This window comes from Chenopodium album, chromosome 19 (assembly GCF_948465745.1).
Source record: "Chenopodium album chromosome 19, dcCheAlbu1.1, whole genome shotgun sequence".
Classification (NCBI taxonomy): domain Eukaryota; kingdom Viridiplantae; phylum Streptophyta; class Magnoliopsida; order Caryophyllales; family Amaranthaceae; genus Chenopodium; species Chenopodium album.
The window spans coordinates 39,610,206-39,682,294 of NC_137852.1; the positions used below are offsets into that span (position 1 = coordinate 39,610,206).

Below are 72,089 nucleotides of genomic sequence, written 5' to 3' on the forward strand. Positions count from 1 at the left end.
TAGAAAATTTTCCTAAAAAATTCTACATGTGTACAAAAAGGGTCTATATTTCTAAATGTCCACCTTGGGGCATGTTCTGGTACAGGCCGTATGCAGACATGAAGACAGGGTCCCTAAGCCAATTGGCAAGAGGAACCCAATGGCTAGGGACCCGTTCAGTTTTGTTGCCCCGCTTGACTCGGTTGACTTTGAAATACTCAAGCTGGTGTTCGTGGCTTGGGTGGATGGGCGGCTTGTCAGGTTTGTGGTCTCCGCGTCCGAGTAGAATAGGCTCTGGACGGCACCTGTTCATGCGAAGATTGAATTCCGCATCTTGAGTTTTGATGCGGTAAAAACGGTGCTTTCAGTCCCTCCATTTGCTGACACGGTCGACCACGACCATATAGTCCCTGGTTGCACTCAAGATGAGCCAACCATCCACATCTTTCTCCAGGCGAGTAAGTGAGTGCATCTCACAGAAGACCGCAAAGTCTGGCGTGAATTTTTTGGCGATGCACGTCACCAAGTACCCAAAAACGTTCAACCAACTGTTTGGCGTCAGTTGGAAGAGGCCGATGTCGTACTCGTCCAGGAGAGTCCGGACGAACGGGTGAAGAGGGAAGCGGAGCCCCACGTCCAAGGCGGCCCTATAAACACAGAATGCCCGTTTGCGCGGCTTCTCCTCATCCCAGGTAGCCACGGCCAAGGGCTTCCTGGGGACTTGAATCTCGAATCCCTCCCCCAAATGGAGGAACTCTTTGTACTTCTCAAAGTCCTTCCTAAGGAACTTCAGGGCTGTCTCCCCAACTGAACAAGCGTACGGGTCCCTGAAGTTGTCCACATTGGCGTCGTCTTCCTCGGCCGCCGCCTCACCTTCGGCCGTCTCTTCCACGGCCACTTTCTCAACTTCTTCTTCTTCCACTGGATGAGAAGGGGCATTCCCAAACTCCGAAGACAGCACTCTGTCCAAGTCTGCTGCCTCGGCCGACACTGGGCCCCTTGAACTTGGGACGCCCATTGAAGAAGGAGCGTCCTCCTCGAACATTGGACGCTTGCCCTTATCCTTGGCAGCGTCCGCCTCATTTCTCGAAGTAGGGGCGTTGCGAGTAGGCAGGGCGGACGGTTCGCGGATGGAGATTCCGGTTAAGGGTCTGTCCGCCCCACCCAGTTGAGGCCGAGGTCGAGAAGAAGAAGTGGGGACGGACGAGCCAGCAGCGTCCGCCCCAAGATTGGAAGGGTTGTCTCTGCAAACTACCAGCTCGGCCCCATCCATGACCGAGTTGGCAAATTGAGGGAACCTAAGTTCCGGGGCAGGAGTGGACGAGGCGCCTTCAGCTTGAAGGCGTTCCTCGAAGGAAGAAGTGACCTCCACGGCCAAGTGTTGGGAGCCGGTGGAGGCGGTCGTAGTTTGTGTGGTGGAGTTAGTCTCCACCATAGTACTGGGATTGTTGGGGTCGTAGGGGACCAAAGGGTGGACCAGACTGCCGTCTGGGTTCCTGGCCGCATAACGCTCACGCGTACGCATAGTTCTTGCCATTGCCTGTTGGGACAAAGAAGAATAAGTGGGGGTGAGTATGTACATATCAGACATAGACTCACTCCAAGGAGGAGACATCCCTTCTCCGTCCACTCTAGATTCTTTAGTCCCAGGCGAACGGCCGGCCTCATGAGAAGAGTCGGACGAAGCCGAGTATGGATCCAGAATTGAAGTAAAAGAAAAACAAGGAAAAATAAAAAAGAGAGAAATGAAGACGGCCTACCTCTGTACGTTCTGAAAACTTTGAAGGTGGTGGTGAAGCTCTTGAAGATTGACTGGAAAACTCAAATATGTCCGGAAAACTCAACGGAAAACTCAAACTCACGGCGGTGCTCTTGAAGATTAGGGGGAAAATCACTTTCTCTCACTAGAATGCTCTGCCTTCTCTCTAGAATTCACAATTGGGTAAAGTGTGAAAATGAGAATTTACTTCCCATATTTATAGAATGAATTCATGGGGGTAAAATGGTAAAATCATTTTTCCCGCCTAAACATTCAAACAGTAATTCCTTGAGAAATTACTAGAAGAAGTAAGTGGACGACGTTAGGGTTCTGTTAACTTGTGAAAAAGACCAGACGGACCATTAACGGCACGTTAAAGTGAATTGAAATGAGTTAAGTGGAAGATTCGAGAATTTTACACCTTCAACACTTAGTCTCCACAACGAGAAAATCTAAGTTGAAAAGCGTTCGCCCAGTTTTCAGACGTACAGTTCAAAACGGGAATTCAGACGTACGAAGCATGATTAGAAAGTCAAAAAAGTACATCTGAAATCAAGAAAGCCCAGGTCACCCCAAAAGAAAATATGTGGCCGTTCTGGGTAGTAAGGAGATAAGCTCCTCCCAGAGTACCAGAACGTCCAGTCTCATTTCCGTGGCCGTTCTGGGTAGTTAGGAGATAAGCTCCTCCCAGAGTACCAGAACGTCTAGTCTCATTTCTGCGGCCGTTCTGGGTAGTTAGGAGATAAGCTCCTCCCAGAGTACCAGAACGTCCAGTCTCATTTCTGCGGCCGTTCTGGGTAGTTAGGAGATAAGCTCCTCCCAGAGTACCAGAACGTCCAGTCTCATTTATGTGGTCGTTCTGGGTAGTTAGGAGATAAGCTCCTCCCAGAGTACCAGAATGTCCAGTTTCATCTCGGTGGCCGCTCTGGGATGGTAGGAGCAACTCCTCCTAGAGTGTGAGGACGTCCACTGGATGACCGCATGACTTCAGAAGTTAAGTCTCTCTCAGAGTATGGGAGCGTCCACTACAAAATATGGACGTCTAAATAAGCAAAAAGCCAAGCTCATTCCAGGCTACGAGGACGTCCAAGGCAAGATATATGGACGTCAATGTAGCGAAAAGAGCCTTGAATCAAAAGTATGTGGACGTCCAGGGCAGATGGGAAGCAAATCCAACCTAGAGTACCAGGACGTCCACAATGCAAGATCAGAGGAGGCGGCCAGTAAGTGTACGAGCCACCCCCTCTGAGGGGCAAATGTTTAGGGTAAAAATACCCCAGGTACGTGGCCCAATCTCATAGTGACATGTGGCCCAATAAACAGGTGACACGTGGCCCTATGAGAGTGAGACACGTGTCTCCCTGTTATGGTGACACCTGTCAGCTATGTCTAAATACCCTAAAGCTACAATCAGAAAGAGAAAAGGGCTCTGATGACCTCAGGCCCAAATCCCGAGAAAGCCTTGAAAGCCGTAAAACGGCGCCCCCACGACACGTGGCGACCTCTGATTGCGCAGCCAATCATGTCCCGAGATTTTAGGGCATAAACCCTAAGGGGGCACATGCTCCCACCCCTATAAATACCCCAATCATTTATGATGGGAGGGGGGAATTTGATGTGACATTAATACAAGAGCTTTAAAAACGCTCCAACTTCTCTCTACTTTCTCTCTCTAGCCTTTTCCGTTTCCGTTCACTAACTTGAGCGTCGGAGGCGAATATTCCGATCACCGGAATATTCGTTATTTTGCAGGTGTCCGAGTCTTTGTCAAAAGAGCGCGACCAGTATCCGAGGGAATCACAAAAAACCCTGAAACAAAAACTCTTGGAACGTATATACCTTGAGTATGAACATATGGGGGAAGTTATGGGGTTTTATATTTAACCATAACTTCTAATGGAGTATAGGACGCTATATATTCCCTTTTATTATTATTATTATTATGCGCTGGAATTCCGCCACCAATGTGTGTGGCATAGGTGATGCTGGCACGGTTAGCTCCCGTGTCAGTGGGCCTCATTTTATTGAGGTAGGTTTGGCTTAGTTGGAAACCCGTTCGAATGCGTAATCAACGCTAAATGAATTATTTAGTGTCCAGTCAAAGAGTCTTGTTGTTTGTTGTGCATGTGTGTGCTTGTAAACAGGTGCAAAGAGGTAAGTCTGTGTGATGATAGAGAATGCATGTTAGTGTGTTTAATTACGCTTATGTACTCAGCTTTGCTGATTGTGTGTATTGTTTGTGGCTGGCTATGTCTTTATCTTGGCCCTACGATGATCCATTTTAATGGAGAGTAGTGGGGGCAAGTAGAGATACTCTTTTCAGGTATTGAGGCATATTCATGATGGGGCATGAGTGAAGAGCGAATCATGCTAGTTTCTATTAGTTGTGATGTGGTTTATTGCATTCAAATATTATATTATATTATGTTATGCTTATGAGACTAACGCAAAAGTTTTCGTAATTTAATTGGTTTTGATAAGTGCCTTCAATGGTTCCAAGTTGTAGGTTGATTTTATTTGACTTCGTTTGACTTTGGTTTTAATCTTTACTTTCGTTTGGTTGACTTTTAAGTTGACTCGTTTTGAATGGTTTTGAGTTAAGTCTTCCGCTGTGTGTCTTTGATAATTGCCTTAGCCGTTTTCACGGTGGCGGTAATGTCTTAGATATTCCTAAATCGTATTTTTAAAAGAGTAATTAAAGTGTGTATTTAAAGGAAAGGAATTTCTAGGGTGTTACAGTTCTGGCCAAATCTCATAAAAAAGTCTTCGAATTTACTAGAATAAAGCACAAAGTAAGAGAGACAAATATGAGTATACATGGGCAAATAATGAAGAATAATATCTTTTGAAGAATAATCTTTATTGTTTAGGTAATGGCCCTGTTTGGCAATTGGCTGTTGGTTGTTGGCTGTCGGCTGTTTTAGTTGGCTGGTTTGACTGGCTGTTTAGATTGGCTTTTTAGTTGACTGTTTGACTAGAGTTGTAGTGTTTGGTAAATTGGCTGTTGGCTGTTGGTTGTTGGCTGTCGGCTGTTTTAGTTGGCTGGTTTGACTGGCTGTTTAGATTGGCTTTTTAGTTGGCTGTTTGACTAGAGTTGTAGTGTTTGGTAAATTGGCTGTTGGGTGCTAGCTGTTGTTAAACTATATTAACACTAATGAACTAATATAGTACTTTAATATTAATTAAAATAATAAATTATTGGTAATTATAATTGTAAACTAATTATTAATTAAGTATTTACAATAAGGTTACAATAATTTAATAATAATTAATTATAATTTAAATTAATTAATTATTGGTTAGAAATTACTAATAATTGTATATTACTCCATTTTAATACTAATTATTAAAAACTAATTATTTAATGATAATAATTAATTATTAATTATTAAATAGTAATTATTAAAAACTAATTATTAAATATTAATAATTTATGTTTCAAAAAATATTAATTATTAATTATTAATTACTAATTATTATTTATTAATTATTAATTACTAATTACTAATTATTAATTACTAATTACTAATTACTATTATTAATTACTATTATTAATTATTAATTATTAATTATTAATTATTAATTATTAATTATCAATTATCAATTATCAATTATTAATTATTAATTATTAATTATTAATTTTTAATTATTATTAATCAAAAGTTAATTATGTCAACAAGCCAAAAGCCATAAGCCAAAAGCTGCTCCAACTAGCTTTTGGCTTTTGGCTTAAAAGCCAGCTTTTCAGCTAGTTAAAAAAGCCACTAACCAAACATGTTTTTTGGCTGTTTGACCAACTTGAAGAAGCCAAAAGCCAGCTGAAAAGCTGGTTTCCAAACACCCCCAATATATACTGACAATGTTGATTGACATCATCATCAATTAGGAAACATTAACTTATAATTGATAGCTCCTCAAACCAAGGAACAAGATTGTTCTTGCTACCCAAGTATTCATCACGCATTATCAAAGAGTCCGACCTGAGAAAAAAAGTTGACGAGCTCAAAAGGGCAATTGAGTCCATATTGTTAATTAATACTCAGTTTGGACCATTGCACAGATATGATTCGCTAATCAAGTCATTTGTTTAATGAAATAGTTTTGCTTAATTGATAATGCACGCGGTAGTCTTGATTAATTATATAAGGTCTTTAATTAATTCGGTTGACTCCTTAATTGATTTTATCAAACCCTTGATCAATGAGTTGGGGTTCTCGTTGAATATTCTTTTGGTATTTCTAGCCATGCATCTCTATTTTCTTAACTCTTTTCCATATTTTGTTTAAGTGAAGTTGATTTTCGTATTCTTTAATTGATCATTTTGCCTCTTTTCCAAATTCATGAGCTGATAAGAATGTAGACTAAATAGTTATACATAATCTTGATATTATGTTAAGATCAACTCATCTAAAAACTCAAAGTGATGATTGAAGGTCAATATTTCCTTTAATACCCTATCACTCGTCGACTATAATAAATACGAGTAGCATAAAAGCTCACATTCATTTCCACCCTAGACCTTCTTTGTGCAATTGTGCATATATACCTAACTATTGAAACTAAAGGAAGCTGAGTCGTACTTTGTGTGATCTTGAAATTTTGGACGGTTGGCGTGGACGTGACTTGATAAGTTGACAGTAAGGCTAGTGGCAGAGGAGTGGCAAACCAACACTAATGCCTCTCCTCTTGCATTAGACTATCAAATAATTCGTCTTGGTTTTTATTGCTTAAGTAGCACTTTTCTTTTATTATTATTAATGTCATTTAAAAAATGTTTTAATCATTTTTGTGGGTACCAAAGTTTTTATTCATTGACTTGCAAACACACCACTTTTCTAGATTATCGCCTAGATTGCATCACAACCATGAGGATACCTCACGCGCCTATATACAATTTTGAGAAATATAATCCCAATAATGTTGGAAAATAAAGCATTGCTAGCAATAAGGGTTAAATGCGTAATTGCTAGCTAATCATGGGAGTGCAGAACAAATGAGTAGCTTACATTTTACAAATTGTTGTAGATTTAATAAGCTAAGTAACATACTCGATGAATTTAATAAGCAAAGTTTTTTTTTTTTTTAATTAAATTTTCGTTAATATTATCCTAGAACCCTTCTTAGAAGGTGGCTAGTTTGGTCTCTTGCTCCTATTGGACAGCTTAAGTCCTTTTTGTAAGTTGTAACTTTTTTCTCTTAAAAAAAAGTATTTAAAGTGTATTTATTTTTCTTTTGTACATGAAAAAGTCCTTCTCGAAATCCATTAAGCTAGCACTCTAGTGTTTATTTGGTTCATTTAGGTAGTATTTGATTTTCATTTATGAAAAAGGGGGGGGGGGGGGGGGAGATATGAAAAAGATAACTTCTCTTTATGAATTTTCCTAATTTTGTTTGGTTGTAAGTTTGAATTTGCAAATATGATGACATGAGTTGCCTCTAGCATACAAAAACATTTAATTCAGAATGTGTCTTTTAACTCAACCTTGTATTTGATTGGAAAGCAAATAGCTCACCAACTAATCTACTTATACAATTTCCTTGTTTCAACACATTTACCTACTAAGTATCTTGTACTGTATCTATACGATCATTGAATTATTTTTTTTCTTTTGATAATAGAACGATCATGTATGGAACTACAATAATGAATAATGAAAAATCAGTTTTCAAAGTTACAAAACTAGCATATCATTAATTATGTCTACTTAGTTTTCCAATTTCACACGCCTACCCATTAACAAATCTACTTAATTTCACTTGCATAAAAACTCTATGCATAAGTTAGTAATGCACTTAAATAAATACAGAAAGAATAAAACGCGACTTTTAATTAAATAAAATCTGAGTATTTTTCCTGAAATCAGTGGAAAATTAAAGTGAGATGAGTACAATAAAACCTAGTGATTTTTTTTCTAATCCATTTTTTTTACATGCAAAGACCTTAAATTATTACCTAGCCAATATTTTTCTTAGTGTAAACTATTTTTTCCATTTCGTTTTAGTAAACACGTTTATTTAGTCACGTCTGCAAATGCACGAATTTATTCATTAATATGATTGATTACCGATAAGATGATAAGCAAAAATTATGAAAAAGTTGATAATCAAAGAATATATATCGTGATAAATCTAACAAGATCTTACTTGACTATATTTTTCATATGTATAAAGAACAAAACTAAAATACGAGTAATGCTAAAGTCAAAACATGTTAACTAACAAAAACAGAGGTATAAAACAAATATTCGGCAATCGGCACAAGTTAGACACGCGCCATGAGGGAGAGGACGAGAGGCTATGCAACAAATATAGTACAATTATCCAAAAGCAGAACAAACAAAATCATCCAATTAAAATCATCAATAAAAATAAAATAAATAAAATTTCTCTTCAAGTCCTCACTTTAATTAACTTTTTATTAATCGATTTTTAAAAATGCCTAAAAACGTAACCTCAAATTCCAGCAAAATTCCTTTGCCTTATAGTGGTGGTTAATGGTTTTCCCCTGTTAGTTGAAAATTAAATACTCATAAAGAAATATTCCACCAACAATTAAAAATCAAATTATTGTTCATAAAAATTCCTAATTAAAAAAATCCAGCAAAAAAGCCTAACAACAGATTACCCAATTCATCTACCTAGATTCCCATATCTTTGCTACAATTTTTTTTTCCTTTCTCCATGCATTCTCTTAATCTTCTTTACATTGCAACAATTCCATACAAAATTCTTGATTTTTCTGAAAAAATTGCATTTATTTTACGAATTCATATTGTAAGTGTAATTTTCTTTGGTTTTTATTATGTGGGTAATTGCAATATTTGTTGCTTTTTGATAATTTGATTCTGGGTATTTTTTTTGGAATGGTTTTTATTTATTTTATTTATTATTTATATTTATTTTTAATGCAGATTAAGGAGCCTTAAAAATGGCGGTTCTTTAATGGTCAAACAAATTTTCATGATTTCGTTTTGTGGTCAAGTCAGGCTAGAGATGAACACACAAGAAGAAAATGTAGATACAAAAACTCATGTTCGAGGTAATTTCTTGTTAAATTTTTTTTTTTTTTTTTTTTTTTTTTGGGTTGTATTTCCAATTTCTAACATTGTATTTTATGGCATATCAAATTTATATTGTCCTTTTTATTATCTATCAGCTATAATACCGTCTTTCATAAGAATTTGCGCACAATTTTTAGAATTATGGTTACATTTATTCATGTTATCTATGTTATTTTAGCATTAAGGTGCTGAAATATTACATTTTGGTGGCAAAACTTTTGTATAATACCAAAGTTAAGTGAAATTCAGATTCTGAAGAATTTCAAACAATTTAGTAGTTATGTTTGTTAGATAGGATAAACAATGAAGGATAATTTGCTTAATTATGTATCTTAGTACAATGGAGGTAACAATACTTTGGAACAAAGGTTCAGAATCATGTTCTTGATATTGTACATGTTTGGCTTGTTGTGATTTGTTAGCAAAATTAAATTGCCAACTCTTTGATAACAGCAGTTATCAGTCATTAGCATATATATTTGAATCCAGTCTTGGATACCCTTTCGCCGTAATTCTTTGGGGGTAAACCACCTTTATATTCTGGTACAAATTGCAGTATAAAAACCTCTGACTTCAGCTTATCTATAGCTTTGTAGAAGTAAGAAGATTGATCCGCAGCACTGGCTTGACTGCATGAGATGTTAATTGGAGTTTAGTTCCATTTATTGTTTGATGGAGTCTTAGGATTTTTTTTTTTTTTTTTTTTTTTGTGTGGTCTAAATAATGTTCTTTAGCTGTAACTCAAAGGCTTAATCTAATGATGCATACAGGTACCTCTCTTTACGAACTTTTACAGGCAGAAAGACTACAGGCAGAACAAGAACAGGCAGAAAGACTACAATTAGAACAAGAACAGGCAGAAGAAATGCAATTAGAACAACTGCAAACAGATAGAAAACAGTCAAAACCAAAAAAGAAAGAAAGACGGAAATCAAATCAAGAACAGGTAGAAATTCTACAATCAGAACACGAACAGACAGAAAGACTACAATCAGATCAAGAACAGACAGAAAGACTACAATCAGCAAATGAGCAGGCAGACAAGCAATTTTCCGAAAATCAACACTCTGGAAAAGCACCGACAGATAAACATTGTAAAAGCAACAAATCAAAAAGAGAAAAGCATGGTACTTTAAAATTTATGCTGACAATCAATTTCTCTATATGATGCTACTACGTTAATTTCTTAAATTGGTTCACCATGTTGAAACAGTATACTGTTATTGTTTGCATTTAATTCTCATTTGCTAGTTCTTGAAGTAATTATCATGGAAAGATTATAAATGTCTTCCTTCAACATATAAAGGTGCTTGGCATGTTTGTTTATGCCATTTGCATCTTGAGTATGATCATTCACCGTAAAATTCCAGCTAATTTTGCTGAGATTTCTGGCTGGGATCTATTTGATTATTGCACATATCTTGGCTCACAACACCCTTTAACTTAGAGATCCTCTTTCAATGAATCATCTAGTTTGTTTCATAGTAGTATATTTCTTGCTAGATTTAAAGAAATAAATCATGCACTTTTGAAACGTCTTAGGATTATTGGATGTGCTAAAAAGTCAAAATAAGTGCACTAAATGCTGATAAAGCACTATAGTGTCCCAGAAGAAACCTAAGGTATACAATCATATACTGTAGTAGTTTATAATATAACAAACATTTGTCTATGCATTAGTCATTAGATAGGAAATATTTAATGAGAATCTACTAGCTGGATATTCTAGATTCTGTTTTCTAAATTGGAACTTGCATCATTGTAATGGCTCAGTGAAAAGATACTGATCATAGACAATTTCCCCTAATATTTCCATTAAGAAAGAACACATCATTTATTTTGCATGTTATTGTCATGTATAAATCTTACATTATTTTGCAGCTTCTGGCCCTCAAAAGAAGTTAGAGCTACTGCTATCTCACAGTGGAAATAGAGAATGTGCAGATTGTGGCACCCCAGAACCAAAATGGGTGTAAGTACTTTAAATGAACATCTTGTCCCATTGTTAGATATTAGGTAATGTTTTATTTACATGTTAAAATAAAAACTTTGGTTATTGATATAAAACTTATAGACAATTCATGTATACTTTGATAAAAATTATGAATTTGGATCTTTCAAAGAGTAGGACCTGTAATAAAGAATGAAGAATTAATATATCAAAAGACATATAGGATGAGAAACATCAAATGTATGGAAAAAGTTAATTATGTCATGAAAGTTGAATAAGATTGAAGATGAAGACATGAAGTAAAAGCACATGTAAAAATTAGAAAGCAACAGGTATATGAAATGATTTGTGTTGTGCTGTGATTTTCAGGTCTATGGGTGTCGGTGTATTCATCTGTATCAAGTGCTCTGGTATTCACAGAAGCCTTGGAGTACATATAACACAGGTATGGTACAAAATTTTTATATACTTCATATAACATAGTTACATAATTGGATATACATATGGATTACCCAATAATGCGGTTATTTTCTAGAGCTGGACTTTATACAATTTTCTTGATAGGGAGGAAATTGAACCTACATAATATTTGTGAAGTTGATGAGAACTGTATGTCACAACTAGGAGCGTGCTTTACTAATTTGTGCCTTTTCCTTTTGCCTTTTTTTTTTTATATATAAAATTGTGAAAATATTCAGTGATATGCTTTTGAAGGTAAAAATTTTCAGTCAAGAGGATTGTGCTTAGTGATTAGAGCTATATGTATCCACATTTCTGAATAGTGATTAGAGCCAACAAAATTGAACAGAAAAAGAGTAAATGTTAGCTAATGGAGGTGAATTTGATGGGGATTTTTCAGGGAACATGTAAATTCTTGACTAATTCATTGCTTTGATAGACAAATTATTAATCTGAATAACTATGAAAATAAAAGAGGCAAACTAGCTTATGCCTCGAGAAGTCACATCTTGCTATTATTGGGGAAACTTATTACTGCACAATATCTGACTTGGCTCATACATGAGTTCCTATTGTAATAACTATTGGAGAGGGGATTGTGATGAAGGATATGTCTGTATTACAGGTTTTATCCGTGAAGCTTGATGATTGGACAGAGGACCAAGTAGATGCTCTAGAAGAAATGGGAGGAAATATAGTAGCCAACAAAAAGTATGAAGCCTGCATTCCTGGAAACATATTGAAACCAAAACCAGATTCTGCTATAGAGGAGCGCTCTGATTTTATCAGGTATTGTACAGTCATATGCCTCATAATGCTTTTTCTACAAATGCAGAAATTTGGCACGCGAAATTTTATTTTATTTATTTGTTTTTTTTTAACTATATATTTTTGGGCTTGTTTAGGAGGAAGTACGAGTTACAACAGTTTATAAATTCAGATGAGTACCTGATGTGTCCATATCCACGTCCTACATGTTCATCAACCTATAGAAGTCCGTCAGCCTATCGAACTTCATCAAGCAAGAATCTAATGTTATCACTCGATAAGAAACACATAGAGAAACAAGTAAGCAGCCTTCGCATTGCAGGAATTGGGCATGCGTTTCGTGGTAGCCGCCATAGCTCGAAAAGAAAAGACGAGCACAAAAGTTCTAAGAACTGTGATTTGATGGTAAGTCTTTATATGTAATGCAATATATGGAGTACAATTTTCTTTCTTTTTTTTTTCCTTTTTAATTCATAAATCTACTTTCAGCATTTTTTCATGAATGTTTTTCATCTTAAAAACAACAACTCTTATACTTTCAACCCTTTAATTTGTTAGAATCTTTGGGTTTTTAGTCCTCTGTAGCCGAACTTGTACTTTCGTCTATCATTACATTTCATGTCATGACCCATGTTTTAATTTTACTGATTGGGTCCTAAAGTGCAGTCTTATGTACATGTATTTGACTTTTCCTATTGCAGCCAGGTATGACTGAATTTGTTGGACTGATTAAAGTAAATGTGGTCAGAGGCACGAACCTTGCTATCCGAGATATGGTATCTAGTGATCCATATGTCATCCTCTGTCTGGGACAACAAGTAAGAATCTTCCCCTTGTGACTTTGTGAACTCTCCTGGTTTATTTTTGGATCTTGCTTTTATATTGATTTGGTTTTGATGAAACTCTCCTTGCAGTCAGTGAAGACTCGTGTTATAAAGAACAACCTGAATCCAGTCTGGAATGAAAAGCTGATGCTGTCAATTCCTGACTGTTTACCACCCTTAAAGTTGGTAAGTTTTTGTTGAGGAACTACAGTGATCAAAACTTAAAGTACGAAAACTTACAGCGCAGATACTGTAACATGTCTGCTCATAGGCATAGCATCTTACTCTGTGTTATATTATCTTTAAGCAGTTTCACCTTCAAGGCTCCAATTTCTTTCTTGAGTTTGAATGCATATTGCATTACAGAATAAATTTTCTCCCAGTTTTGCACTCTCATATAGTTGAACCTTTTTTTTTTTCGACGTCAATTATTTTATCTTTGTGTTTTTTCCTTGGTTCTTTTACTTTCAAAAACTTAGGCCCTAGTTTAAATTTGCAGCTTGTGTATGACAAGGACACCTTCACCACGGACGATTTTATGGGCCAAGCTGAAATTGACATCCAACCCTTGGTCTCTGCTGCTAGGGATTTGGAGAAGTCATCACAAAATGGAGCAACCCAGCTTGGGACATGGGTTGCAAGCGAAGATAACACCCTTCTAAACGACAGCATTATCTCCCTTGTAGACGGGCAAATAAAGCAGCAATTGTCTATCAAACTGCAGAATGTAGAAAGAGGAGTCCTTGACCTTGAGCTCGAATGTGTCCCACTCTCTCAATAGTAGGGGATCTTAAAGTAGACTTGTGATGAATCCACACTGCTTTGTAGGATTTTGAATACGGAAGAATAGGTTTAACACCACCCCCCTCCCCAAAAAAAAGTTTGTGGGGGAAAACGGGGTCATTTAGACCCCTTAAAATGCACGTATAGAAGCTTGTGTCGTATTTTTTTTCCTATGCAGGATAGTTAGTTTCGAGCTTACCAGAAAAGAAATGTAAATCCCTCTTTTCTTTGTCTTTGTTATGAAGTATATAACATTAACATTGATGTAATAGTAACCATGAAGTGTACATTCATTTCAATTGAAACTCAGGTAGAATCTTATATCTCTCTTGTACATTCTAATGCAGAGCACCGAAGCACTAAGGCTACTCAATGCACAGAAATTTCAAAACTGGACATGTACTAGTTTAAAAGATTTTGGTGGACTAAATAATTGACAATCTTATTAAAAACAAGAAGCCTGTTGTGTTAGCTGATTTTGAATCTGTCATGCATCCATAAATTATAGTTATACGAATTATCTACAATTATTGATTCAACATAGCAAATATTTAAAATTGAAAAGAGTATAACTTTTATCAGTTGATGAATAAAATAGGATCTTGCTAACGAACATCCCCAGAGCATTAGATAAGCATTTACTCTTCGTTTGGATAGCAAATAAGGAAAGAAAGGAAGGGGAGGGAAATACAAGGAAGGGAAGGGGGAAAGAGAGGAAGGGGAGGGAAATACAAGGAAGGGAAGGGGGAAAGAAAGGGAGGGGGAGGTAATTTCCATTTTCCCTCCAAATCTTTCCAATTTTGGAGAGATTATCCTATATATAAAGTGAAAGGGGGGTTTTGGGTGATAAATTTCACTTTCCCAAAATACACTTCTTATTTTTGTCTTTTTTTTTTTTTTTAAAAAAAAAAAACTACCATCCTTAAAAAACAAAAAAAAACTACCATCTTAAAAAAAAAATAGAAAATCGAGCTTGATGGATTACTAATATTCACACGTGCATTTCTTAACTTGTGCTTATTAAAGAGAGAGGGAAAATGGATCCATCCATCCCTCTCCTTTCCCTTCCTTCCTCAATCATTTACCCAAACAAGAGAGTTTGTCCCCCTCTCTTTCTCTTTCTTCCATTTCCTTTGATCCCAACAAAGTGTTAAAATATTATTTAAATTGTTATTAATTTGGGAATGCATGACAAATTCACACACCGATCAGTATAATTAATGTTCATTTTAATTTAATCTTTTTACTTTTAGCTATCTTCTCCAACACCCTCAGGGCGTTTGTTGGCTTTCGCCTTAAAAATATTACTCGTAAGTATTAATAGTTTTAATTTTTTTTTTTACTCATTTACTATTTATGTCGTCAAAATAAAATAATTGGTACTACAATTATGATTTATAGAAATATTAATAAGCTTAAAAAAAATATATATAGAAATATTAATATGTGGTATCTTATTAGATTCACAAACTTTCGTGTGGCCAGCCAAATTTTTTTTGAAAGAATGGTCGGGGTTACTTACTCGGTCTGGGATTACTTAGCCAGCCAGAGGCTATTCAATTGGTCAGGGGCTACTCGTACGTTAGCTGGCCGTACGGTGTGAAAGCCCCACACAAAAATTGCTAGATTAGGGGTGTGTTCTATTCACCTGATTTTCACTGATCTGAACTTATATGAACTTACCTGAACTTATCTGAACTTAGGGCCTGTTCACATTTAAATTACTTAATTTCAGTTCAGTTCAGTTCAGCTCTAATCAGTTCAGTTCAGTTCAGCTCTTAATTTCCCTCTCACATAAAATATTCATTTCAGCTCAGTTCAGTTCAGTTCCAATCAGTTCAGTTCAGTTCTGTTCAGCTCCAATCAGTTCAGTTCAGTTCAGTTCAGCTCAATTTTGTAAATGTGAACAAACCCTTATTAGACCTTATTAAAACTTATTTCAGATGTAATTTGTACTTGGTTAACCCTTATTAAAACTTATTAGACCTGATCTGAACTTATCTGAACTTATCTGAACTTATCTGAACTTAACTGAACTTATCTGAACTTATTACACCTGAAATAAGTGAAAATAAGGTGAACAGAACATACCCTAGATTTCCCTTATTTTAATATTTCTATTTATCCACTTTTTATTTATCCACATAATATAATCGAAAATATTCATGATAAAAAATATTCATTGAAATTGTGCAAATGCAAAATGAGAATGTACAAATGCAAAATAAGTTGAACTTATAAGGGTCTATTCTCTTCAAATTATATTCAGTTCAGCTCAATTTTTATAAAATATTCAGTTCAGTTAAGTTCAGTCAATTAGGCCCTTATATCGTTACTCCCTCCGTGTGTTTTTAAGTGATACATTTTCCATTTCCGGCCGTGTTTTTTTAAGTGATACATTTCCTTTTTTGGCAAAACAATACATTAAAATATTATATCTCTCTCTTCTCATGGTCCCCACCCAAACTCACTACTACTTTTTTATTATATCTTTCCTCTCACATATATTACTTTTCAATAAACTATTAACCCCACTATCTTTCTTTAACAATTTTTTAATACTCCACTACCCCACTTACCTCTTATTTTATTTAAGTCAATTAAATTGCCTAAAAACTATGTGCCGGTCAATATGTATCACTTAAAAAAACACGGAGGGAGTATAATGTTATGTACTTCGTATATGCGAGTATAATTTTGAAATTCCTCTATAGCGCCAACAACTCCCATTATTTTCATTTTTCAGTTGTACTTGAATAGCTCTTTCTTCTAATTTGAACTCTATCTTCAGTTTCCCAACAATGGCGTCCACCAAATCATCAACTCTGAAGCTGCTAATGCAAAATGGTCCTCGACAAGGTGAAACCCTAGCATTCAACTCCAAAGTTCGAATTGGGCGAGTCGTAAAAGGCAACAATCTCACCATCAAAGATCCCGGAATTTCCTCCAATCATCTCATCATCGAATTCAACAAAGAATCTGGAATCTGGGAAATCAAAGACCTCGATTCTTCAAATGGTACTATCTTGAACTCCTCTCAACTTAAACCCCTTTCCCCTTTTGAAATTCGTAATGGGGATGAGATTGCAATCGGTGAGCTTACCTCAATTAGGGTTGAAATTGTCCCAATTGGGGAGGAAACCAATAATCGTAGAATTACTAGAAATAGAAAAGCTGCAATTGATTTGGGGAGTATTAAGGGTTTTAAGTTGGAAATTGGGGATTTGAAGGTTGATGCAAAGAAAGAGGATGAAGATGAGTGTGGGGTTATGAGGAAGAAGAACAGTAGGAGGAGAGGAGAGGTTGAATTTCTGGGTTTAGAACAAGTTATGCTGCCCAGGAGGACTAGGCGTGCCAAGAATGCTGTCGCTGTAATACCACCCACTTCTGTGGTGGAGGAAGTTGTGGAAGACAAGGGTTTTGATATGGATGATTGTAAAAACATACGAGGTGTTCGTGGTTGTGGTCAGGGTCGGGGTCGTGGCCGTGGTCGTGGGCGTGGACATGGGAGGATAAAGAAACATAGTATTAAGAGTTTAAAGGCATTAGAAAAGGAAGTTCCTTGTGAAAATTGGGTGGATGATAAAATAAAGGTGGGGATTTCTGAACAAAAGGGAGGTGCTCCGACTTTGAAAGGGAAGAATTCTGCTGAACCGATGGATGAGACTACTCAGCAGGAAAATGGTCTATGTGGTGGCATAGAGAGTGATGCAATGTTGGATGATTCGAGAATGGAAGCTGCTCGAGATGTTGTTTTGGAAGAGAAAGTGAATCATGAGGTGTTGGGGAAGGAATTGCCGGACCAGGTGGTGAATTCAAGGCACCAACCTTGCGAAAGTGATCAATGTGTGGGAGGTGATCAAGATGTTTTGGAAGAGAAAGTGAATCATGAAGTGTTGGGGAAGGAATTGCCAGAACAGGTGGTCAATTCAAGGCACCAACTTTGCGAAAAATGGATGGATGATAAGAGAAATGCACAGTATTTGGAGGGGATGGTTCTTGATCAGGATGGAGGGGATCAATGTGTGGGAGAGCAGCATTGTACGGAGGAAGCTGATGGCAATCTGAATGGCGGTTCTCAAGCTGAAGAAAGGGTTTGTAATGGAGTAGAGAGTGATGTAATACTGAATGATGGGAGAGTGGACGAATCAGATATTGAAGAGATTGTTAAAGAGTCCGAGGTCAAGTGCTATGATAGAAGCAAAGATCCTGAGGCCATTAATGTGCCCGACCTGGAAAAGCTGACTCTAGCAGAATGGTTTGATTATTTGGAAGTATATTTGCCGAACCAGATTTATGCTGCCACAGATGAGATCATTAAGGACATGCAAAAAAGAGCTGAGCAGTTTGATGAATTCATGCTGTAGCAGCAGATCGAGAATAAGAAACTGCCTCTGGCTTTGGAGAGGACAATGACTTAACCAAAATATGGTAAATATTAAGGCCCTTTCCTGAGATGATGATGTACATTCAGTTTCTTGTTAAATTGTTAAAAATTATCAAATGCCACAGAGCTTTCTTTTGATTTCGTCTCTCCTTTTTAATGTTTAAATGCTTTGCTAAATAATATGCTTCTTTGACATGTCAACTTTGTTTGTGGATGACTATATTAGATCTTATGTGCTCTGTAAGGCATCCAAACCTATGTAAATATGCTTAGAAATGCTTTGTGCTTTATAATTGCATTTGATTGCTTGTAATTTTTATAAATGCAATGCAACCCCCTAATTAAGAAGAAATAAAGAGATTGGTGGACTAAATTATTTTATGAAGGATTTTACGGGAAAAAATGGGATGAGCAGATATATCTAAACAAAGAGACATAGCTAAGTGTGTTGGATAAAACTTGTATATGGGTTTGAGAAAAGTTGACCACATTGATATAATCTATAAATGCAACAGATGTTTACATTTTGTAATAATGATTGAGTAGTTTCAGTTGCACTACAAAATACTGTAGATTAATGTAAGAATTAATTGATGAATGTTTGCGAACTTATATTTTGGCTGATCAATGATGGAGCATATAATTGCAATACCATAAAACATAGGGTGTGATGACCAATAAACTTTCCTTCTATATCCATGAAACTGCTTAAATCCCCAAACAGATTAATAGGCACAGTTCACAGCCATATCTTCCATTACCTTGCTGAGGCACTAGAGATGAGTAATTGAATGATGCAGTGTGATGGATGAAAAACAAGCCCAGTATTGTATTGTAAATTAATGAAGGTAAACTAATGTGTGGAACAAAGGTTCAGAATCATGTTCTTGATTTTGTACATGTTTGGCTTGTTGTAATTTGTAAGCAAAATTGAATTGCCAAGCATTGATTTGTTTGTTTTTGGTTACCCTCTTGTGTATTTGTAGTCTTGTAGATATTTTTTTGTTGAAGCTTATACAGCAGTTGTCATCATAAGCATAATTATATGAATTCAATTTTGAATACCCTTTCATTGCAATCCTTTGGGGTTAAACCATCTTTGTAATTTTCTTATGAGTTAATTCGACTTCAGCTGATCTTTAGTCCTGTTGAAGTCCCCTAAATTGATTTGCAGGACTGGCTCGATTGCCATTGCTGTGTGATTTAGACCTGCATGAGATGTAAACTGGTGGTTAGTGCCTTTTTTTTAGAAAAGAGGGGGGGGGGGGGGGGGTGTTGTGATGGCCACAGTTAGGCCATAAGTCTTGTGTGATTGGTGTGCTCTTAGGAACATGCTATTTTCTAAAGCTGAACTATGTATATTTTGCTTGATAAGCAGGAAACAGTGAATCTACACAATACTTGTGAAGTTGATGAAAATTGTATGTCATAACTAGAAATGTGTTTTTACTTTTTAGTGATATGCTTTTGAAAGTAACACTTTTTCATGAGTATAGTGCTTAGTGATTAAAGGTATACCTATCATTTTTTCACATCTTTTAATAGTGATTACAGGCTTACAGCCAACAAAATTGAACGTTTACAAGGGTAAATGTTAGCTAATTGAGGTGGATGCATGGGGCTTTTACAGGGAACATTTAGATTTTTGATAAATTTCATTGCTTTTTCCAAAGTTTATTACCTTAAAGATAGACGAATTATTAAGCTGAATGATTATGAAAATAGAAGAGGCAAACTAGCTTATGCCCCAAGAAAATAGTCACATTCTGCTATTATTGAGGAAGCTTATTACTGCACAATATCTGATTAACCTCATATCCGAGCTTCTATTTTTAAAATTATAGCAATGTCGTAGGGATATGGACATCTTATTTTGGGGAGGGGATCACGATGAAGAATGTATGTCTTTGTATTACATTTACAAATTTTATCAGTGAAGCTTGATGATTGGACAGAGGACCAAGTAGGTGCCCTGGAAGTAATAGGAGGAAATATAGTAGCCAACAAAAGGTATGAAGCCTGCATTCCTGGAAACATAATGAAACCAAAACCAGATATTGCTAGAGGAGCGTTCTGATTTTATCAGGTATTATAGTCCTATGCCTCATAGTTCTTTTTCTACAAATGCAGAAATTTGGTACGCTAATTTATTCTATTTTCTCTCTTTATTTTTTTATTGTATTTATTTATTTTTGGATTTGTGTAGGAGAAATTATGAGCTACAACAATTTATAAATTCAGATGAGCATCTGATGTGTCCATATTCACGTCCTACGAGTTCATCAACCTATAGAAGTCCGTCAACCTATCAAACTTCATCAAGCAAGAATCTGGTGTTATCACTAGATAAAAATACATAAACAAGTAAGCAGCCTTCGCATTACGGGAATTGGGCATGTGTTCGTTGTAGCTGCCATAGCTCAAAAAGAAAGGACGAGCAGAAAAGTTTTAAAACTGTGATTTGATTGTATGTCTTTATATTTCATGAAACATAATGGATTACAATTTTTTTTTTCTTTTTTTTTATTCATAAATCTATTTTCAACATTATTTTCATGAATGTTTTTCATCCTTTTCATCTTAAAAACAACAATTCTTATACATTTAACCCTTTAATTCATTAGAAACTATAGTCCTCTGCAACCGAGCTTGTACTTTCTGATTGCAGCCAGGTATGACTGAATTTGTTAGACTGATTAAAGTAAATTTGGTCAGAGGCACGAACCTTGGTATCCAAGATATGGTATCTAGTTATCCATATGTCATCCTCTCTCTGGGACAAGAAGTAAGAATCTTCCCCTTGTGACTTTGTGAGCTCTCATGGTTTACCTTTGGATCTTGCTTTTATATTGATTTGGTTTTGATGAAACTCTCCTCGCAGTCAGTGAAGACTCGTGTTATAAAGAACAACCTGAATCCAGTCTGGAATGAAAAGCTGATGCTGTCAATTCCTGACTGTGCCACCCTTAAAGTTGGTGAGTTTTTTTGTTGAGGAACTACAATGAATAAAACTTATACCATTAAATTTACAGCACACATGTTGTAATTTGACTGCTCATAGCATCTTACTCCATATTATAGTGTCTCAAAGCAGTTTCACTTTCAAGTCTATCAAGCAAAATGTCTTTTGGTTACTCCCTATATCCAGTCATGTAATTATGTTATAATTAGCTTAAGGGCATGTATAACTAGCTTGAAATGGTCAAATTCATTAAAGTCGCTTAATGTTTATTGCTTGAGTGAAGTTCCATTGATAGTTAGGATTGTTGTATGACTTGTATGGTCATCTACTGCATAAACTACTGTCTAGAATACCATTGGTGAGAATGATCATCTACTGCATTAACTTGATCTTCCTCCACCTTTTTCAACTTGTAACCTTGAACTTCGATTGCAAAATGGTCCAAGATATCTTCAATGTTATAAGCTAAATCTTGGAGATCATTGAGCCATAACTTGACAGGTTTACTGTGAAATTGCTGCAGCTCAGCATCATCCAGCAGAGCTTCCAGCCTAGTAAGCTGTATCTTCCATTTCTTGATTGTTTTCGGCAGATCAACTCCACCAACCATCTTCAAGAATTGGCTTCCTCCGGTTGACAACAGCTTCTCAAACAACACTTGCAGAAATGCAGACAGAAACGTTTCACCAATGGCCATCCTTGATCGGCTACTAGCAAAATTTGATTTTTATTTTGTTTATGATTTAGCAAAATGTGATTGTGAATGAAATGATTGGTTTATCTTTGTCTGGGATTGGTGGGAAATGAATTATTGATAGCAGGATTAACGGTGATAGATAGTTGTAAAGTGACGAAATTCTGAATGGGTGTACTCACAAAGTCACAAAGGACCAATTATTAGTAAGTACTTTTTCTATTTGTACAAAACAGGTCTAATTATTTTAATTACAATGTTAAGCATTAAAAAAATAATTGAATTACAATGTATAATGGGGTCGGGCAATGATTATTGCTCGGCAAGATGTTACTCCACATCATCATTTATCAAGGAAAGAGAGTCAGGGATAGCTCAAGTGGTTAGTTTTCTCCTCCCGATTTCAGGTAATCCTAGAATTGATACATACTATACTTGTGTATAAAAATCCACCATATATTATGAATTTTTATTTTGTATTTCATAAAACAATAAGCACCCTCCCAGTTGTTCCAAGCTAGTTCAAAACTTCAAATACATGTAATTAGGAAAAATTGCCTTATACATATTATCAGACTGATGTCTAATCATCCAAATTCTGGAGACTTGTAAATACACCAGGAAAAAAGAACAAACAAAATCAAACATACAGATGAGAGTAATGATTGAATCAAGTAAAATTATTTGAAATCTGATTAAACATGTACTGATGTACATGAGTCACTAATCACCTCGAAATACTTGCAGACATTGAAATCGGTCCCAAGTAACTTGCATAACCAAAGTGAGCTTCACTGCCACAAACTCTTAGGTATCTTACAGATGTCTAATGCCACAATATGGTTCTATGTTGCTTCGTATGATACCTGCATAATCAAAAGACTCTGCCAGGGGTTGTAATTACGCCACCTCAGTATTCGGTGAATGAATGTCAACATTCTCAACAACAGGATTGAGCAATGTGGAGATATATGCATTCTGCAGTTCTAGACCCAAAAATGTTTCACCTGATAAAAGAAATTACGAGCAATTTCAAAAGAGAAACAAATTCTACATCATTGTTTCCAGTTTTCTAGTGCGTGCATACTTGGTGCTAGCTAGATATCAGTAGTATAAGTGAAATTACAAAAAAATAAAATTACTCTGGACACTAGTGCTTCCTAAAGCCATTGATCATCAGTAATATAGGAGAAATTACCAAAGGTGTGAAACAAAAGAGAAACACCTGGTTTTATTGGACAACAAAAAGTTGGAAACAGATGAAATGCATATACAACATCAATGAAAAGCAAATTCGCAATTTATGTGACTGTAAAAGTTACAGGTGCATCCTGTCGACTTGTCCCTGAATCAAAAGTGAATAATGAAAACAATTCAAGGCAATAACAAACCTTGAAGTAGTTGCAGATATAGAGCAGTCTGACTCTAAAGTATCTTGCCTAACCAAAGTTGCCATTAAGCTCAAACAGAGGCCTAATGCATTATCTGTTGGTTCTTGGAACTATAGTCTACAGCACTGCATCTTGGCCACAATGTTGCTTAATTTAATAAACGTCGAAACTTTCTAGCTTTGACAAGCTTCTTTTGGTACGACTGCAGCACAACCAAAACACTCTGCCAGGGATCTGATCGTCTTGCAAACTGTAATGACATTAATCTTTGGATGAATGTCTGAACGTGGACAGACTTTCTGCAGCTCTAGAAGTGTAGAACAATAATGTTTGTCACCTGATATAAGAGAGTATGTGCAATGCTATTAGGCAAAGGATTATATGCTATTGTTTCTAGCTTTCTACAAGTTTCTAGAGCAAACGTGCGATAAAATAATACAAATAATACAGTTTCTAGTGAAAACATGAGATCACATGCACTGGGGTTGCTATAGATAAGCAAAGAATGTCAAAAACCTGCATATACAAGTGAAAATGGAAACAGATGAAAAGGCATTCACTCAAAAATCAGAATTCCTGTTAACAAAGAAAAAAGATAATACTAAAATTATAAAAATACCTTGTTGCCTATAAACCATCTATTATCAATATGCAGAATTCAAATCCATTGCCCTTCCCTAACAGATAATAGCTTAATACAATATTTTGTTCGGATGTGGCTGTGAAATTTTCATCCATAATTTGTACAAGTATCTTCTAATATAGTCATTGGCTACGATTTAAGGTTAACTGTAATAACATAAAAAAGGACTAAAATTTACAACTGTGAAATAGGTGAAAGTAATTGTTTAATTTACAAAAGTTTACACAGTACATGATACAGAAGAAGTATCTTCTTACCAATTAAAAGTGAAGAGTATTTAATATCTGCAAAAATGAGTATTGACATAGTTAAGTGAACTAACAAGCATAGTTCATGGAAAACTAAGTTAGATGCATGAATGAACACTACATTTCAGTCGGTGCTCAAAAACTCAAAAGATTTTAGGACGTTGAAATTATCAGTAGCTGAGAAATAAAGGTAATGGTGGGAAAACAAACCAGCAGGAAGTTTTATCAACAGAGCAAAGAAAGAAGAGTATTAGTAATTAATAAGTTATGAGTGATTATACATCAGATCAGAACACACTAGTTTGGAATGATCAAAGTATCAAACAATCAAGACAATAAATTAGTAAAGAGATTTTGTAATTTGAGATAACTCTGCAATAACACATGCCTAAAGAAGAAAACCTGATTGTTATTAAACTACCAGAAGTCAAGAACAGATCAATGGCACTTTACTTGTGATTAAAAACAAATCCTTTAATTTTCTAGCAGACTGAAGAATATGTTACTCGAGTCCTTAAGGTATCCTTTAAAATAGAAGTATGGAATCGAAAGATGAGAAAAGGAATAAATTCAGAAATAGAAGTTTGGACACGAATAACAACAAGATATCCAAAGAAATAACCCCCAAAATCTAAACCATAAACACATGCCATGAGTTGAAATTTCTATCAGGTAACGTAATTCTTCAGATCATCATCAGCAGCACTTGAAATTACATCTTAAATTGAAAATAAATTGAAATTAAAGCAAAGGCAAGCTTAATTTTTCAGTACCTTAAAATTGTAGATGCTACTGCTATTAGGCTTTTCAGTTGAATTGCATGAGTTCATAGCATCATAATATGAGCGAACGGTTGCATTTGAAGGTCATATACAGAATACAAGTAGGCAAAACGCCCAGTTAATATAAATGTACTAATGTTCTGGTCTATAGATGCTACATGGTCTTAGAATTCCTAAACAAACTATCGCTTAATGAATACAACAACCAAGCTTCAACAGCATGCAGGTATGCTGAAATATCAAGAACAGCTAGTTTATGTATCAATCAATTAAGCCAGTGCACAGAAAACCTAAAAATAATAATCAGCTAAAGAATATGTCCTTAAAAGAAAATACCTTTATGTATCTAAACTTACTGATCCATTGCATAAAAAATTTGTACTTTGCACAACCATATATAGTTATATTCTCAATAAAAAAAAATAAAAAAAAAACGAAAAAAAAGAAAAAAAAAAAACAATTAAAATATATTCGGTGACTGAATGATTGATTAAACTCAAAACTGACAACAATTGTAACATAAAACACATATACAATTAACTTGAATGAATTTATGATTTCTAGGATTGGTGTATTTTTAACATTTGATGTATAATGAAAAATGAATGTGAGACCATTATTAATTAAGCTTACTTGAATGGGATGAGCTCGGATCGGTTGACTTCCAGAAAGAGGCAAGGAGAATGCAGGTATGCTGAAGTTTCAAGATCAGCTTACTAGAAAATGTCTTTTAAGAAAAACCTACATATATCTATGAGTGAATGATTGATTAGAATTAGACTGAAAAGAGACAAAAAAAAATGCAAAGTAAAATGCATAAATTAGGCTAACCAGTTTATAATCTTTTGTTTGAGTGAAATTCCATTGATTGTTGAGTGTTGTATCAACAAGCTGTCAGAAGTGAAATAATGAAAATGTAATTAAATGTAAAAAAATGAAACATGTATGCTAATGTAAAAAAGCAAAACTTACTTGTTTGGGCTGAGCTTGGTTGACTTCCAGACAGAGGCAGGGAGAATCTTCCATTCTCTGTTCTTATACGGCCATTGGGATCACTTGTCAATTGTTGTTCTATCATATCACACTCTTCAATTCTTGTAAAGCATGGAGGAGGAAGGCTATTGTCACCAAAGGATTCCAATTTGGGGCAATTTCTGATAGTCATCCAGAACAAGATGGGAAGAGTGGAACAACATATTGTTTTCAAATTTTGGAAACCCTCTATCTTTAATCTAACCAAAGAAGAGGGAAAGTCAGGATAGCTAATGGACTCTAGTGTATCAACACAGCTGCCTACATTATCAAGTATAAGCTTACTAAGGGAAGTAAGAAGGTGCAATCCCCACTCTTTTATTGGTTTGTCTATCTTGGTTCCTTTGATTGAAAGAGACCATAGGTTTGTAGGTAAACCTCCTTCTGGAAACTTGTGTAATTCTGGGCAATTTTCAATTGATAAATATCCAAGTGAGGTGAAATTGCTAAACAATGATTTAAGCCTTGGGCACGGAATACACTCTATTATTTGTATCGCCTGACTTATGTTCACTTCTTTATTTTCTCGTAAAGCTGGAAGAAGCAGGCTTTGCTGTAATGATATTAGACTTGGGCATCTTTCTATTTTCAATTCGGTGAGAAGAGGAAGTTCCAATGCAACCTTCGAGGAGACTCCTATGCTTTCTTCACTCTTTAGGCCTTTCTCGTCGTCACTTTCACAAGACAAATTCACATGATGTTCATCAAATTCTACATACTCTAGTTTCTCGCAATCATCAATCTTCAGCAATTTTAGAGTCGAGGGAATTTGACCAATAGAGACCATAGATTTGCATCTGGAAACAATGACTTCTTCAAGATGAGAAGTTGAGGTAAACAAACTCTTCAAGGATTGTAGCTGCTTGACTCCATTGATTTTCAACCTTCTAAGAGAAGGCAAATGAGGAGGTAGATCACCTTGCAATGACGGACAACCCTTAATAGAAAGCTTTTCAAGCATGGGGAATGCCTTGTTGATGTTGTCGACTACGACTGGAGGGTGCACCCACTCCTCCCAGGATTTCATTCTCGAAACACGTAGAGTCTTCAAAGATGGAAAAGGAGTTGAGCAATTCCCATAAAATTCAATATCAACCTTCTTAATACCATTCATATCTTCAATTAGAAGACTCTTCAATGAGGGTAGATTCCCTAGTGAAGGCAACCATTCACATTTCTGACACTTTTTCAACTGTATGTCAACCATGTTAATGAAAGAGGGATCTCCCAACCAACTTGGAAATTTCGATCCCATGTACCCATCCAACTTACACTCTTTGATGGAAGTGTGAGGCCGCAACTTCTCAACCACATATGTCCTAGTCTTGTCATCAACCATATCACGCCAAGTTCCTCCCCATTTCAAAATCAACCCATCTAGATTCTCTTTTTTACACAATTGGGCTTCCTCTGCATCATTAACCTCTATCACATTTTCTAGCCCGGAAACGATTATTGATCTTCCACAGAGCTGATGCAACTTCCCCAACTCCCTTACCCTGGACCCACCTCCAACTGCCAACACAAATTTATCCAAAGTCTGCAAGTTTGTTAATTTCTCGATTCCAAGCGGCATTTCCATTAAAGAGGAGGTAGAACAAATATACAGATGGCGAAGTTTCTCAAGAGATTCAATACATGGAACTTTCTCAAGATTATCACATCCATTCAAGCAAAGTGTTTGGAGATTCCAAAGATTTCCGATTGAAGGTGGCAGCTCTTTTGTTCTATTAAATACGAGTTTAAGGTAGCGTAAGTGTTTTAAATCACCGATACATTCCGGCAAAGTTTTAATTTCATCCGAACATAGAGATAGAGTGCGTATGTGACGGATTTTTGTGAAGAAATCAAAATAGTCAAATTTCGAACCGCACTTGCTTAGAAAAGTACGCAACTGAGAAGCCGTGACTTGATTTCCCAAGGTTTGAACACGCCTGGTGACAAACAAATGGCGAGTTCTTCTGAGTTCCGTCCGCGAATCTGTGTCATCCATTACATTACATATGCTGCCTGCTGCAATATGAGCCACATCATGGATAAGGTCATGCATGGTGAACCTTCTGCCATAAGAAAATGTACATTTTTCAAATAATGACCTTGATACCAAATTGTTGAAGTAATCATGGCCTATATCTTCCATTCTTCTATCTTTATTGTCTGGTAGGAAACCCTGAGCCATCCACAAATGGATGATCTCCATCTCTTCGAACTGGTAATCTTTCGGAAGTACAGAACAATAAGCAAAGACACGCTTCAAATGAGATGGAAGATGATGGTAACTCAGCCTTAGAACTGGCAGAACACTACATTCCTCATCATATTCCTCAGCCCAAACACTGCTTTCTAATATCTTTCGGCGTTGGCTCTCCTCTGTAGTACATTTTAGGAGACCTCCTAGGGCCCTTGCAGCCAATGGCAATCCTTTGCACTTTCGTACAATATCATTCTTCATCTTAGGGTTGTCAGTAATTTCATTTGCATGATGCTGAAATAGACACCAACAATCATCATCCGACAAACCTTGTATATGTATGATATTGTTATGGTTTTTAGTCGTCTTCTTTGCAATGCTCTTACTTCTTGTAGTTATTATCACTCTGCTTCCTTTTGCACCATGTTGGAAAGGAATCTGTAGCTTGTACCAATCGTCATATTTCTCACTCCAAACATCATCGAGAACAATAAAGAATTTTTTGCCTTTTAGCTCTTCCTGCAATTTCACTTGTGCCCGATCCAAGGTGCTACAGTCAAAATTGCTGTTGGTGAGCGAGCTAATGATATCTTTCGTGACACGTTTAACATCAAACACATCTGAGACACACACCCATGCCTTGAGATCAAAATTACACTTATGCTCATTGTTTGCATAGAGCTGCTCATCTTTGTATACATACTTCTGCTCATCGCTGTATACATACTGAGCAAGGGTCGTCTTCCCAATGCCACCGGTTCCAACGATAGGAATCACAACATAACCTTCACTACTCTGATCATCATTCAGTAGCAGTGTAATTATCTCTTTTTCATTGTCCTCCCTTCCAAAAACGTTACCTACTGAAGAAGCGGATTCTCTGTCGCTTCGAAGAGTTTCCGTTTGGAGGGTCTGCTGCTGCAACATGTGTGCTGCAGTGAGGCTCAAACTCTTGGTCTGGTCCTTTATATCTTGCAAACGCTCTGAAATGTCATCAATCTTCTCCCGAATGTCTTGATCAACAGGGTTGAACAAGGTGGAAAGACTACCCGCGGCTCTTGAGCCACTTGCATAAATGGTTTGCACCTGATAATTGAATTCAAGAGTTATGTTAGATAATATGTTTATATTATCTTGTTAATATTATGTAAAATATATCTTTGTGTAATTTAGGTTATCTCATGATTAGGTGGTAAATCCTATATATATTCAATTAATGAGAAAGCCTCCGCTAAGGAGAATTACACTATTCTACATGGTATCAGATTCCTCTTAGGGTTTTCATTTTTTTCTCTCTTTCAACACCCTAATTCGATCCCTAGGACCCTAGCCGTGCCCTAGCCGTGCACCACCATCAACCTGCTGCCTTCTCCGTCTCCCTCCATGGCAATCGGTGATACCCCTCCTCCTCCTCCTCCTCCTCCTCCTCCCTCAAACACGTTTCATCCAGCCTTCACCGTTCACATCAAAAACCTCATGAGCGTTACCCTTGATCAAGAAGAAGCCCAATATGCTACGTGGGTGGAGCTTTTTCAATGTCAAACATGTGCTTACAACCTTCAAAACCACATTGACGCTAAGGTTTCTCGGCCGGCGGGAATTGATGATGAAACTTGGAAGCGTCTTGATGCGATTGTGAAAAATTGGATCTATGGAACTATTTCTAAGGACCTAGTCCAAACTATAATTAAGCCGGGTGCCACAGCTCTAGAATTATGGACCCGTCTCGAGGAGATTTTTCATGACAATAAGCATACTCGGGCTGTTTACCTAGAGGAACAATTTGCTAACGCGAAACTCGAGCACTATGCAAACATGAGCGATTATTGTAAGCACATTAAGCTTCTTGCGGATCAACTAGCTAATGTTGATTGCCCGGTCTCCGATCGAAAGATGGTTATGCAATTAATTGCCGGACTCACTGAGGGTGAATATGACACTGTGGCTGCTATTGTGTCACAATCCGAACCAACACCGAGCTTCAACAAGGCAAGGTCCATGTTCTTATTGGAGGAAACTAGAAAGAACAAGCAAAAAGATCAAGGTCAAGCTTTTGTGGCCCAAGGTTCGCAAGCCCAACCGACGACCACCACCCAGCCCGCAGCGGCCGACCAGCAACGCGGCGGCGGTAGGGGTGGTAAAGGCCGTGGCCGCGGCAACCCAAAGCAGGGGAAGGGGAAAGGCCGTGGGAGAGGCAACACCAATAATTCGCAACAGGGGCAGCAAGGTCAGTCCACTGGGCCTTCACACTTGGCCCAACAGCAACAACAAGCCCCTCAATGGGGAGGTCAACCCAACTGGCAGCAGCAACAAGGGCAGTGGGCTTCACCACCCTGCCCTTATCCAACGGGCCAGGCCCAATTTCGTGGATACCAGCAGCTGTCCTTGTTAGGGCCCAGACCACAGCAGGCCTATTACGCCGGTCCAGCTCAACCCGGTTATGGACAACTTATGTCACCTACTGATTTGGGGCAAGCCTACAGTTCAATGAGTCTTCAAAGTCCCGACAACGGATGGTACATGGACACGGGTGCTACTTCACACATGACTCGTGACTCGGGTAATCTCTCTAAACTGTTTACTTTGAGCACTCCTCAATTTATTTTAGTTGGTGATGGCAAACGTATTCCTATTCATGGCTATGGCACTACATCCACTCCCTCACCCTTTCCACCTTTCCAACTCAAAAATGTCTTACATGTTCCTAATATTATTAAGAATTTAATTTCTGTTAGGAAATTTGTTTGTGATAATTCTGTGTCTGTTGAGTTTGACCCTCTCGGTTTTTCTGTGAAGGACCTTCTTTCGGGGACAATTCTAGCGAGGTGCAATAGTGTGGGGGACCTCTATCCTTTTTCCAACACTTCCGCAACAAATGACAATAGTCAACTCTCTTTAGCTGCTATTTCTCCTTCAACTTGGCATCATAGACTTGGACACCCCGGCGAACCAGTTTTTGATTTTCTTAGGAAAAACAATTTTATTCGTTGTAATAAGAGAAATAATTCTCAATTTTGCTATTCTTGTCCTTTGGGAAAACATGTACGACTTCCTTTTAAGTCCTCTACTTCCGTTACTTTTTCACCATTTGACATAATTCATATGGATTTATGGACATCTCCTATTCCTAGCAAATTGGGTCACAAATACTATTTAGTTTTGCTTGATGATTTCTCACATTTTATTTGGGTGTTTCCGTTGAAATATAAATCGCAAGTCTATAATATTCTTGTCAATTTTCGAGCATATATTAAAACCCAATTCGAAAAGGACATTAAAACTTTTCAAAGTGACAATGGCCGTGAATTTGATAATTCTCCTTTTCGTACTTTTTGTGCTACTAATGGCATGATCTTTCGCTTCTCTTGCCCAAACACTTCTTCCCAAAATGGTAAAGCCGAAAGAATTATACGCACAATCAACAATATGTCTCGAACCATTCTCTTTCATGCCTCCCTTCCACCTTCTTTTTGGGTTTATTCGGTGCATATGGTAGCATATATCCTTAACATTCTTCCCTCCACAACCATACAAAATAAAACACCAACCGAAATCTTATTTCGTCGAGTGCCCACATACGATCATCTTCGTATTTTTGGTTGTCTTTGCTACCCTAACCTTAGTGCCACCGCTCCTAATAAGCTTGCACCTAGGTCCACACCATGTGTTTTCTTGGGATTCCCTTCTAATCATCGGGGTTATTTATGCTATGACTTATCATTAAACAAAATAATTATTTCTCGTCATGTGACATTTGTTGAAGATCAATTCCCCTTCTCCAACCTTCAGCAGTTCAAAGAAAATGATTATGAGTTTTTTGATTCCTATGACAGTAACAATTTCCTCATGCAAACTCACTGCCAAACTTTGCAACACAATAATCCCATAAATCCCACTAATACACTTGGCCCACACCAAAAACCCACTAATTCCCCAAATCCACTAAATCCCACAATTCCCACGGACTTACAGTCCACTCCGCAGGTGGGCCGCGGAATTCACTCTTCTACCGCAAGCCACCTGCGGACCCCCCTGCCTAGCCCACAAATATCACCTCCTAGCCCACCTCACTCTCCTATTTCACCTTCAATCCAATTCGGTTCACTACCGAGCCCCACCCCGGTCAACTCTCCTCACTCTCGGCCTATCTCTCGGCCTTCCCACATTATGACCACACGTGCTAAAGACGGGATTTTTAAGCTGAACCCCAAATATCAAGCTCATATTACGGTTCCTTCTATTTCCCCACTTCCTAAAAACCCGAAATTAGCCATGCTTGACCATAATTGGAATGCCGCCATGAATGAGGAATTTAATGCTCTTAGTAAACAGCATACTTGGGACCTTGTTCCAAGACCGGAAGGGGTCAATATTATTCGTTGTATGTGGTTATTTAAACACAAATACAGGGAAAATGGTGATTTGGAAAGACACAAAGCAAGACTTGTTGTGAATGGCAAGTCTCAACAGGTTGGTGTGGATTGTGATGAGACTTTTAGTCCTGTGGTGAAACCGGCAACTATTCGTACTGTTTTGAGTATTGCTTTGGGTAGGGACTGGCCTATTCATCAATTAGATGTCAAAAATGCGTTTCTTCATGGTGACTTAAAAGAGACCGTTTATATGCATCAACCACCGGGTTTTGTAAATCCCGAGGCTCCCACACATGTTTGCCGGCTTAACAAATCTCTCTATGGTCTCAAACAGGCTCCTCGGGCTTGGTACCAAAGATTTGCTAACTATCTTTTGCAGATTGGTTTTGTTTGCAGCAAAAGTGATAATTCCCTCTTTATTTTGCGACATGGTGCTAATGTTGCATATCTCTTACTCTATGTTGATGACATCGTTCTTACAGCTTCCTCCGAACAACTCAAATGTGATATTATTGCTCTTCTTAAGTCCGAATTCTCCATGACTGATCTGGGGAAGTTGAGTTATTTTTTGGGGGTTTCTGTAACCAGAACAAAGGACTCCATGATCCTCTGTCAGAGTAAGTATGCTGAGGAAATTATTCACAGGGCAAAAATGGACAGTTGCAAGCCGGTTGTCACTCCAGTCGACACTAAGTCGAAACTTAGTGCTCATGATGGTGAGCTAATGAAGGATCCCTCTCTTTACAGGAGCCTTGCAGGTGCTCTACAGTACCTTACTTTTACCAGACCTGACATTGCTTATGCTGTCCAGCAGATCTGTCTGTTTATGCATGCTCCCAGGGAACCTCATTTTAACGCTCTTAAGCGTATTATTAGATATATTAAGGGCACTTATGATCATGGTCTACATTTGTACCGTTCTGCACCTACGAGACTTACTTCGTACACAGATGCCGATTGGGCAGGATGCCCGGACACTCGACGCTCCACTTCAGGGTATTGTGTTTATTTAGGTGACAATCTGGTCTCTTGGTCAGCAAAACGACAAGCTACATTGTCCAAATCAAGTGCCGAAGCAGAATATAGAGGTGTCGCTAATGTTGTTTCTGAATTATGTTGGCTCCGGAACCTACTTCTTGAGTTACATTGCCCTATTCGACGGGCATCCTTGGTCTATTGTGATAATATCTCCGCCGTTTACTTATCTTCTAACCCGGTACAACACCAACGTACCAAACACATTGAGATGGACATTCATTTTGTACGCGATAAAGTCGCTCTTGGTGAGATCAAGGTCTTACATGTTCCGTCGTCATATCAGTATGCGGATATTTTCACAAAGGGGTTACCTCGCCAACTATTCCTAGATTTCAGAGACAGTCTCAGCATTCGACCTCCTCCCATATATTATCTAACAAGTTATTATTGAAACTTTCTTTTTCCCCTCATATAAATTAAAACAACATAAACTTCAAGGTTATTTTTTTTAATTTTTCTGTGCAAGACTCCCCCTTATTTTAATCAAATACAGCAATAAGCTTATATTGATCAAAAGGGTTAAGTAAATGTTATAAGATCTCATCTTAATCAGTCTCAAAGTTGAACTTGTTTCATCAGTTGCAACTTGCAAGTAAATTATATACTTCCTCTGTTTCTTTTTAGTTGACACGTTTCTTTAGTCATGATTGCCGGTGCACAAAATTCAAGTATTCTTATCTTTAATTCCCGATAAGAAAAAATTATAAAAAGTTGATATTTAGAAAACATATACTGTGACGATTATAATAAAATCCCACATCACTATATTTTTTATTACATATAAATCACAAAATACAATTAAAGGGAAGTATGTGAATAGTGCTAAAGTCAAAACGTGTCACCTAATAAAAAATCTACCTCCGGTCCAAGTTAGTTGCAACTTTGGAATATTTTACATCTCACAAATAATACCCCAAAGTTATAAACAACTTGGACCGGAGGTAGTATATATATATATTAAAATAAAAAAAATAAAATATAAACAAAAAAATAAAAAATAAAAAAATAAAAAAGACGAAGTAGTATCTAACTAACATTATGGCAGTTAGGGAGAAAAGTAAATAAAAAAAAGGTAGCAGCACAAACCATATTGTCTAGAATCCCATGGTGAGAGTGATCATCTAGTGCATTAACTTGATCTTTCTCCGCCTTTTTCAACTCGTAACGCCGGGCTTCGATTGCAAAATGATCCAAGAGATCCTCAATGTCATAAGCTAAGTCTTGGAGATCATTGAGCCATAACTTGACAGGTTCACTGTGAAACTGCTGCAGCTCAGCATCTTCCAAATAAGCTCCCAACCAAGTAAGATCTTTCTTCCATTTATTGATAGTTTTGGGCAGATCAACTCCGCCAATCAGCTTCAAGAACTTCTTCCCTCCACCTGACAGCATCTGCTCAAACAACACCTGCAGAAATGCAGATAGGAAAACCTCACCAAAATTCATCCTTGATCAGATCAGCTACTATTTTCCAACTTTAATTTTTTTTTTTTTTTTTTTTTAGAAAAAATTTTGATTTTTGCAAAAACAAGTGAATGTGAATGAAATGACTGGTTTATCTTAGTTTGGGGGTTTAAGGGTAGGAAGTGCTCGTAGGAATTAGGGATAATCAGATAATGAATCACTGGTGTACAATGAATATGTGTGAATGTGTGACTCACAATGTTTAGTTATTACTGTACTATGTGGAGTAGTATTTTGTATTTACTCATGTCTCCAATCTCTCCATATACTTTTGTTGATTGGGCTTCTCTTTCATTTTTGACTGTTCAAACATACAGTTATATTATTTTATTTATTTTTGGTGGAAAAGTGGGGCAAGCCTTAAGAAACAAACAGCAAAACAAAATTACTGTAACAAAATAACAAATACTCCTTTCATAGAAGCAAATATAAAAAATAAAAAAAATTGTCAAAAGAAATCTATCTATTACAAAACTTTGCAGATGTCATCACTGTCCATAAGTCACTCTCATAATAAAAAATTTTCCGCCTAAATGCATGATGATGTCATCATTTTTTTTTGAGCTATTATATTTAATAAATTTTGAAATTTGAATATAGAAGCTTCTATATTACAAATACAACCTATCAATTTATCCTTAAAAAATGAAATAATTTAAAGTTGTACACTTATAAATAGACTCATACATTAAAATATGTATTAGGCAAAGTTGAACAGGTATTATATCATAATTTTGATAAAAATCTAAAATTTTCAAAATATAGATATTTTGTACAAGGTGCATATTCTCATTTATATTTATCCATTTTTTTAAAAAAAAAATGTGCAAATTATAAAAATAAATTATAATATAAATCATGCATCGCATGGGTTTTAACCTACTTACATAATAAAATCCAAATGTTGTGTGAAATTTACAATAGTCTTTTGAAAAATGACTATCATAAGCCTAATTATGTGGCGGAAGGTGATTGGATATAGTTATCCACATCAATTTTGACTTTTCAATGCCTTATATAATTAAAATCATTTTTCTAACTTTCGAAATTCTTTTTTTTTTTTTCAAAAAATTGAATATTCTAATTTCTGAAATTCATTCTTTAACTTCATAATTAATTTCAAAATATCAAAATGTAAAAATTAGATTAAAAACATTGTTCATGAATGTTCCTCATCCTGAGTTCCATCCAATTTCCGAGGAAACTTTGTTTTAAATGACCAGGATTACGATTACAAGATCGTTCGTGTTACCGACTTTTGTAGTCAAGGTAATAAAATGAGGCAAGTTAGTGTTAACAATCGTTTCAGATTAGAACCTGGTGGAATAACAATGTTGTTCATTGGATATTTTAGTGATGTTCATTGTCTTCGTGGGTTTGATCTTGGCTTGGAGAAATGGATTGACATGCCTTTACCCAATTTGTCGAGTGTTCGTGACACCCCTGTGTTTTATATCTTCTTGATTAAAATTGGGATTGTTCATGAGATTTTGGAAGACAAATACCTTATAATCGAAAATTCAAATTCAAAGCTCTTTTTCACCCAATTGGACTTCCTTTGCATCCTCAATCTTTGTCATATTTTCTAGCCCGAAAACGATAAATAATCTTCCACGGAGCTGATTCAACTTCCCCAACTCCCTTACCCTAGTCCCATCTCCAATAGCCAACACAAATTTATCCAAAGTCCGCAAGTTCGTTAATTTCTCGATTTCAAGTGGCATCTCCATTAAATAGGTATACGGAATATACAAATGTCGAAGTTTCCCAAGCGATTTAATACATGGAACCTTCTCAAGATTATAGCATCCTTTCAAGCAAAGTGTTTGGAGATTCTAAAGATCGCTGATTGAAAGTGGCAGCTCTTTTATTCTTCTAAAAAGGTAGCGCGAGTGTTATAAATCACTAATACATTCTGGCAAAATTTCAATTTCATCCGAATTTGGAGATAGAGTGCGTATATGACAGAATTTTTCAAAGAAATAAGAATTTGGCTTGTTCGAGCTTGAACGAGCTTTTAAAATTTATACAAGGCACTTACGTTATTTTTTTTGCTAATTTCGAGCTCAATCCCGATCCATAAGGGTTAGAATAGCCCCTAAAACCTTAACCGAATATTTTTCGATATATAAACCGATGAAAAAGTTAAATCGAGCTGCAATTTACAATTTATAAGAACTTTGGGCTGCATTTTGCAATTTTTTTTTAAATGGCTGCAATTTGCAAAATACAAACTTTAAATTACTGCATTGACAAATTTTTCTTTTTTTTTATGTACAAAAATAGAGGAAATTTGAATTTTGATAAGAATAAATGCAAGTTCGATCTAAATTGAGGTTTCACCGTCTTTTACAAGAAACTCCAAAATAGTTAATTTTACTCAAACTATTGAGAGTGATTCATCATTAACTTGTTATATATCTATAACTTTATACTAAAGGCGAAACCAGGAATGACACATGTCCTGGTTAAAAATTTTCCCTCCAAAATTTTTTTTTAATTATTTTTTGGCCAAAGCTTCTTAGAGAAGTTTTTAATACAAACTATATCTTCTATAACTTTATACTAAAGGCGAAACCAGGAATGATACATGTCATCTCCTGGTTAAAAATTTTCCCTCCAAAAGTTTTTTTTTTTATTATTTTTTGGCCAAAGCTTCTTAGAGAAGTTTTTAATACAAACTATACAATAATATTTCACTTCCTATTTGATAAGTATATTCCATTTGTACACATTCAAACAAAGATATTTTTTATGCAATAAAAGTTTTCTATCTATAACTTTGTGATATAATTCATAGTTATTTTTATTAGTCGTGCATATATTATTCTCTCTGTTTTCTTTAGTGTGATAAAATTTTTTTTTTTTTTTTTTGTAATTATAGAACTTTCATCCTATTTTGCAATTAGGTATAATTTTTAATAATTAAATAATAGTGTTAGACTAATGATAAGTATTAAGTATTAAAAATCACCGTGCATGGCACGGTACTTAACCTAGTTTAAGAAAAAAAGAGTGTATTCATCATAGAAAAGACTACAAGATTTAAAACTGCAACTAAAAACTTCTTTGTTAAATATGGAAGAGAAACTATAGAGAGATGAGAGAAAATTGTTACGTTGTATTTCATATTCCATCTAGTACGGGATATATATACATGTACATTACCTAGGGTTCCATCAACGGATAAGACCAAATACCCAACTCTAGCGTATTCTAGATAGTACATGGGATAATAGTCATCCATATTTAGATATTTTCATAACACTCCCCCTTGGATGACTATATATTACATTAAACAATAACTAACATTTACTATAAAACCCGTACTATAATGTGCATAAGATGCTGCCTCGTTAAAAACCTTACCAGGAAAACCCAGTGGGAAAAAACCATGGTAAGGAAAAAAGAGTGCAGCGCGCATTAACTCCCCCTCATGACTACATCACTTGAGATCTCTAAGGCAACGCAATCCAATGCCGTGAGCTAACCTTTTGAATGTGGATGTTGGGAGCGCCTTAGTAAACAAATCTGCCAAGTTTTCACTCGACCGGGTCTTAAGGACTTTTATATCGCCATTTTTCTGGAGATCATGAGTGTAGAAGAATTTTGGTAAAATGTGCTTCGTTCTATCACCTTTGATATACCCTTCCTTAAGCTGCGCGATGCATGCTGCATTATCCTCATATAAAATTGTTGGAACTTCTTTCTCGGAGTTTATGCCACAATCTGTCTGAATATGTTGAATTACAGACCTTAACCATACACATTCACGACTAGCCTCATGGATTGCCAAAATTTCTGCATGGTTAGAAGAAGTAGCTGCAATTGTTTGTTTCATAAAACGCCAAGAAATAGAAGTACCTCCACACATAAACACATATCCAATTTGTGATCTAGCATTATGAGGATCAGACATGTACCCTGCATCTGCAAAACCAATCAAACTTTCTTTGGATAGATTAGAGAAAAACAAACCCATATCTTTCGTACCTTGAAGGTAACGAAGTACATGCTTAACCCCATTCCAATGCCTTCGGGTGGGGCATGAGCTAAATCTTGCCAACAAATTTACTGAAAATGATATGTCAGGTCGTGTATGACTAGCAAGATACATTAATGCCCCTATTGCACTTAAATATGGTACTTCAGGACTAAGAATCTTTTCGTCATTCTCCCGAGGTCGGAAGGGATCTTTTTCTACATCAAGTGCTCTAACAACCATAGGGCTAATCAATGGATATGATGTATCCATAGAAAATCTTTCAAGAATCTTTTCTATGTATGTTGACTGGTGCACAAGGATTCCATTCTTAAGGTGTTCAATTTGTAACCCTAGGCAAAACTTAGTTTTTCCAAGATCTTTCATGTCAAATTCTTTCTTTAAGCACTCTACTGTTATTGAAATCTCTTCAGGAGTTCCAATAATATTCAAATCATCAACATATACAGCAATTATGACATATCCTGATATAAATCTCTTTATAAAAATACATGGGCATATAGGGTCATTCTTATACCCTTCTTTCAACAAGTACTCACTTAGTCGATTATACCACATACGCCCTGATTGTTTCAATCCATATAGAGATCTATTCAATTTTATTGAGTATTGTTCTCGAGAACCTGAATTTGCTGCTTCTGGCAGTTTAAATCCTTCTGGGAGTTTCATGTAAATGTCATTATCCAGTGGGCCATATAAGTAAGCTGTAACTACATCCATCAAGCGTAAATCAAGTCCTCTTATTTCCAGACTGATTAGAAATCTAAAAGTAGTTGCATCCACCACAGGAGAGTATGTCTCCTCATAATCAATACCGGGTCTTTGTGAGAATCCTTGTGCAACTAATCGGGCCTTATATCTTACAATATCACCATTTTCATTTCTCTTTCGTACAAAGACCCATTTATATCCCACTGGTATTACACCTTCAGGTGTACGGACTACAGGTCCGAATACTCCTCTTTTTTCAAGAGAAAATAAATTCAGTTTCAATTGCTTCTTTCCATTTTGGCCAATCGCTTCTTTGTCTACATTCATCAATGGATTTTGGCTCATGATCCTCATCATCATTCATGACATCTAATGCTACATTGCATGCAAAAACATCATCGACGTCGATTTGGTTTCGGTTCCATGTAATTTCAGACATGATAAAATTTGTTGAAATTTCTTCATTATCAGGTACCTGAATATCCTTTTCCATCATGTCTAAGGTCTCTTATGGAGATCCTTCAAAATTAATAGCTTCCTCGGTCTGGCCATTATCAATAGTTGCTCCTTTTCTCTTCCGAGGATGTTTATCTTTGGAACCGATGGGTCTACCACGCTTCAGGCGTGCTTTAGAATCATTTGCAACTTGGGCTTGTCCTTCTGGGACATCAATTTTAATAGGAGCATTTTCAGCTGGTATGTGTGACTTTGTCACTTTCTTTGGGTCAGTAAATGAGTCTGGCAATTGATTTGCTAAGTTCTATAAATGAATTATCTTTTGGACTTCCAACTCACATTGTTTAGTACGAGGATCTAGATGAGATAATGATAATTCATTCCAACTAATTTCCTTTTCCAGCTGTTTGTTTTCTCCCCCTAATGTTGGAAAAACTGATTCATCAAAATGGCAATCTGCATAACGAGCCGTAAATAAATCTCCTGTAATTGGCTCTAAGTACTTAATTATCGATGGAGATTCATATCCAACATATATCCCTAGTCTTCTTTGAGGGCCCATTTTAGTGTGTTGTGGTGGAGCAATTGGAACATATACTGCACATCCAAATATTCTCAAATGGGATACATTTGGTTCTTGACCAAAAACCAATTGTGATGGGGAAAACTCATGATGACTTGTCGGCCTGATGCAAATTAGTGCTGCTGCATGTAATATAGGATGCCCCCAAGCAGAAATTGGGAGCTTAGATTTCATAAGTAATGGTCTAGCTATTAACTGCAAACGTTTAATTAATGATTCCGCAAGACCATTTTGTGTGTGAACATGTGCTACAGGATGTTCAACACTGATCCCAATTGACATGCAATATTCATCAAAGGCCTGGGATGTGAATTCACCAGCGTTATCAAGACGAATAACCTTAATAGGAAAATCTGGAAAATGTGCTCGTAATCTGATCAACTGAGCAAGTAGTCTCGCAAACGCCAGGTTGCGAGTTGATAACAATGATACGTGTGACCATCTAGTTGATGCATCTATTAAAACCATGAAGTATCTAAATGGCCCACGCGGGGGATACATTGGTCCACATATATCCCCCTGTATACGTTCTAGAAAAGTAATTGATTCCCTGTATACGTTCTAGAAAAGTAATTGATTCGAAATTTATTTTAGCTGGTGATGGCCAAAGTATTAACTTTCCTATTGAGCAAGCAGCACATGAAAAACTATTATGAAGAATCTGCCGGCTCTTCAATGAGTGTCCACATGAATTTTCAAGTATTTTTCGCATCATTATTGAACCGGGATGGCCTAACCGGTCATGCCAAACTTTAAAGTCATCAGTAAACTTCTGGTTTACTATAGCATGTGATTCAATTGTATTGATTTTTGTATAGTACAAACCAGTGGAGAATGTAGGTAATTTCTCCATAATAAGTTTATCGCCTTGAGTTATACTTGTGATTTGAAGGAATTCATTATTTCCTTCACTAATTGTCTCAATATGGTATCCATTTTTTCGAATATCTTTAAAACTTAGTAAATTTCTTTGAGACTTAGGGGAGTATAATGCATCAATAATTTCCAATTTTGTTCCCCTTGGCAATAAAACACTTGCTCTTCCAGAGCCTTCTATAATTTTTGTACTACCTGATATAGTACTCACATTAATTTCTTTCATCATCAATTGCGAAAAATATTTCTTATTCTTAAGTATGGTGTGAGTGGTAGCATTATCAACTAGACATAAATCTTCACCACTGGTTGATGATTGAGCTCCAAAAGAATTCATATTCTAATAGAATTAAAGGAACTAAAATAAGATTCACAATATTAAATAACTTAAATTAATAATGATGATAATGAAATATCCGAAAACATAAAAATGTCCAAAAACATAAAATTGTCCAAAACAATTATCCCATAAAGCATAAAGTCATAGTACTACGATAAAATTATAAAATAATATGCAAGCTAATTAATAGAGTTTATTTTCCAGTGGATCATAATTTATTCAATTGTTTTCTTCAGGATTAGGTAAGAAATCAGCCGCTTCTAGGTGAGTTGTATCACCGCAATCAAAATCACCTTCGCCATCTTCATACACTAAATTTGTTTCCACTTTCTTTCCTTTCACTACAAGAATCAGGTCAAATAGCGACGAATCAGTTCCGACGGACCTTTAAATCCGTCGGAAATATTGATATTTCTGACGAATTTATTTTCTGTCGGATATTTCCGACGAATTTAAACATTCCGTCGGAAATCCGCCGGAAATTTCCGACGGAAAATTAATCCGTCGGAATAAGTAAACATTCCGACGGAATATTCCGTCGAATAAGGTTAATTCCGACGGAAAAATATTCCGTCGGAAATTTTCGAGGACTAAATCCGTCGGAATTATAATTTTTTTTAAAAAAAAACATTTTTTTATACTAACCCTATTTCCCTTCATCTTTTCCGCCTCTTTTCACTTTCTCCTTCATATTCTCTTTCTCTCTCCTCTCCTCTCCTCTCCTCTCCTCTTCACTTTCCTCCTTCTCCTCCATCTTCTCCCCTCGATCTTCTCCTCCATCTTCTCCGTCCTTCGTCTCTTCTCCTCCATCTTCTCCGTCCTTCGTCTCTTCTCTAATCCTCCATCTTCTCCTCCTCTCCGTCTCTTCTCTCTCCAGCCACCACCAACATCGACCGCAACGTCAACCACCACCAACGTCGGCAGCAACAACGAACGCAACAGCAACAACAACGACGCAGCAACAATAAGCACGACGCAATAACAACAACATCCAACAACTTTCAAGGTTTTTGTTTTGTAGATCTAGTTTTAATTTAGGTTAGATTGTAGATCTAGTTAATTTCTTTGTAATTGTTATGTTAATTTATGAATTTTAGTGGATAATTGTATATTTTTGTAATTGTTATGTTAATTTATGAATTTTATTAGATAATTGTGTAAATTTTTTCGATTTTGTTGTTAATTTAAGATTTTTGGGCTAATTTTCGTTTTGTGGTGTTAATTTTCGATTTTTTGGGGGTGGATTTCATTTCGTTGGGGTTGATTTTCATTTCGTTAGGTTTAATTTTCGTTTTTCAGTGTTTAATTTTCGTTGTTTTTGGTGTTTTAGGGATTTATTTTCATTTTTTGGGGTTCATTATTGGGGTGGTAATGTTGGTGGTGGTGGGATAAGAACGGGCTGGTGGTTCTGGGGTGGGGATGGTGGTTTTGGGGTGGGACTGGTGGTTGTGGGGTGGGGGTTGGTGGTTCTGGGTGGGCTGCTTTTTTTTTTGTTTTTTAAATTGAATTTTCCGACGGAATTTCCGTCGGAATTTTCCGGCGGAATAATATCCGTCGGAAATTTCCGACGGACTTTCCCGAACCTAAAATTCACTTCCGGCGGACAGAATTCCGTCGGAATTTCCGTCGGAAAACATGTTTCCGACGGAAATTCCGTCGGAAAAGGGCCTTTTTGCGACAACGTGTATTGCGACAACCAGTTCCGACGGAATTCCGTCGGAAAACAGGTTTGCGACGGAAAGTAAGGTGTTTCCGACGGAAATTTTCCGTCGTTATTTGACTGTTTTCTAGTAGTGTTTCTGTTTGATTGATTGTTGATAAAGGTCTACTAGATGTTTTGGTGTGCGACACTGGTAGAGGGAAAATAATCGGTCGTTGGACGATCACCCTAAAACCAAACAATATTTCTACCTAAACCAACCTAAGACAAGTCTAGGGTAAGTAGAGGATCGTATCCACAGGGAATGGGTAAGTACACCGAGAGTATGAAACGGTTGCAATCTAGTTCGGTCACAAATTGGGGGTTTCAATTAGATAACTACTATGGAGACAAACACTAGGGGGAAATAGGGATCGACTCCAACCAAACCAACGGATCAAAACAATAGGCAAGCATGAACACAAATTGGGTGATAGAGAGGGCACTCAATGTAATAAGAATTCCTAAACCAAACTCAACTAACAAGATAGGCCAACCAAGTCTTAACAATGAGAAGTAGACTACTAACTCGGGTTTGTCTTTCGATCGGTCCAAGAAAGCATTAAAGCACAAGCAATTGAGATTTCTCACCTAATTGTTGCAACTAAGGCTACTACATCATTCAAACAAGGAACCATAATCAAGAGGAGATTAGCATAACCATATAAGAAAAGGCTCACAACTAGACTTCATCTCTCAATGCAAGCATAGAAGTGAATACATGAGCAATAAGTGACCATCCAATTACACATGCAATTAACCATCTCTTTAACAATCAATCATCAATCCAAAATGAACATGCAAGCACAAACATCAATCAACCCATGGCTTGGTTGGGTCTTCACCCAACCCCTAGCTAATTAACTACTCACTAAACATGGTGAGGGACATCAAAACAACAAGTTCTAATCCAAACATTAAGTTAATAAGTTAAGAGGAGTAGTAGGAATAAGGTAGATTGGACATGTAACAACAATTAAGCAAGATCAAGAGAGAAATTAACAATTCAAAGTAAATAAAAACTGAAATTAAAGAGTAAGAGATAGAGGAAAGAGATTACTTAAAATGCTTCAAAGTTGAGAAATTGTTGAATTCAAGAGAACAATCTTCAATTAATCTACTACAATGATTGAGTTTGAGAAGATCTAAGCTAATTAATGAGGGTTGAGAAGAACTAAGAGCCTAAGAAAACTAAAAGGAAAGAAGCTGATCTTCTCCAAGGAAGAGGATGCAGAAAACTGAAGCCAAGGGTAGTATTTATACACCCCGAAATAACATTGTAAAATCCGCCCAAAAAGTCGGGTCTGCATGTAGGAGCGCCCGCTCCTACATAGAGGAGCGCCCGCTCCTCAGGCTGGAGCGCCCTCTCCTGGCTCTTGCGCGCCCTCTTCTCCTGCAGCAATTTGAGGCAGTTTGTAGGAAAACAGGGAGGAGCGCCCGCTCCTATATAGGTGCACGCCCGCTCCTAAAAGTGCAGGGGAGGCAGAATGTGGCAGTTCAGGCAGGAGCGCCCGCTCCTAAAAGGCTGCACGCCCGCTCCTGCTTTCCTTTGCTTCCAGAGAGTATTTCTTCATGCTTATGCTATTTAGCCCATTTTTCATCATACCTACAAGCACGAGCACACACATAAAAAGAAACGAGGAAGCCAAAAGATGCAAATTAGCATAAGAGGAGTTAGAAAAAGGGATTAGAGTAGGGGAAAGAGTACAAAATTGTGTTTAGAAAGCCATGATAAGTGGACAAATAAAACACTTATCAGACACACACGAGACCAATGGCCTTTTCCTCCACAACGATAGCATATATTTTCATTTTTATCCTTCTCATTCTTATTTCCATCTTTGTTGTCCCAATTCTGGTGGGAGTATGAGTTCCTAAAATGACCACCTCGACCACGACCATATCCACGTCCGCGGCCGCGACCACGGCCTCGACCACGACTGCTGGCATGATCTCTAGCCTTTTGCTCTTTCCCACTATAGGATGTCGCATTCGCTTCAGGGAATGGAGTAGAGCCAGTTGGGCATGATTCATGATTTTTCATTAATAGTTCATTATTTTGCTTAGCCACAAGGAGACAAGATATCAATTTAGAATATTTTTTAAAGCCCTTTTCACGGTATTGTGTCTGCAGAACAACATTGTTTGCATGAAAAGTAGAGTATGTTTTTTCTAACATTTCTGCATCCGTGATTTTCTCTCCACATAATTTCAATTGTGATGTAATTCTAAACATGGCTGAGTTGTATTCACTCACAGACTTAAAGTCTTGTAATCTTAAATGTAACCAATCATAACGAGCTTTTGGTAATATCACAGTTTTCTGGTGGTCATACATTTCCTTTAGATTACTATAAAGGACTTGTGGGTCTTTGACAGTCAAGTACTCAGTCTTAAGGCCTTCATGAAGGTAATGGCGAAAGAATATCATAGCTTTAGTCTTATCTTGGCTAGTTGCAGTGTTGTTTTCTTTAATAGTGTCACCAAGCCCCTTTGCATTTAAATGTATTTCAGCATCTAACACCCAAGACAGATAGTTGTTTCCAGTAATAGCAAGAGCAACAAATTCAAGTTTTGCAAGGTTTGACATGATTTACTGATATATAAAACAATATTATAAATTAGGAACAAAAATCGTATAATAATAATATATATATGCTAAGTTTCAATTAAGGCTAAGTTCAAGTAATTAATTATAATAGAATTGCGTATTGAACCTTGAGGAAGGTTACTGTGTATATTATTAGCAATCTCACTCAAGAGTAATAAATAAAATTAAAACAACAAATGATATATTTCATTAAATAAAGAACTAGATTATACCATAAATTTTAGCTTTTGATTATTACGTCAAATATTTTAAACAAATTTTATCTTGTTAAAAATCATGTTGTCAGATAAAAAAAAACTTAATCTTAGAATTCTTTGATTATCATACTTTTCTGGGATTATTCCTACGGGATAGCATGTGGAACTTATAATAGTTAAATATTCATTCTTAAAATAAGAGATCATGAATATGCAATATTTGCCCACTGATTATTGACACGTTTGATAAATGCATCCACAATCATAACTTTATGTAGAACACTTGTCATACTAGTATAATACATATTGAATATTAAATTGGAAAGAAAAATAGGTGTATATGTATATATGATATAATCTATAATGAAGAATACAAATATAATGGAGAATACAAATAACATTCGTATCAATATACAATCCAGAAGTAACTTAAATTTGTTTCAGATATAGAAATAGCATGCAACTTTAATACTAGCTTAGCACATTAATCACATAACGATATAGGTTTACGGAGTATAATTAATCAATTGGAGTAGCCTATACTGTACGCTAAGTTATACCGAACAAGAAATAATTAAAGGCAACAAATGAACATAATCAATTTATACACAAAAACTGGTCATATTGGTGAAGCGTATTGTATAAAATAATTTCCCGATTAGTAGTACAAAATCGTCTAACAACAATTGAAGTTTTGCAATTATGATGTGAATTATATATTGACTAAAACAGATATATAAGTTAATCAATACTTCGTATTTAGCAATATTGGATACATCAATAATATTAGGCTATTAGATATGTGAAACAAAGATAATATAGAATAATAATTCCAAAAATTAATAGACTTAAATCATTTATACAAAGCACAAGTTAACCGCAAATTCTATGCTACTCCTGAAGTACCGTGTATGGTACTCCAGATTTATAAAATTTATGTTATTTTAATATGAACTTCTTGTTATTTTAATTTATATATATGTTATTTTAAAATAAGTATATGTTATTCTCACCAAAAATTAAGTATATGTTATTTTATATTTGCAAGTTGTTTTTTTTTTCAACATTGATCCTTTCGCTGTACTCTAGATTATAAAATTCATGTTATTTTGATGTGAACCTCTTATTATGTCAATTTATATATATGTTATTTTTTAAAATAGTACATGTTATTTTAATAAATGCATTTTTTTATATATATACATGATGTTTAAGTAAATAAGTGAATAACATATTCTTTTAGCAAAATAACACAAGGTTTTAAGCAAAATAACGTAAGACTTATGCAAATAACTCAAGTATATTGGGTATGGAGTAGTGGAGTACTGTGATCCAGGAGTATATAATACTAATTGCAAATTAACAAATTTTACCAAATCACTTAGAGACCTTGTATAACCGAAGAGAAAAACTATGCTAGCACACACTATTAATGGGGAACAAAGACTAAATCTACCCTGTACAGTCCTACTCTATCAAACAATCATTATGTGCATAATACTACGTATATAATAGTCAGATATGATTTCGATTGAATTAATTACTCTTTTTGACTAATACATATACATATTCTTATTCTTATATGTAAACTTATTAACCTACAATAATTTGATGGAATAACAGAAATAGGCATACCTTTCAAGTTTTTTTTTTTAACAACCAATCGTCGTATAGGGTTAAACCTTCGTCTTGATTTTTTTTTTTTTTTAGAGAGAGCCGGTGCTGATAACGTGTTAAATATGGAAGAGAAACTATAGAGAGATGAGGGAAAATTGTTACGTTGTATTTCATATTTCATCTAGTACGGGATATATATACATGTACATTACCTAGGGTTCATCAACGGATAAGACCAAATACCCAACTCTAGAGTATTCTAGATAGTACATGGGATAATAGTCATCCATATTTAGATATTTTCATAACATTCTTCACTTTTTTTTTCTAGTTATTTTCCACCCCTTCGTAAAAATTTGATTGAAAGTGTTTGAGTAAGCTTCAATTATGTTAGAAATATTACTCCGTACTTTTATTATTCTAAAGGAAAATTTGTTGGAAACAACCTTTTAAATTGTTCACTTTATTTAAAACAACCTTTTAAATATTTTTTTACAAATTCAGACCACATTATAATTTTTTTTTATCAAACACAACCTAATGCTAGTTTTCGGCATTGACTCTATTTTTCCGATGTTGACAACGAGTGTATGAGGCATGTGACCTCATATATTGCTAATTACACCCCTTTCCCTTCAATTCACTCGTACTAAATCCCCTCCTCTCTCAAAGTAATTTGTCACTTTGAAGGGTTTTAATATGAGTTAATTGGAGGGGAAAGGGGTATAATTAGCAATATATGAAGTTACGTGCCTCACACACTCGTGGTCAACATTGGAAAAATAGAGTCAACGCAGAAAACTAGCATTAGGTTGTCTTTGGTAAAAAAAATTTATAATGTGGTATGAAGTTGCAAAAAAAAATTTAAAAGGTTGTTTTTAATAAAATAGACACTTTAAAAGGTTGTTTTTGACAAATTTTCCTATTCTAAATCCAGTATAAAATTACTTGTATTAACTATTAAGGAGTAAAGAAGTAAAGGGAAGCCAGGAGGGCACATAGATTGGCAGAGATTCTTAGAAAGGGAATGAAGTTATCCCTAGGCAAAAGCAGATGATCCCTAGAATCCTAGATCACACCATTTTACACAATCATTGATAACAACAACGTTAATTTGTGTTGCTCACATCAGTGCAACATTGAAGCATGTGTTGATTCCTTGTTGTTTGGCAGATTGACTACACAATCTTGTACAGTTGTACCCTTTTGGGAGAAATTGCAAAACTCCATTTTCATCGAGATTTGAATAGCATTTTCCCGCTTTGTTTCTTCTTCATCATATGATTTTCTCAAAGATGGTTTTGGAGTACTCCCCTCCTCCATCTGTTTCATAATAATTGACATAATCTGACTGAATATCTTGTCAAAGCAGAAACTGTACGGGGTAGTAGATACAAAATACAAAAACAGTACCAAAAACCTTCGATATAATCGTGCTGCAGCAACAATAACAACAATGCAACGTAGATGCCAGCAAGAGCACGGTCAAGAGAACTCAATACGTACTGATATTACCGTTCAGCAGAATGAAAATTATGGCAACCTTATCTCATTACATTCAACACAGCATAATCACCACAAAAAAGTCAGACATCATCTGTCAGAAAAAAACAGAGTGGGGCTTTTATTTAATTAGGGAAGAGGAAGGGGAAACAACAGATAGACCAAATTGTTTAGAATATTACAAGATTTCATTCAACTTAACAATCCATGTTCTGATGTTCGTGCACTTTACACTTCAACATTGACATGGACACTTCAAAAGAGAATTGGTCAGAACGTGCTGAAAATGGCCAACTATGCAGCAAAGAAAGATAAACGAGTTGAGTACTTTTTTCAATTATAAAAAAAAAAAGATGATTGATGCATTGATCACAATGTTGTTGTATATACCCTCACAAAATACAAGGCCGTAGATTGTAACTACATTACTGCAAGGTCGCGGATGGAACATAACAACTAAAACAGAGCCTAATGGGTGGAGGCCGCTATACAGAGCATAACAACACACTTCAGCTACATACACTCATACACTCATACTGTCATAAATACTAACAAGATGTTAAACACAAAGATCAGCATAACATTGAGTGGAGGCCGCTTGAAGGTGTGCCCACGATAAAATTTTCTTTCGTTCCTCATTTACCGCAGATCTTGCTAGGTTGAATACTAAAAGATGAGTCCATGTAACATCATAGTTACATGAGAACAGTAGTACATTCCTGATAACAACTACTCCATAGCAAGATCTGTGTAAAAGGTCACTAAAACTCCACACTAGCCCAAATTGATTCAACAAAAACCGAGGGTTCATATAAGTGATACAATTAGCAAGTCACTGCTAGCAAAAGTTTAAACAGAGTAAATTATTATTCAAGAGAAAAGCAACATACAATCAAGTCATAGGACTTAAAACACTGTAATTCGAGTCACAAAAATGAGTCAAAAGCCCAAAGGAATTCTCATTCATTCCAATGGGCAAAAACCATAGTATAGCCCTTCTCATTACAACAGCTTCAGTTTGCGCAATTGCGAAAAGGAGAAGAAAAAAAGTCATTAATATATACAACATAGTAAATTTACACTGCAAGTCAAGGGAAATGCCCATCATCTCCCAAGCTACAATGGAGCACACCAGCACTAATATGCTAATCTCCTCTATTCAATATGTTTGAATAATTTTTTTTTTAATTTTTTCATTTTTCGGCAAGGAGTCACACTAGCTCAGTACATACTATAAAGTATCATTGTATCAATGACATACATAATTATTGTTCATCACGAGTCTATGAACAATGTACAACCAAATCTCCGCGATAAGGCTGAAACCGTAAAAAGGGGGTTATATTCAAGCCAGACCATAAGCTAAAAACACACAAACTAGCTACTCAATTATCATTTTCACACCAATATACCTGGATCACATAAGTAGTGATCATGGGAGTAATTCACAGACAACACTCCGGGCATCGAATCAGCCCGTTTTCATTGCACTCCAAGCATCTCTTCATCACCTCCTCATCCTCGTCGAATATCTTCCTACTACCACTACAGTTGAAGCAGGGCAAGAACCTCACATCGCCACAACTATCACACACGAACCGCCTATCCCTCGTTGGCAATGACTGGAGAATCTTTCGTAGCTCACCAGTTTCGTTCCACTGCCTGATCAACTCAACCCCACCTACATACCTCCCCTTGATAAAAACCTGTGGCAATGTCACATTCTTCTCACCAAGCAACCCCTGTATCTCCTTCCTATAAGCTGCGTCCATCGAAACGTCCCTTTCATCGACGAACACTTTATAAGCCCGGAAAATCATCCGGACAGCATCACAATCCTCCCGGGTTCTCCGAATTCCCCTCAAACTAGTGAAATATACCACAACTCTATCCTCAGTACCCGGAAATCGAATCGTAGAAACATCTAGAATCGACCAACAATCCTTAAAATCAGAACTGAATGATTTAGCAGGTCTCAATTTTGCTAGATGATGATTATAAGGCGATTCTTCAACTTTTTGGGAATTACATTTAACAATACTATTATGATTATTATTATTATTTGATGATTTTTGGGATTCAAACAAATTTCGAAGCTGTCTAACCTTCCCTTTAATTGAAGTACCAGCTGAATCAAAGGTATTGCTGTACCATTTCTTCATATTCGCCGCGTTTCGATCAACGACCGTCGAAGCGGCAGACGAAACGTATCCTTTCTTCGAGAAGGTGTTTGCGACGGAAGAATGCGTCGTCATTGACCGACTAAACACAGAATTCTTCGACGAAATCGATGGCTTGCTAGTCGACAACTCGCGATTCTCTTCAAAACTCGCCATAATTTTTTTGGTTTTTTAGGGTATTTATTCAATTCCTCTTGAAATCAATAAATTCGGAACTGATTACACAATCAGAAAGGCAAATGATTGCGAAATTAGGGTTTGGGATATGGAAATGAGAATTTAGGGTTTCAAAAGGGGGGAAATTGAAGAAAAAATCAAGAAAATGATAGAAATTAAAATTGAAAAAATTAGGGATAAAATTAAGATTGATAATCGAAGATAAAGTTGATAATTGAGATTTTGTGAATTTTATTTAGGGATTTTTTTGAAAGAATTTGAGAGTAGGATTTTTTTTGTTGATTTATGAGAGAGAAAAAAAAAAGGAAAGAAAATAGTGGAGAGAGCTGCCTTTGAAGGAAAGAAAAAGGAAGAAGAAGAAGAAGAGAGAATACAATTTACAGTTGAGACAAATTAGAGGAGAGAGAAAAGGGTAAATCAGTAATTTCATCATATTTTGTTTTTTTTTATTTTTTATTTTTTGAGATTGTGTTTTTCAAATATAGTTAACTGTTTGAGTTGTAGAAACGGGAGAGAGAGAGAGCGTAAGTGTCAAATGTCAAGGCCGACGCGTTTTAGATAACGGATACTCGGTATTATTTTGTTTTTTTTTTTTTTGGAAGGCTCGTTTTTATTTGTTTTTCTTAAAATAAAAATGGAAATTATTGGTTAGTGAAAGACTTTTCTAAGGAATTATTTTAATTTAAACTTCACGAATATGTGTTTTTGTAATGATTATATAGTGTTTTTTAAAAATCTTTGTTATGATTGTGTTATTTTGATTTTGATGATGATTAAAGTATGAGATAAGTTATGCATAACTCGATTTTTATGTTTAATTCAACATATTTTTTAAATTTGATTAGATTTTGGTAAATATGGTTGTGACTTGTAAGTTGAATTTACTGTATACGGTATTGATCAATGTTCATACAGTATCAAACAAAAGTGTATCAGACTATAAGTAATTTATTATATAGAACATTAAAAGAGGGCATTAATGAGATTTTATAACACCTTAAGAAAAGAAGAAAATTTCAAAAGTGCTACTTATATACCTCATCTAATCAATTGTTTATTATGTCATGATTCTATGTCCCCTCAAAATTCAAAGATCAATTAATGGTTTTATGATAAAAACAACCAAACAAGTTAAAATCTTTTTAAAAAGTGAAACTCATTTTTTAATTAATTGTTGTCCTACTTTCACCCGAAGACAAAGCAACCGTCCATTACAGATTACATACACTTTGTGCCACACAAAAATGCAGGTAACACCAAAGTCTAGTGCACAACTTGAAGCCCTTGTGATCGTGGTCCAGAAGTCCTTCACTAAATTACTCGTTCCATTCTTCCATTTGCCTTGTGAATTTCAAATTCATTTTTTAAAATTTTTTTAGAAAATACTCGTAAGTATTAATTTTGATCTTTGTAGATTCTCATTGGCACAAGCAAACGACAATATTGTTAAGCTGCGCGAGCCGAGAGGTACTCAAGCATGGCTCAAAAGCTTACCAGATGTATTTGAACACCTATGCAGTGTTGGCACACACACTACTATACTAGTAAGTAGTAACCAAAAGCATTGCACAAAATCTTTCGGTACAGGTTCTCGACTTCTCATGTCTTGGCTGTTTTTACTACTGCTGCGTTTCCTTCATTAAAAAAAAATAATAATAATAAAAAATAAATAAAACACGCTACTGCCAAATCTAAGATTTTACTGTTATTTTTTGACAGAGTAATACTGAAATAGAGAGGGTAACAACATTATCATTCTGTGCACATTGTGAAAAGAAAATTAAGAGAAAGAATCAAACTCATGTAGGCGTACATTAGGAGGAAAATGTTCGGGCAGTTCTTGATCAATCACCTGGGTGAAGCCATTTATCAAATGATGAAAAACAATCACAGGATTCACAGCAAAATCGCAGCTGATGTGTGAAACAGTTCTGATACATGTTATAAATGATGCAACAATTGTGTTGTGCACCTGCTGCAAACTTGTGCTGTTTAATAATGCAATAAGTTGACAGCTAACACACACACACACACACACTTACAGGTTCAGTTATTAACTAGATAATGGGCACCTCATGCTCATCATTAGGGTTGAAAAAAAGCCAACTGGATTCATCAAAGGCTCTATTATGATCATCTGGCCCTGTTTTGACTCTGAATTCCTTCGCAAAGCTCCGAGAAGCCAGGATATGCTTCGTGTATGGAGAAGCTATGTAGTCCTTGACTACAGAATTGTGATGTTCGTAAGACTCAAAACTGTTTCCAAATAGCGCCATGTTTCTCAACATATCTACATTCCAATTTACCTCTAGCAAATTGTGATACAATAAAGCCTCACAATGAGGCATGAAGAATAATGTGGGTTTTAAAGCCTGTCTTCTACCTTCCTCATTCACTGATATGACAGAACAGCCAAAAGATTCCAGAACACGGGTTTCAGTCCCAGATAGAACTGGATCAAATACCTCAATATTACCTATCCATTCAAACTTTCTCTTCATCAAGATCACTAAACAAAGCTGCAACCGTGGGGCTTCAAAAGACTCAATGCTGCCTATACCATACACCACCATGTTCATATTTGGTTCAGACCCTAAAACCCTGGAAAAACAATTGAAGACTTCAGGGTCTTCAATCTGACTCAAAAAAAGGTCAAAAAACTTGGAGCTCTCAAGTTTCTTCAAGCAAGTCTCAATTTTCTGCATTAATTTTGACTCCCTCTCTTGATTGATTTCAAGGTCAGGTGGGGCGAATGACTGTTCTTTTGCCTCTTGCTCTGTGCGAGACACTTTAGACTGACATTTTCTACGTTTCCGAGGTAGGACAACAGTCCAATCAGGATCAACGTATTCAGAATTCTCATCATAGGTTGTAGTATCAGCAGCAGCAGCCATTGCTATGTGTAAAACTTAAGTTTGTATCAGATTAAGCTGTTTACAATTGTAGAAGATAGTGTGGACAAATCCTACAAGCCAAAAAGTAGGAATTAAGATTGGTGATGGACCACTAGACAAGCAATTCAGGTTACAATATTCAAAATCTCAATGATTAAATTGTAGCTACCTTGTAAGAATGGGGACATTGGTCACCATTTAAATCAGTTAAGCTGGTTTTTTTGCAGAAACCTAAGTATGTGGCTTAAGCTTTAGGCGCCATGGCAAACAGCAACCAGCTATCAAGCCCTAGTAGGAAATGTACTTTGTTCAAATCATGGTGTTCGCAAACTTGGATACCAAGCCTGCATAGAAGGGGGAAAAAACAAAAGGGATCAACCAGCAGATACTCATATGAAAACGCAGGATTAAAAAAAAAAAAAAAGCACCACAGTAGCACATAAACAAAATTGACTACAGTAGTTATCTGTTCCAGCAATCCAGACACTGTAGCTTCCAAAGAATATAGAAACACGCATGCACGCACGCACACACATGATTATAGGGAAGCACCAAATGCATCAGATCTGGCAGAAAAATGCAAACAAGGAAATGAAATTCACTAATTCCGCTACTTCAATCCAATTACAGCATCCATTGCACAGAAAGGGATAATTTTTCCCACATCAACTGATAACAGTGTGTTATTGTACATACATGTATGTGTGCATACACTTATACACGTGTCCGCATTTTACGTGCATACACTTATACACGTGTCCGCATTTTACTAAAACCACATTTTAATTTTTTTTTTTTTTTTAAATCTAGTATTTCAGTTTATATCAAAGGTATTGAACATTGCTACATAAATTTAAGAAATACAACTACAATAATCAGCTCATATATGATAATCAATAAAGAAGAAAGAGATGGCCATCAATGTATTTGATATTTTCCTCAGTGATCAAACAAAGAGAAGAACACAGGTTTACAAAGTACAAAATCTTCACCTGACAATTTCTATATGTATAGCAAATTAAATAAGAGTTTTTATTAGCCGTTAGCTATTGAAATACAACTTCCACATCATAAAAAAATTTATAGCACTGTATAAATTCAATCCAAAAAATTTATAAGTTTCCTTTAAAAGAGTGATATGGACAAAGAAGCCAGAGTTATCACCTGAACATTCAGCTAAAATACCAAGATTAAGTTATTCGAACAGAAATGTCAATAACTATCTACAATGAGCACTCTATTAGGCGCAGAAAAGAATACCAAACTACCAACATAAATCACTAACCAAACAAAATACAGGTATGGGAAGCCAAAGAATTAGACCAAACAGGCAAACCCCACCCAGGAAAAAGTCAGCACTTAACCAACTTGCTGCCCACCAATGGCCAAATCATACAATAGCTATCATATGGGGCACATGGTTGATAAACTCACAGTTGAAAGTATAACTTCTAACAAACTCCATGACATGTAAAGGACGTACAATTTACTCACCCCCTTTGCCTAAGACCCTATAACAGCCTTCAGATTAAGCACCAACACATTACCCAATGCAGAGCCACCCATGCTCCACACCACCCCCCCCCCCCCCCCTCTCTCCAAAACAAGCACCCTTATATTCTGTTTGGATATCTTTAATATTGAGACATTTCTCTCATATCTAAACTACACCGCAGGATTGAATTGGTAGCAAAAATTCGATCAAATTAAGGAAAGCTAAAGACAATGACAATGACCAAGCTGTTAAAGGCTGTGGCAAGTTAGTGGATCTTTAGATTTGCAAGGTTCAGTCCGTAAAAATTGATCAAATCTGGTAATCTTTCTTCACACAGGAGGTAAGAGAAATGGCTTCTACAATCTTGTAGAACTTTAGACGATGCTTCAAAAGTTCAAACATGCAGGCCAGGTACTATACGAGCCATCATATATGATGTTATCCACCTATTGCTACTAAATCAATTTCCATGGCCTTCAATTAAGCTAATTCCATTATCGCTAAACCACGAACAGTATGTATAACCTTTAAATCCGCACAAAATCATTCAGGATACTAAATGTATAGCATCAAAATGTAGTTGTCATACTAATAATAAATCTTCCCTACTGAATGCTCTCAATATCACATTGTTTATATATTCCGTAAAATGTATGAATCGCAAGCATATATCTCAGCTCAAGCTCATAGATGTGGTCCCTGAGCCGAGGCAGGAGGGGCAGCCGCCATGACCTAGGGAGAAAAGGTCCATTGCCATACTTTTGTCCTAACACTCATAAGTGTTACAACACATTAGCAAGAAAACTTGACTCAATCATCAAATTCGCAAGAAAACTTGACTCAATTATCAAATTAGCAAGAAAACTTGACTTAATTAGGCTCGAAAATTCACATTAAATTCATCTCGCTTACAAAAATAAAAAGTAAATTGCACATTGAAAATTCCTAGCAACAAGATTACTCGTTATAATCTTTCAAACTTCAATACCTATAACAAAGATAAGTTCAAGAATCCATCTTGGAAGAACCCTAAATTAGCATGCTGACAATTAAATTAACGACAGTATGAAACTAAACCCTAGATTGTAAAATTAAAACGATGATTAAAGAAATGAAGATAAAAATCTTACCTCAGAAGCTACTTCAATGGAGGATAGATAGCTCAGAAGCAGCTTCAATGGAGACGCTTCAGTGGAGAAGGAAGAGAGATATGAAGAAGTACAAGATGAAGATTAAAAACACAGGACTTTTCAGTGGTCAATGTTCGACGTCACTCCAAACTAAACCGGAGATTGGAGATTATTAAATTTTCAGTTCAGTTCGATCAGTCAATCAGAACAGACCCTTAGCTATAAAGATAAACAATTAAGTACGCGCATAAGGAGTAATCCAGTTTCCACTCTAGAGGCAAAAAAAAAAAAAAAAAAAAAAAAAAAAAAAAAAAAAAAAAAAAAAAAAAAAACTAATATGCTAATAAGGCCATTATAGAGTCCAATTATAGATTCCAGTTTCCACTCTAGAGGCAAAATTTTCCGCTTTTTGACATTAGGTTACCTGCCCTATAATTGTGTGATAATCATTAATACAGTATAAATCAACTAGTCATTTGTTAATTAAGGAGTAATATACTAATAAGCAATGATTGCCAATTGCTAGTCATAATATAAAAACACTGGGATTGGGATCTTATATACTTGTATGACTCATTGAACATTTAACCATTAGTTAGACAATACTACGGTAGTGTAAAGAGTTAGTGATCATACCAAATTTAAAAACCAAACATTTCGTAGACATAATGGAAGATCATCTAACATAATATACTAATCCTAGTCCTAACATCCATACACCATCTCCATCACCACATGTAGTGATCTTCCCTTTACCAATCCAAGCTCCAGTCAACTGTATGCTTAAACTAGCCGATCTCATTCTATCTCTCAGCCCTGCCCCTGTCTCTGTCACCTTCCTCACCACTGAATTTCTACACAATTAATTTGTTTCTACACAATTAATTTGTTTCATCCCCAAAACACACCAAAAAATAAATTAATTTGTACCATTTTTGCTACTAATAACTAACATACATATAAAACTATAAGTACATTGGAAATAATAACCACTAACCTTTGAATTTGACCTATTTTTTGAGGAGCAAACACAGTAGATCTACAAATCCTAAAAAAAAGAGTGAATTAAAAAATTAAAATTACAAAACTTAGGGTTTATGGGTAATTAATTAAAACTGAAAAAAAAAAAAACAAAAATAGAATTACCTGGGCCTATGAACGAAGGTCTGCTGGAGGGAGAAGGTGAGCTTGTGGCGGCCGGCGGTGGATCTGAGGTGGAGGATTGTCGGTTAGCCATGAGGTGGTGGGCCGGAAAACGAAATTCAAAAAAAAAAAAAAAAAAAAGTCGAAAGAAGGAGTACCTGGTGGCCGACGGTCGACGAGTTGAGGGGGAGGAGGAGTGTCGTCGGTGGAGCTGCGGCGGAAGGGGAGCAGCGGCAGAGGGCAGCTGATTCTCTCTCCTTCCCCTTCTCTCTCTCTCTCCTTCTCCTTTTGTTCGAAAATGCCCAAATGATTCTGAGGTTTTTTTTTCTTTAAGTCCAAACGATTTCCGACGGCTATTCCTATGGATAAAAGCCATCGGAAATTATATTTCCAATGGACATAATCCATCAGAAATTATATTTCCGACCGCTATTCCTATGGATAAAAGCCGTCGGAAAGTTCCTATGGCTAATTATCCATCGGAAATATTTTTTCGAATTTTAAATTTTAAAAAACATATTTCCTATGGAAAAAAGCCATCGCAAAAAATTAGTTCCTACGGCTTATTAAACCATCGTAAGTTTCCGATGGCTAAATCCATCGGAAACTTTTTTTTCCATCGGAAAAATACGATGGGTTTCTAAACCATCGGAATTTCAAAATTTTTCGACGGTTTTTATAGGACATCGGAATTGTTCCATCGGAAATAAGCCATTTTCTTGTAGTGTACGAGTGTTTGGTAAAGTAGCACTTGAGTAAATGTAACCTTAAAAAGTACGAGTATAAGAAAATTAACCAAGAGCTACCTCTATTTAAAAAAATTTAGTTTATGTCGTATCATAAAGAGTCACCTTATTTCAAAATATTATTGTATTATGTACAGTAATACTTACGAAGTATTCCATAAATAAGATTTGAGTTGGAAATCTGAACACTTACCCAACTTACGTAAATATGATGTGTTGTGTTGATCTATTGAATTAAATGGGCAGTAAACCCTAGACACTCACTAGCCCCTTTTCTCATGTATGAATTATGTCGTGTTATCGTGCTGCGTCAACCGACCCGACCCATACCCGACCCGAAGTGGAGTTGACCCGAACTTGACCCGATACCCGAATTGACCCGACCCGAATCAACACGACCCAAAGTTGACCCGACTTGGCGCGAAGTGACCCGAAACCCAATGTGACCCGACCCGATTTTGACCAAAATTGATTGACCCAAACGGACCCGAAACCCAAAGCGACCCGAACTATACCCGAAATGACCCGATCCAAAATTAACAAATACTCAAAATGACCTAAATGATTTATGGCTTAATTATTTTAACCATATAAACACTTATCAAAATTAACCTAAATTAAATAATATAGTATTGTGTGTATAATACTGTTGAAATGTGCGTGTAATTTAGTACTCGTAATTCATAAAGAGTTCCATTTGATTAGGAAGACTAGTTATTATAATTGTTATTATTACTATTACTCTTAGCTTCTTCTTTTAAGTGTTATATTGAATTTTTTTTCCACTATTCACTTTATCTAATTTGAATTTTGACCAATTCAATGATAGTGATCATACATATGAAACAATACAGTCTTTTGTATATAGTACTGTTGGAATTGTCTAATGAATATATTATTAATATTCAATTGTTTTACTTTATACTTATTGATAATTATAATATATTATTGGTCTAATTTCTACATCGATATAGACGAAGATTGACCTGACCCAATTGACCCAATCCGAACTTGACCCGATAATTTAACCAGAAGACTGACCCGACCCGAAATGACCCGCCCCAAACTCAACCCGACCCGAAGTGTTGACCCGATACCTGACCCGACACGAATTACCATTGACCCGAAACCCGAATTGACCCGCCCTGAATATTGATTGACCCGAAACTGACCCGACCCAAACTGACCCGACCCGAACGACCCGTTTGCCAGGTCTAGTGCATATTACCATTGCTAGCTGCCCTTCGCCACTAGAGAAGGTGCAGCCCGTGCGGGTGCTCAGCAAGCTGTGGCAAGTAGATGATAACTTGCCTAGGCAACTCTTCATGAATTGCATTTGTTAGCCTTGTATTTTTTCCCAACCGTGTATTTTTTCGAGTTTATAAAATTTTGGTGGTTCTTTTTTTTTTATTATTATTTTTTTATCTAAAACAAATTTAACTTTCACACTCCTATTAATCTTTATACATAAGTATTTTATTTTAAAAACAATTACAATCAATCAATGTTAAAGACGCTCTTAGGTTGTATTGTTGTAAGTTGTCTGTTGCTCTTATTTAAAAAGTTCTATTTGTCAAAAAAAAAAAAAAAGTACATGCTCAACCTAATCTCCAAATATCTCTATCTTAGAGGTAGTCTATCTGCGTGACCCATAAATCTTTTTAAACTAAAAAAAGAACCTGATAAGCCATAAATCTTTCCATTGTTGCCAGGGAACTGAACAAGTACATGCTTTCCACCAAAAATGCTTCAATTAAGGTGGCTTTCTAACATTCCACCCTAATCTCCAAATATCTCTAGCTGCGTGACCCAACTGAGTTTCTGGTAGTCTCACATGGCCTAAACAGCCCAACTAGTAGCCAAGTACATTCCGATTTTCGTAAGCCACCAGTTCAAATCTTCAATACATTGCACGCTATATTACACTTTTTTTAAATCTTGCAATTACGGTGAAGCACTTTGAACATCAATACAAAGTATACAAACACTTGCTAAAAAATATCTAGCCTAAACCAATTATTAAAAATGTACTTAGGTAATTAACTAATAATTACAACAAATAATTCACACATTGAACTATCACGCGCAACGCTCACGATAAGACTACTAGTAAACATATACACAAACATTACATCATGTGTCTAAAAACCAAAATCTTTCAAAGGAATCCAAAATTATAACAAAATATAGGAAGGGTTTTTGTTAATTTTATTTATTGAGAGAACCGGAGCTAGATAAATGAGATAAGGGATCCAAGAAAATCCATGGTCTTGTAAGCTTCTTCGCAAATTCGTACCTACTTGAAACTCCTCTTGGCAAACCACATTAGAGGAGCACATACTTTAGCTAACGCTAAAACATTATGCGATGATGGCTTCACTTGTGGGGATTTCCATAGATGATTTTCCATAGGATTAAGGATGCCAATTGTACGATATTGAGAATTGGAAGTACCTGTCACAAGCTTCTGAACCAAAAAATTAATTAATGCAACATCAACATATAGTACATACAAACCTATAATGTAAATCTAACGGTTATTTCACCATATACCCCTAAGTTTTTTGTTTATTTACCTATACCCTTAATAAAATTTCAAATTCACCATATATCTTTGAGTTGTTACAAAAATTCACCAGATACCCCTAATAACAACAAGAAGATGAGTGAAGAAGGAAATTTCCGGTGGTTTTGAGGGTGGAAAAAAAAATATGGGTGGTTTCGGGGTAGGGGAATATATTTAGAGTGGTTCCTAATGATTGACGAAGTTAACAATCATTAGTCATCAAAGATATATGGTGTATTTACTATTTTTGTGAAAACTCGGGTATATGGTGAAAAAACCGTATTGTTTGCATTAAACTTTTACGTACTAAATTTGAAAAACTAGGAAAGCTATTCGAATGCACCTAAAAGATGGGTAATAATATAGAGTGAACCGTAAGATGCCATTTAGATAAACACGAGTAAAACCAACAAGATCAAGTGTATAACTTACTTTACAAGAAATTCAAAAACCGACAATAAACCAGAAATAGAAAAAAAATGTTAAGTGGGTCAAGTCACTCAAGTGATATGACTTTTTTGGAATCACTATCGAATATTACAATATGTTTTAAGAAAATGACCAAAATTTCACAGTTTGGGTGAAGTCAAATGAAATCCCTATTCATAAACTAGCTTTGACGGTCATTTTTCAATGTATAAAAAATAAATTTCATCATGAAATATATTGTTAAATACGTAAGTATTAACATAAAGTTTTATAATATCAATTTTTTAATATTTTTTTAAAATAATATTTGGTCATATATATTTAAGGTCAAACTAATGTATTGGAATGTGTGCCGAATTTAACCGTGTCAATAATTTAGGAACAGAGGAAGTATATATACATTTCTTTTGTTTTTTAATACTAGCAAAACACACTTACGATATTTTAAAAAACAGTGAGTCTACATGATTTAATACTTTGAGAAAAATTATATAGTTGTTGGGATTTTTATTCTATTTTTTCAGAATTTTACAACTAATAGTAAACAACAACTTTACCAAACACTCATAATTAATATTTCCACAACTAACAGCTACACATAAAGCTAAAAGCTACTACCACATCTAATAACTACCTCCATACCTATATTTTGCCACACCCTTAAAATGGAGGGTGAATATTGTTAGAAATATATTTTAATGCGTCATTAGACTAAATTAAGAGTAATAGTACAACTTATTAAAAAAAAAAAATTCAATTATAGTGTGTTGCAAATATTAATACATGGAGGAAACGTTGCAACTTTTGAATGGTGATTAGTGATGGTGGTGAATTGAGTGGTTTGAATGGTGGTGTGATAATGGAGGGGGTGGTGATAGGAAGCATTAACCAAACTTCGATTTTTTAAATCACATGCCTTCCCTCAATTTATACTATACGAAGTATTACATTGCATTGTAATTTGTGCACACAAAAAGTGTCGCAACTAAGAAAAACAGAGAATCTATAGTAATAAAACAAGAAATTACTATTATTAAAAACGAGAAGAATAATAATAAAAAGCATTTTAGCTATTTTAGTAAAAAAAAGTTGGAATCTTTACCCCAAGAGAAGAACATAAGATTGGACCAGATCGTTGTGGCTCCACATAACATTTTCGCTCCGGAAGCACTGTATGACATCAAAGCCCTTTTACCACTTAACATCATGTCATCTACTCCATGTACGGAATTCAATTAAAATCTTAGTTCAATTGTCATCAAAACTACATACCTTTAGCCTTTGAGGTAAGCTTAGGCAGCAAACTTCACCAATCGAATCAGGATATCATGTTCACAAACAGATAAAGTGATATATTAAAATGTAAATTACAAGGAGATGCTTCAATTAGAATTTTTATAATATAATAAAATTTAATAAAAACTACGTACAAGGAGATGCTTCAATATATAAATATATATAATGAGAGCCAAGGCTAAAAGAGAACTATGAACTAATCTAGGCCCTTAGACCATGTTAATCGGACGATCAAAAGAATTCCGTGTCATGAATGACATTTTCGTAATATTTCAACTTTACAAAATAATTTTCAGCTTTTTTCTAAAAAGTAAATGAAAAATTAGTAAAATTAAATAAAATCAGTCATAAAGTAAATAAAATTGCCTTTGAAAAAATGGAAAAATCTTTGAAAAGCTGCAAAATTACGAAAATGCGATTAATGAGGGCGGGTGAAACGTGAGCCATTAGATAGAGCGCGATCAACGACTGAGATTGGGTCTTAGTTTTCATTATTCACCTTCTCACATGATTTCAATTATATATATATATATATATATATATATATATATATATATATATATATATATATATATATAAAAGCAATTCTCAAGTAACTACAGATGCAAGCACCCAAATCTCAAATTACCCATTCATACAAAAGCTCTCAAGAATTAACTGCACTGCAATTATTCGACAATGTTCTTTTCATTTTACATCTCTAATGAAATTGCTTGTCAACTCAAGGATTTCATCATACCATAACCTACTCAAATTATTGGGCATAATTTCAGAAGTACTTCTCAATTCCTATGCTAGCATTTTAGTTAACAGGGGAGGATGCAAATTGTATGACTACACACACTTTGTCATGTATCTTTCAATGACAAGATATTCATGTGCAGTGACCATTTTTGCCAAAATTAAAGGGTTACAATAGCACAAACAAACTACTCAGTCAACCAAATAGGAGTAAAAAACAGACTGCTCAACCAAATGTTAGTGCACATGTAATATAGCATCAAACTCTCTTTACCACTGTATGTTGACACCATCGGGCTTCAAGCCAAGTCCCACATTATTAAGCTCAGATGGAATGTAGAATGGCAGCTCATACATCGGTACACTCTTGAAAAGAGATGGAAAATAAATGTCAATAATAAAACAATGCAAAGGGAAAATGGGAGAAAAACAAAACAGAAACAAAGGTAAGAGACGTTGAAGTTTCTATCTCATTACTCCAAACATATTAGAAGAGCTTTTATCACAAAGTTTAGGTTTCTGAAAGCACTCTCTAGTACTCACAACCACTTCCAAGTGACTAGATTATATTGTAGATAACTCCAATTGTCATTCAATTCCTTCTTCATCTTTAAGAGTTCCTCTTTTATTTTTAGAAATGGGTTGCTGCAATGGCTTCCACATTAGAGGTAGACATTTGATACTTATCAACGTTAAAGGTATTATCCATGTCATTATCCATGTGGCACCTAGTCATAAATCTCATTATGACATAAGAGTGACATGTCGTCAACATCTTTTAATTTCCTTTTGAGATTTAAGAATATTGTAGATTTTTCATATAAAATCTTCGATTAAAAGAAAAATAATAAAATGAGGGTGTATCATTTAAGAAGATTTGGTCATGTAAGATGAAGACCAAGTACCGCATCAATAAGGAGGCTTGAAGAGTGGCAAAGAGAGAAGGTGAGAGATAGAGGGTTAAGTATTAGCGCATAGCGCCTATATGTTTTAGAAACGTATAGGATGACTAAATGTACCATTACAGCCTAATAAGTGACAGGTGGTAGGTATTTTAGGAGAAAATAATCAACGACATAGGATGACAAAAAGTACCACCGCATGCATAATAGTACACAAAAAGTACTATTAATACAACTTATACTTTAATGGTACATTATAGTACACAAAAATGTACCATTGTAGAAAAACATCAAATGAAAAAAAATAATAAAAACCCCATGATACCCTCATATATACATGATAAACATATAGATGCTATGCGCCTAGAAGCACTCAGAGATAGAAGACGAAAGCAAGCTTGGATGAGGGTGGTTAAAGCGATAAATGTCAAAGAAGATTGGAGAAAGGATTTATGTATATGAATCATGCAATAATGTCTATATGACCCTAATATATACTCCCTCCGTTTTTAAATACTTGCTCCACTTTCCATTTCCGACCGTTTTTAAATACTTGCTCCATTTCCTTATTTGGAAAGCTTTTACAATATTTAATTCATTTCACTCAACTAGTAGACCCAACATAAATCATATTTTATTAATTTCATATTCTCTCTCCTCTAATTTTCTCAACTACTTTTGTTTTTTACAATTTTTTATTTTTCCACCTATCTCACTACCTCCATATTTTACTACTTTATCCAATTTCTCTTAAAACTCCGCGCATGGAGAAATGGAACAAGTATTGGTGTTGTTGTAACATCTTTGATAAAAAACTAAATTTGCTATGTTACTCGGACTTGGCTAAAAGGCCGCCAAACCTATGCTGACACAAATCACACAACAAGACGCGGATTTGGACACCCACAAAATTCATGTGTGGATTCGATAAGAACCCTAAACCTACAAAATTCTACGCCATAGTTATGAAAAAAGAAAGGGATGCTTTACCATTTCTTGTTTTTCTCTCACTTACTACACTCTCTTTTTATTCACGTGACTTTTAAAAACAAATAAATTTCCTATGATGCCTAGTAGGCTAATAGTGTGGTTGACAGCTTGTATTTTTTCTCCTTTTTTTTTTTTAATGAGTTGTTGACCACAATTTCCTTTTCGATTTTCATTTTTCTTTTCCTTTGGCCACATGATAATCTAATCGATTTTCTCACCTCTTTTAATTCTTTTTTTCACACAAATTTACAGTATTTTTTGGCTCTTTTTCTAGTCAAGTAGGCTTTTACATTGGTTTTTATAACTACTTGGCTTTAGCACCCACTTAACAATTTTAATAATAGCAAGGGTTTTGTGCTAAATATTTAGCTTGGATTTAAATGTAATTAAAAATAACCCTATTTACCGCTATCGTATTCACTAAACATTTTATCATAGGCCAAAAAATTATACTTCCTCTGTTTTGTTTTTTTTTTTTTTTTTTTTATACTTTTACAAAAAAAATGTGAGAGCTTTTTAATCATGTGCCACAACTAAAAAAATCGGAGGAAGTATGAAACCTCAAGCCACCGCTCTGAAAATTTTCCCGAATTACATATCTTAATCAAACTTTCTTCCCTAATCATATGTTCATCTCTTCTTATCTATACTAGTTCCTAACGTGCTAGTATGTCATACAATAAGGAGGCATATACTAATGGTGGCAACTTAGATGATTGTTAGTGGCATATTAATCATGGTGATTCCTCATATGACTATGATAGTATACTACATTACTACTTCCTCCATTTTTTTTTTAGGGAAAATGTTCGGGAACTACCCTCTTGATTGGTTATTTTGTCAACAACTACTCGCTTAAAATTTTTTATAAAAAAACCTACAGCTTAAATTTAAAAAGTTTGAGTAGCACTACCTTTTTGTTTTCCGACAACAAAATCCACGGAGTCGGACCAACTTTTATTTTTCCTTTCAAAATTTAAGCCTAACTCGCCAAATTTTGTTGAATAATTACAAAATTAGGGTTCTTTGTTGAAATAGAAATTGGGGGTTTTGCAAAATTGAGGAAAAATTGTGGTTTTTCATTGTAATTGGCCAATTTAGGGTTATGAATACATTGTTTTTGACTTCTAATTTGTGGGAAAATTGGGGGTTTTGCAAATTTGGGGTAAACTTTGTCATTCCGTCCTTAAGTATTAGAGGGAAGAATAAAAGAAAACCAAAAGGGGTAGTGTCGCTCAAACTTTTTAAATAGTTGTTGATAAATTGACCTATTAGACTCACAAATTTTCCTTTTTTTTTTTTTATTTTAGTTTTATTTTTTGCAACAAATGACATTTTCAAGATTTACAATTATTTGCAACAAATGTTTGATTTCCTCATATGTTAAGATTAGGCCTATGAGAAACCTAGCTGCTATACCCCTACCTTTAAACATAAACATAGGTTAGTGGTAATAATCTAACTTACTAAAAAACCAAAGTAAATCTGACCTACTAAGATCTAAGTAATTACTAACACCAACAACCACCACCAAATTATTCTACCAACAGCCACCACCTGACCAGCAAACCCTTACGCTTACCATTACCTATGCTGCATGCCACCCCCTTCTCCACTCCCATCACCCCACCAGCAAACCATCACCCTTGCTGCCATCAATCACCATTATATTGCAACCACTCTAAAACCCGCAGAAACCACCACTGCCAAAAACCACCTCAAAACAATTTAACATCGAGTAGCATAATAGCAAATGGTTGAAGGAGGATTTAAACAAAAAAAACAACAGATATAAAGAAGATAAATACGAAATACTGAGAAGGTTTACCTCAGCCCTTGAAAGATAATAGCGCTCAAGGACACCTCTACTCATCCACATAGTTTTGACCACATACCATGCTCTCTTCAAATTGTCCAACACCATTTCCATTATGGACCTATCGCGATCATAATTACACCTATCGCGATCATAATTACATATCTCATCCAGGTATGATGCATTTCTTAACCCCCGAGATATGTGTTGCCCAACTGGGGTAGTCTCTAGGCCCCCCTCAGCAGACGAGACCATGAGCTTATCCCAAGCAACCGACAATAATACAGCATATTTTCGGTCAGCACCACGATTCATCAAAGTAATGCAAAGATCCTCGACTTGATGACAATGTGACGCCAGCAGTCTGATAGTATCAATGGGTTCTTTCTGCCAAGCATAGGACTAAGTCAAAGCAGGAACTTTATTTTCAAGAGTGGTAAGTTAAAGACTGGAAACAACAATAAAAGTTGATGATCACCAATTCTGGCAGGGAGAAAAAGCAGAAAATATTGAGGAGGGATCTTTCCGCAGTGCAACCTTCCATTTTAAGCTTACTGTGACATTGAAAACACAAACCCAAGAGTAAATCTCCTAAAAGTCAAATAAAGAAACCATGAAACAGGAAGGTTTGGGAACGAGGCACGTACCTGAATGCATTGAGCGCAGTATTAAGTGGGCTTCCGAAACTAAGAGCGGATAGCTTAATCTCAGTATCAGCTCCATGATCTAAAAGAAGCTTAGTCATGCCATAAGATAAGTTATGAGCCGCAATGTGCAACGGGGTCATAAGCGATTCATAAACCGAATTTATATCCACATAGATTCCAGATTCAAGCAATGCAGTAGCACAAGCAACAGCAGAATGCTTGCAGATCAACTCTAAAACCTTATTTGAAGGATATTTCTGCACCAACTCACGGTTGGCTATCAGGAAAGAGGCAAACTGATCCTTGTCGTCGATACCAGCAAGCCTTTTGATTTCAGTCACTAAGTTGTAGTATGGAACAAGGAAAGCAGCCTCTTCTACTTGAAGTAATTTAGGAATAAGATCAAATGTATCAGCCCATTCCAAAAATTGACTTGGGGAGAGGTCAGACCCAAGACTGTCCTTGATATCTTCAAATTGGCTTTCAGGACTCATATAATATTCCTGTTCACACAAGACCCCCAACATCACATCACCATCACCATCAAATTATATATTACAAATTTTACTACTTGTAATTTCATAGTTCAAATTGTTGAATCCTAAGATAAAAGGGTTGGGCAGTACATTAGCAACCAAATATGATTGAATTATCTCATAATTATAGGGATATTTGATTGAATAAGGGTCATAATTGTGGTGTGGTTATGATGTTTGATAATCTTAGAATTTAGAAGCAATAGTTGAGATTTTGGAACCCTACACTAAGAATTAAATTAGATTGTGAAATTGGTATGATGATACAAAAAAACAAACAACAACTTACCCCAATCCCCATATTTTCTTCCATGGGGGGTACAAGTATTAGAAGGCGGTGTGCGAATCAACGGAGAACGTCAACTGCGATTCAATGGATTACTGAGAGAGAGGTAGGGTTTGTCAAAATTATAAATGGATTAGATCAGTCGTATAAATAAATAAATGGGGCGGGTCTTATAAATAAAGATTTAAAATAAACCTTTTAAAGAATTATCGGTATTGTACTTTTTTTTTTTGTTATATTTGTTTGTTGTTTCCATTTTATGAGGATTGACTAAATGACTACTGAGGGTGTGATGGGAGAGCCTTATCTTGGCATCATACCTGTAAGCTCTCTTATTGAAGGTGAGACAATATAATGTGGAAAAGGTGAGTGACTGTTGTTGCTTTTTTGTGATCACACGGACTGATGATGGTCAGAGGTAGACGGGAAATTCCCTGTTTCTCATGGTGAGAAACGAAATTTGTTTCTCATGGGGCATTTTCGTGAATAAATCAACAACTTTTTCAATATTGTGGGCTCCACAGTTGAATAAAGTTGAAAAAGTTGTTGATTTATTCACAAAAATGTCACCATGAGAAACGAATTCATTTCTCATCATGAGAAAATGGGGCATCCTCGAGGTAGACTCCCATATGAAGTTGCCTCTAAAAGGTTTCTAGATCATATAAGATACACCATATAATGTACCAGTATATAGTTTCCTCTTTAAAATTATGACTCATCTATCAGATGTAATATTTGAAGCAAATTTCACGAGTTTGTGAAACCAAATATTATACGAGGCTGTAGAACATTTGTATTGCACAGACGCAATGATAAAAAGATTATATATTCAACCCAATATATAGCCTATATTATATTTTGTAAGAGTGTGCTTCTTTCAAATACAGTTATCTAAATTGACAAAACAAACAAATTATGGACGCAGCTATAAAATTATTTCAATACGTGTTGAAAATTTTACAGTATTATTCGTCTAAGTTAATGGAGGCCACATCTTAGACCATCAATCATCAGATTCATCACAATCAAGAAAGTGATTATTTTATAAGATTATGTGATATTCATATACCGTACTATGTTACTATGTTTATTGATTTTCAAAAAAATAATAAAGCTGGTTCTTAAATTAATTATTATTCTTACTAAGGTTACATACCCTTTCTCGATCAATGGTAAATATTCTTGATATTATGACAGTGAACTTTAATTGTGAATTAAGGAATTGTAAATGATTGCCTACAGGGTTGGATGTTTTTCATGTCATTATCTCTGAATTGAATATTCTTCTTATGTATTAGTGTATTACTTTTTAGGTGAAATATGAGGATACACTCAGCCTTTTTAATATGAAGATTTGCTCTCTCTTCAACGTAACTTGCCATCGGGTGCAAATTTAACCTTGTCATATCTAGATGAAGACGATAACTTGGTCACCATTATATTGTTGATGATGCATGATGTTGTGAGGGAGGATCTGACTGTTAACCTGAAAACAGACAAGACTGTTCACTTCAACCTTGTGCTAATTCTACAAATAATGGAAGCTCAATGCTTAGAGGATCATCTTCGTCTTCTACACAACACAATGCCAATCAAAATGTTGCTCAAGTCTTGAAATCTGTTCCGGAGCCTCTGCGTGATGCTTTTACATTGGCGTATATTGATTTTTAGTCTTTTTCTTAGAACACACTTCTTTCAATAGTTTGTTTTTGTATGGTCACCTTGTAAAACTCTTTATTAAATGTTGAATATTAATACTAAATTACCATTATTTGTGTACTTCATAACCTGTAAAATCAAAATTTGTGTACTTCATAACCTGTAAAATCTTGCCATGGTAACTCTGATGAAGAACCAGGAACATATCTTCCCTTATCAACCACTGTTGTTACACGCCTTTGGTCAAAGCATAATAGCTGGCCTTTACTAATGCTTCCCTCCTTTCATCAATGGTGGGTTCTGGGATACTTGGAAGAATAAGCTGTCTTGCAGCATCTACCAGCAATGTATCCAGTAGGATCTTTTTGTTTCTCGAGTGATTCCAGTCATCTTGATTGCCAGTGAATTAGCCAAACCCATATGACCATCCATCCGTGATAGCCAAACCTGCAAGATAGTGTAGCAAAAATATTTAAAGCTTCAAAGTATTCAAGCTGCAAAGAACCATGTCAAATTTGAAGTTTTGACTTTACACGATTTTGAGGACTTATATCATCTATCCAATTTGCCATTGGCAGTTCTCCTCCCCAAAGGTCATTGTTCCATCCACCACCCAAAATCCAAACACCTTCCTTCTTACCTGCAATGTTTTTAAAGACAAGTTTTAAAAAAAATTATATTACCTTCCTTCTAGTTCTTTTTTAATCCTAAGATGTAACGAGTGACATGGGTTCAAAATATACTCTTAAGGGATCAGGATATCTAACTATCTATCAAATCTACCATTTAAAGTAGAACCCACATACTAACATTAGCCTCCCTAGTCTCAACTACCAAATGTTGCATAACCAAGCCTATTTAACCACTGCTGCATTTGAGAGTGATAGTGTACTTCTCTCAACATGAATGTTTACACACAAGAAAGGGTCTCACAAGATCTCATGAGATTTTATCCATGTTCAGACCCTAAATCTAATGTAGAATATATTGTTCACATTTGACAAAATGAGACATTGAACAGACTACGGGTATCAAAGGAATAACCAGATCATCTTAATGGTGCACATA

The 72,089-nt window shown here is 35.7% G+C and overlaps 5 protein-coding genes and 1 pseudogene across 9 annotated transcripts; 1 reads left to right on the forward strand and 5 right to left on the reverse strand.

The window, feature by feature from the left end:
• The first annotated feature begins 8,145 nt into the window (after positions 1 to 8,145).
• LOC145595530 (putative ADP-ribosylation factor GTPase-activating protein AGD11) lies at positions 8,146 to 13,888 on the forward strand. Its single transcript, XM_081651947.1, has 10 exons — positions 8,146 to 8,512; positions 8,650 to 8,777; positions 9,570 to 9,926; positions 10,681 to 10,771; positions 11,120 to 11,195; positions 11,835 to 11,998; positions 12,115 to 12,382; positions 12,679 to 12,795; positions 12,892 to 12,987; positions 13,301 to 13,888. The coding sequence occupies exons 2-10, from the start codon at positions 8,681 to 8,683 to the stop codon at positions 13,580 to 13,582; spliced, it is 1,548 nt and encodes a 515-aa protein (XP_081508073.1). The 5' UTR covers positions 8,146 to 8,512; positions 8,650 to 8,680; the 3' UTR covers positions 13,583 to 13,888.
• An 8,174-nt stretch (positions 13,889 to 22,062) lies between these two features.
• LOC145594356 (putative disease resistance protein RGA3) lies at positions 22,063 to 35,212 on the reverse strand. Its single transcript, XM_081650683.1, has 6 exons — positions 34,412 to 35,212; positions 25,664 to 29,000; positions 25,523 to 25,582; positions 25,325 to 25,442; positions 23,019 to 23,355; positions 22,063 to 22,634 (listed from the first exon to the last, which is right to left on the reverse strand). Exons 1-3 carry the CDS (start codon positions 34,769 to 34,771, stop codon positions 25,575 to 25,577), a joined length of 3,705 nt encoding a protein of 1,234 aa, XP_081506809.1. The 5' UTR covers positions 34,772 to 35,212; the 3' UTR covers positions 22,063 to 22,634; positions 23,019 to 23,355; positions 25,325 to 25,442; positions 25,523 to 25,574.
• Positions 35,213 to 40,011: 4,799 nt separating this feature from the next.
• LOC145594357 (uncharacterized) lies at positions 40,012 to 46,047 on the reverse strand. The gene is made up of 3 exons (XM_081650685.1): positions 45,715 to 46,047; positions 40,746 to 40,842; positions 40,012 to 40,241 (listed from the first exon to the last, which is right to left on the reverse strand). The coding sequence occupies exons 1-3, from the start codon at positions 46,045 to 46,047 to the stop codon at positions 40,012 to 40,014; spliced, it is 660 nt and encodes a 219-aa protein (XP_081506811.1).
• Positions 46,048 to 50,320: 4,273 nt separating this feature from the next.
• Positions 50,321 to 52,059, reverse strand: LOC145595531 (uncharacterized protein At5g39865-like). The gene has a single exon (XM_081651948.1). It carries the CDS (start codon positions 51,719 to 51,721, stop codon positions 50,831 to 50,833), a length of 891 nt encoding a protein of 296 aa, XP_081508074.1. The 5' UTR covers positions 51,722 to 52,059; the 3' UTR covers positions 50,321 to 50,830.
• Positions 52,060 to 53,522: 1,463 nt separating this feature from the next.
• On the reverse strand, positions 53,523 to 58,711 carry LOC145595532 (protein SENSITIVITY TO RED LIGHT REDUCED 1 pseudogene; annotated as a pseudogene). 2 transcript variants are annotated; one of them, XR_014102973.1, is made up of 6 exons: positions 58,563 to 58,711; positions 58,408 to 58,470; positions 58,259 to 58,309; positions 57,262 to 57,317; positions 54,806 to 54,980; positions 53,523 to 54,707 (listed from the first exon to the last, which is right to left on the reverse strand). The product of XR_014102973.1 is annotated as a protein SENSITIVITY TO RED LIGHT REDUCED 1 pseudogene, transcript variant X1 (transcript). The 2 variants fall into 2 exon arrangements; XR_014102974.1 differs by lacking the exon at positions 57,262 to 57,317.
• A 2,427-nt stretch (positions 58,712 to 61,138) lies between these two features.
• LOC145593662 (uncharacterized) lies at positions 61,139 to 69,481 on the reverse strand. 3 transcript variants are annotated; one of them, XM_081649961.1, is made up of 8 exons: positions 69,363 to 69,481; positions 68,538 to 69,040; positions 68,369 to 68,444; positions 67,903 to 68,277; positions 64,457 to 64,548; positions 63,418 to 63,449; positions 63,248 to 63,315; positions 61,139 to 61,604 (listed from the first exon to the last, which is right to left on the reverse strand). In XM_081649961.1, the coding sequence occupies exons 1-8, from the start codon at positions 69,384 to 69,386 to the stop codon at positions 61,527 to 61,529; spliced, it is 1,248 nt and encodes a 415-aa protein (XP_081506087.1). In that variant the 5' UTR covers positions 69,387 to 69,481; the 3' UTR covers positions 61,139 to 61,526. The 3 variants fall into 3 exon arrangements, with proteins under 3 accessions (XP_081506087.1, XP_081506086.1, XP_081506085.1); XM_081649960.1 differs by having other exon boundaries at positions 61,139 to 61,614; XM_081649959.1 differs by having other exon boundaries at positions 61,139 to 61,617.
• Between the last annotated feature and the right edge of the window lie 2,608 nt (positions 69,482 to 72,089).

Excerpts from the sequence above, each read along its gene's own strand:
- LOC145595530 (XM_081651947.1), top strand. The coding sequence starts at position 8,681 with ATGGTCAAACAAATTTTCATGATTTCGTTTTGTGGTCAAGTCAGGCTA. Across the intron at positions 11,999-12,114 it reads GAGCGCTCTGATTTTATCAG|GAGGAAGTACGAGTTACAAC; the intron begins GTATTGTACAGT and ends GGGCTTGTTTAG. Across the intron at positions 12,988-13,300 it reads GTTTACCACCCTTAAAGTTG|CTTGTGTATGACAAGGACAC; the intron begins GTAAGTTTTTGT and ends TTAAATTTGCAG.
- LOC145594356 (XM_081650683.1), bottom strand. The coding sequence starts at position 34,771 with ATGAATTTTGGTGAGGTTTTCCTATCTGCATTTCTGCAGGTGTTGTTT. Across the intron at positions 29,001-34,411 it reads ATGGGATTCTAGACAATATG|GTGCAAACCATTTATGCAAG; the intron begins GTTTGTGCTGCT and ends TTCAATTATCAG.
- LOC145594357 (XM_081650685.1), bottom strand. The coding sequence starts at position 46,047 with ATGTCAAACCTTGCAAAACTTGAATTTGTTGCTCTTGCTATTACTGGA. Across the intron at positions 40,843-45,714 it reads GATTACAAGACTTTAAGTCT|GCCTTTGATGAATATTGCAT; the intron begins GTGAGTGAATAC and ends TTCACATCCCAG. Across the intron at positions 40,242-40,745 it reads TGCGGAATCATTAATTAAAC|ACTCATTTACTGACCCAAAG; the intron begins GTTTGCAGTTAA and ends ATCAATTGCCAG.
- LOC145595531 (XM_081651948.1), bottom strand. The coding sequence starts at position 51,721 with ATGGCGAGTTTTGAAGAGAATCGCGAGTTGTCGACTAGCAAGCCATCG.
- LOC145593662 (XM_081649959.1), bottom strand. The coding sequence starts at position 69,386 with ATGGAAGAAAATATGGGGATTGGG. Across the intron at positions 68,278-68,368 it reads TTTTCTCCCTGCCAGAATTG|AAAGAACCCATTGATACTAT; the intron begins GTGATCATCAAC and ends TATGCTTGGCAG. Across the intron at positions 64,549-67,902 it reads ATTATCTTTCAAGGGCTGAG|AGTGTACCGATGTATGAGCT; the intron begins GTAAACCTTCTC and ends TCTCTTTTCAAG.